General features: G+C 36.2%; 4 protein-coding genes across 4 annotated transcripts; all 4 read right to left on the reverse strand.

The window, feature by feature from the left end:
• Positions 1–14,909: 14,909 nt before the first annotated feature.
• Positions 14,910–21,870, reverse strand: LOC310891510 (adhesion G-protein coupled receptor V1-like). Its single transcript, XM_083853785.1, has 3 exons — positions 20,156–21,870; positions 16,701–17,266; positions 14,910–15,497 (listed from the first exon to the last, which is right to left on the reverse strand). The coding sequence occupies exons 1-3, from the start codon at positions 20,360–20,362 to the stop codon at positions 15,191–15,193; spliced, it is 1,080 nt and encodes a 359-aa protein (XP_083709911.1). The 5' UTR covers positions 20,363–21,870; the 3' UTR covers positions 14,910–15,190.
• Positions 21,871–24,131: 2,261 nt separating this feature from the next.
• LOC310891511 (adhesion G-protein coupled receptor V1-like) lies at positions 24,132–32,581 on the reverse strand. The gene is made up of 9 exons (XM_083853786.1): positions 32,247–32,581; positions 30,153–30,231; positions 29,525–29,663; positions 28,879–29,020; positions 28,130–28,392; positions 26,367–26,542; positions 25,401–25,525; positions 24,391–24,557; positions 24,132–24,305 (listed from the first exon to the last, which is right to left on the reverse strand). The coding sequence occupies exons 1-9, from the start codon at positions 32,278–32,280 to the stop codon at positions 24,147–24,149; spliced, it is 1,284 nt and encodes a 427-aa protein (XP_083709912.1). The 5' UTR covers positions 32,281–32,581; the 3' UTR covers positions 24,132–24,146.
• A 209-nt stretch (positions 32,582–32,790) lies between these two features.
• LOC310891512 (adhesion G-protein coupled receptor V1-like) lies at positions 32,791–45,017 on the reverse strand. The gene is made up of 8 exons (XM_083853787.1): positions 44,789–45,017; positions 43,231–44,045; positions 41,596–41,805; positions 37,227–37,357; positions 36,869–36,968; positions 35,696–35,875; positions 33,974–34,137; positions 32,791–33,410 (listed from the first exon to the last, which is right to left on the reverse strand). Exons 2-8 carry the CDS (start codon positions 43,637–43,639, stop codon positions 33,369–33,371), a joined length of 1,236 nt encoding a protein of 411 aa, XP_083709913.1. The 5' UTR covers positions 43,640–44,045; positions 44,789–45,017; the 3' UTR covers positions 32,791–33,368.
• A 14,390-nt stretch (positions 45,018–59,407) lies between these two features.
• On the reverse strand, positions 59,408–63,777 carry LOC310891513 (adhesion G-protein coupled receptor V1-like). The gene is made up of 3 exons (XM_083853788.1): positions 63,622–63,777; positions 61,894–62,267; positions 59,408–60,061 (listed from the first exon to the last, which is right to left on the reverse strand). Exons 1-3 carry the CDS (start codon positions 63,770–63,772, stop codon positions 59,792–59,794), a joined length of 795 nt encoding a protein of 264 aa, XP_083709914.1. The 5' UTR covers positions 63,773–63,777; the 3' UTR covers positions 59,408–59,791.
• Positions 63,778–72,089: the final 8,312 nt, after the last annotated feature.

Here is a 72,089-nt window from a genome sequence, read left to right on the forward strand (position 1 = left end):
GAAGTTGGAGTTGCTGTGATCCCCTGATTTCCTCATCATATGGTCCTCCATCCCTCCTTCAATCCATGACTGATGACCACCTGGCCCTACAAAAAGATTATTAACCTTCCTAAAACCTTTATGTTTTGTAAAGCTGGCTTTCTGACATCTTACTCCTAGATCAGCTCATTAGCAGGATCAGACAAACACAACTAACTGCTTATGCAAAATACAGCATAGGAATGTGCATGTAAAGGCAGCAAAAAATGCTGAATCACAGCAGCTAAAATTTATGTTAACATAAATGTGGTAAAATCAAACCCTTGCAAACTTCCTGATGGAATCCAGGATGGCTGATGCACAGGAAAGGGAACAAGCTACAGAAAAGCAGAAAGCAAAGAGAAAAGCAACAGACACATGCCTCAAATTGTGCAGATTTCTGGGATTACAAAACAATAGAGATATCAGAGAAATGAATATTCAGGCAAGACTGACAAGACCTGATTTGTATTGATATAAAGTGCTTTCATATGGTGCTTGACTATCTTATAGGCCTTTCAGTCACTCCTCCTCTATCTATTTCTCACACTTAAGAAAAAGAAAGCCTTCAAATGTTACAGAAAAATTGCTGGTATTTACAGGTGAAACCATCTATATTTTAGTAAGTGACAAACAAATATGTATGTGAATGCAATTTAAAGAGAGAAAAATATTAATTCTTACCTCTGGAATCCCATCCATCCTTGTCAGTAGAGTAATTATGATCTCTCTTTCACCAGGCTTAAACTCCAGAATTCCTGTGCTTCCATAAAACTCATTATTATCTCTTGGTTCTACAGTGTAGCGCAGAAACTGTCTGATGAGGCTTCCTCTAGTGCGAACAATCTGCAGCTCAACAGACTCCCCTTCCTGCAAAAAAATAAAATTAATCTTTTTCTAGCACTCTGTTAGAACTAAGTCGTCTGTAATGTTTAAGTGACGTTACTCGGATAGCTACCTTGATGCTGTAGGGACCTCTGGAAGAGGAAGAAAATTCGAACACTCCTCCAGGATCATCGTTTTCCAAAATTGTAATTTCACAAGTAGTAAACCCGTATTTCAGTATCTGATTTTCCACACTGACCCTGAGAAAGGAAGGTAAGAGGTTTTTTTCAAGTTGCAACTCTGTTTAGCAAATCCATACAGAGGAGATCAGGATATTGACAAATTTTATGAATAAATTATGAAAGCCAACAGTTACCTACAAGGATTAAAACAAGTTAAGAATGATACAACATCAGAATGTTTTATCCATTCGTAAAAAATGAATAAATAAATAAATAAAATAAATAATTGCCTCTGAAGTAACTTTTTGTTTGTTTGTTTCTGATTAGCTTTTTATAGCTAGTAACTCTGTTGTTTGTTTGTCTGTTTTTGATAACACATGCACACAACACACAGGAAAAGAAACAGAATAGTGCCAGGAAAAAAAAAAAAAAAAGTTAGTTAAATTCAGAACTACTTTGTACTTGGATCAAGGTATAAAGGAAATTCCAAAATCACCTATGCTGAGATTACACTGAAAAGCATAAATTTCCATTATTGCTTTGTTTGTCAAAGTTTACTACTGACATAAAGAGGCAGAAATTTGACCCTCGATACCATGGATTTCATCCTCAGCTCTGTGTTAGCCTGCCTTCTGTAGATGTGGAGACTACCTGTAGGATCCCTGTCTGACTCTACAAAATGTTGGACCTGCTCTCAGTAGCTCAGACTCATTCCCCTTTCTCATTACTCCTTTAAAGCACATGCTGAATGGTGCAAGAATGAAGTACGTTGACCAAATACGCATACTTCAGATTCCTCTCAGTAAAGGATTTCTCTCTCTGGGCTTCTCCTACACCCATCTTGATCGTACTCTGTGACAGGAATGGGCAGTATCTGATAACAGTAATGAACCTTGCATATTACTTGCTTGCCTTTCCTCAGAAGCAGTAATTTTCATCATTTTAAATTTCTTATATTAAAAATTCCAGAGAAGCACTATTGCAGGATGCATCAAGAATACACCTTCAGATTGATGGTCTGCATATGATTTATTACATGTAGTTTTAGGTACTTAGATTCCTTTGCATCTTTCACGTTTCCTGTCAGTATTGTATTTTTCAATGAAATCGTGGTCCTGCATACTGTACATATTTTTGTGCTTTCACTGTGCTACAACCTAGACTTTATCAAACACTATTTCATGAAGAAATGTGATCTATTATATCCAGTTTTTGAAATCAGGCCCAGAACTGTGTCCAGAAGCACGTTTTAAGTAACTGGAACCTACACACACAAAAACAACTTAGCATTGTTGTAGCACAGTCTACAGGACAGGGTACAGGATGCAAAATAGGTAATACCTATTTAATAGAGTAACGTGCTCATGTTTGTTACATGTTTAAAAAAAAAAAAAGTCGGTAGAAAAAATAACCTGTGTTATATAAATTATATGCATGTTAGTCTAAATCAAGATAACTTTCCTTGTCTTTGACTAGAGAAAATTACTCTGTAACTCTAATCAGTTCAGCCATTTAGTTGGGGCAAACTGTATTTGTAGCAGTTTAAAACAATTAATTCATTATTCCATGAAACACTCAAATATCAAACACTGAGCCATGCATTCATAACTTTCATCATTCACAGATCCTACATAAAGAAATGCCTTCAAGCAAGAACCCCATGCCATCAAACGAAACACCAAAGGGGAAGCATGCGTTGTCTGAAGAGATGCAGAGACGTGATTCTTGGGGGGGAAAGAAATGATAAAGACAGTTTCTGTCCAAACCAACCACTTCTGAAACAAAGCATTGATTCACTGAGGACAGAAAACAGTTCACCGCACTTACCCAAAGAACACGACAAACCTTTCTGTCTCTACCCTGTCAACACAGAGGAAAAAAAAAAAAAAAAAAAGAGGATGTAGAAAGTAATGAAAGTGCCACTTACTAAAATTTCAATACTACCCATCTTATAAAAGAACAAAAAACTAACAAAAGGGACAAAAAAAAAAAAAAGAAAAAGAAAAAAAAGAAGGCTTTCTTTTTACTTTCCAAAAGTTTATAATGTTCTTTTTATGGGAACCCTGCTTGCTTGGCATTTTCCTGTTGACAAAGGCCAGCAAGTGGGCAGTTCCCACTTAGGAGGAGTGACCCCATGACCAATTCAGCATGTCAAGAGCCACTCAAGGTGTTCCCTACCAAGCCCTCCTCAAAGAGCTTGATTACTGACTGCGTGATCACAACTGCAGCAGCCATCCACGATTATAACCCTTTATTAGGGAAATACATCTACGTGCCTCTGTGATATGGTGTTTCATCAGTCTGACAAAGTAATGATAAAAACAGATAAGCACAGAAAGAGTACTGATGGGTACACAAGGAAAAGTAATTAGGCACAAAATCACAGCAAACCTCATTTACAACAATTTTTTAGTTAATCAGATTACCAAAGTAGTATATATACATGTATAACATAAATACAAATATAAGAAAGAGAAGCAGAAGGAGAAAAAGGGGAAAAAGAGGGGACAAGGAAATAAAGGGACAAAAAAAAAAAAAGAAAAAGGGGAAAGGAAAAGGTATTTGCTAATCAAAAGGTTAAAAAATTAAATCAAGTTTCAACCAAGCATTTATAACAAAACTGCCACATGAAGTCAGTCAAAAGGGCAGCATTATTCTGCAATAGTAATCATGTATTTTGGCTTTCTTAATCAAAAATACATTAAATACAAAAACTGTATCGTCTATCAAAGCACCAAAAACAGATTAAAACAGTGTTTGTAAGGTGATAATTGGGCTCCACTAATCTCAAAAATAATTTAAATTTGGAATTCAATACAGACAAGAGTTCACTCTAAATTCTGAGAAGTAAATACATTCACAGACGTTCTTTCGAATAGGAAGTCTGAATTAATTGAAATTTGTTATTGATATTCACTGAAGCTAGGTATATATTGAGACATTCTCCCTTCCCTCAGAAACATGCAAAAGCATTCAAAAAACAGCAAAATATTAACACAATGAAAAGATCAAGGAGAAGATTCCAGAGTTGGTAATGCTAAAATTTAATTATATCGCTAAGCTGTTAGTAAAATAATTTACAACAGAAAATAAAAATGAATCACTATATCAAGTGAGCTTTTGATATGTATTAAACCTAGACAGCTTTCAGGTCAGGAAGCAACCAGTAAAATTCAGTCCATCAACTGGTAAAAAAGAACATTGTTCAGGTGGTTTCTCCATACAAACCCCATCTTGAACACCTGGATCCTTTTATTTATTTACTTATTTGTTTGTTTGTTTGTTTATTTATTTATTATCTGGTCATTTTTTTTCTCTGGCTGATATCATGAGTGGTCAGACCGCTATCACTGCCCTGGCACAGTAATGTTAGTTACTTCTCCAAAAAGTCATAAAACATCCTATGCAGAAACTTAATAGAAGCAGCTAGGTTTAGGTTTCCAGCTCCAAGATGCTGTTAAGCAAACAATGAATGAACGAAGCTGTGGCTGCCCCATCCCTGGAGGTATTCAAGACCAGGTTGGATGAGGCTGTGGCCAACCTGATCTAGTAGGTGCCATCCCTGCCCATGGCAGAGGGGTTGGAAGTGGATGATCTTTAAGGTCCCTTCCAACCTGAGCCATTCTGTGATTCGAAGAATGGTGCACTCAGTAGTATTCTTTATATCTATACTCTAAGGCATATACATGTAACTTTTCATAACATAGAATGCATATCCCTAACAAGAAATTTTTAAAAAATAGTATTGAAAAAAAAAAGAAGAATTAAGAGAACAAAGATAAATTAGGAAAGTACATTTTAAATTTAAATCCAAAATGTTTGTTGTAAAGTATTCTCACAGGTTTACTTTTTTCTAGGAATAATAAAAAAAAAAAAATCCCAATTCTATTGTTTTGAACAATTACATTGTAATGCAATTATCATACTCACATCCTGCAAACTTTTATCCTTTTAATCCAAATGCTTGCTTTTCGGTTCAGTGTACTCTTCATGTGCTAAACCTAAGTCCATACAGGGCTAAACCAGGCAAGGTGAAGCGTTCAGCAAATAGCTGCATAATACTTCCAGCAGCCAGCTCAGATCGACCCGGAGGAGCTACGGGGCTGGACACAGGGTCCGTGCCACCAGAGAGCTGCCAGGACACCAGCCCCATCCCCTGCCACGTGCACTTCCAACCTCGAAGAACAGAGGGGCGTTCATATACCACCCTTACACCACGGAGGAGATGCTCCCAGACTGCCTGACACTACACGGGTCCAGTTCAGTCCCGTTTCACTCCTCGTGGTATGTGAAACCAGCTCTTTAGGTGTTCCTCTGACAGCAGTATGGAAACAGGACAAAGAGGGCTATTCAGAAGCAGCAATAAAAGTTAAAACAGCTGCTTTGACATGGTGGCTTAACCGTGGCCAGCAGCTCCTCCAGCTAGTGAAAAGAACTCTTGACCAGGAATAAGGTGATACCAATCACTGGGAAAGCCACTTCCCTGTTTTTATCCTCAGCTTATTTTTTCCTGTAAAATGGCTATGTATGGACATGAAGTTTCATATCGTCACAGACAGTAAACCCTGGCAATGCTTATGATGCTGCCAAAAGAAATACAACCTCAAAGTGTGTAAAGCATTTCTTATACAACAAGACTAATGTGAAATGACTGATCATTAGGGAAATTCTTTCAGTAAAAAAAATCATAATTATTATGTAGCAAGAACTACAGATGAATTAGGACAACTGACAGGAGCTTCAAAATGTTTCTTACACTTTTTTAAACATGCAGTACAAGAAAATAGGAGAAATTAGAGTTTTGACTAAGTTTAAGGTACCATGAGAATTTCAATGTTAAGAACTAACTAGAACCACAAAATAATTAAATAAATAAATGAAAAATAGCTTTGAAGTTAATAACTTTTGACAAAATCTGGAATTTCTGCAGAACCTGAGTGTTCTGAAAGACACATGAGAAACTTAATTTCCACTGTGAATCTACATGGCTGTCATTATTAAACCACACTTCTCTAAAAGACTTTCTTTTCTATCAGGGTATCTCAAAAAGGGGGAAGTGAAATTGCTTGTGGAACATTACTCAATTTGCTTGCATTCAGTGTTCACCCCCTCTTCAATTTTTTCAGGATTATCTACTGATTTAATTAGAGGCAGGCTCTAGCTCTAAAGAACTGCATTAAAGTAGGATTTGCCACATTAGACTTTCCATAGTGCCTCTCATCAGAGGAAACACCTTCTCTCCAGGTTTAATCCATCATTTATTTGATTTTTGAGGCTATTTTAATTTTTCTGAGTCATAGCAGGAGAGATATGTTGTTATTTTGAGAAGTAATGAAAACAAGCAGTAGGTGTCCAGCGCACTCATTTCAACATTCTACTATTTTCAAATGACTTTTTCCCCGTTAAAACGCAGTCTGATCAAACCCTTGAGGCATCCCTGGAGGTTTTCAAGGCCAGGTTGGACTAGGCTGTGGGCCGACCTGATCTAATGGGTGGCATCCCTGCCCATGGCACTGGGGTTGGAAACTGATGATCTTTAAGGTCCCTTCCGACCCAAGCTATTCTGTGATTCTATGAAAATTTACATAAGTAAGATAGATATGGTTTTGAAACAGACACTAACCAAAGGGAATTACCAAGTAAGGAGAAAATCCTAGCTCCATTAAGCAGTATGGCAGTGAGTAACCCACAACACATAAACCCTTAAGCCCTGTCCATCAACACTACACAGTGATTTAAATGGCCCTCCTATGCTTTTCTAACTTTTTGACATGTAGCAACCTCTAAAACCCAAAAATGTTTAAAAACTGCCAGATATTTCACAGTGAAATAGTCAAGTCTGTATTTTACATTTGTAATTTTCAAAAAATTACTTCATAACTCATAGGTCTAATCATTTTCCACATAAACTGATGACAGAATGTCAGCCTATGGAAATCTGTATCCCATCACAGAAATCACTAGAACAATAAAAATCTTCAAATAACGTTGCTTCAGTTTATTATATATAGTAAATGAGATTTATGTCGTAACATATGCATATGGATCTGTTCTGGCATCCTAACTTCCATGAGTTAAGACTCAAAAAATGCTGGAGCATAAGGACTGCCTAAACAGTTGTCTGTTTGTTGATTATCACTTCCACAAAATAAAAGTGATTTATCCCCAGATCCCAAAGTCTCCAAGTTCTCAGTCTCACCACCACTCACTCATGAGCACAAACACAGGCCACGTCCCCAGCCCACATACCCTGCAGGTTCTGGCCCTCTGGTTGTGCCAGGTGCCAAACTGATAGCTGTCTGCACCTTAACTGGGGGGCTGATAACTGCCAGTGAGAGATTACGTTGTGTAGAAGGAAAAAACAGCAATCAGATTTAAAAAAAACTGATTTCTGTTTGTGCTTACCAGGTAAAATGAACAGCCCTAGTATGCATATATGCTCTCACAAAGCACACACACAATTTCCATGGCCTGTTCCACCTACATTCATCAAGAAGACCAAGGTCTTTCCTTTCTCACATAGATTTCACTACAGACATCTGGTTTTATTTATGCTTGGTCTCAATTCAGGCCTATTCAGATAGGGCAGGCATTCAACCTGAATCTGCTCCTAAAAAAAGAAAATATAAAGAAGCTTCAGCAGATACAAGACTCTCTTGCTCCTTCATTACTCATCATTACTCATCTGTGTTCTTTGGAATCATATTTTTCATGTTATACATTTTCCTCCAGTTTGTGGACAAAATTCAGAGCTAGTTTTAATATCTGTGGTCTAAGTATAGAGAGCATAAAGCAAGAAAGGATAACATTGTTTTTAATGGCTTGGAAAAAATATAGTTATGGATGCACTTAAAGCTTATTTAAAATTGAACTGCCTTGACAATACCACTAAGCCGTAAATAATACATCCTTGTTAGAACTAATTATTTTGATTATTTTACCCGTGCTATTAATAATTGCAATACATTGAATGCTTATGAACATATGTCTATGTCTGTAGTTTCATTAAAGTTCTTACATGCTTTCTTTTCTCGCTGACTTATGCTACAATTTACGGAACAGTACAAGCACATCTACAGCACAGTGCATCTTTGTTTTCATGCTCATTCACTACTGCTGTGAGGTGCTGGCTGCCAGCCTCGGAAACTGAAATCTTCTATTTGTCCACAAAATACCAACCAGGCTGAAAGCAATAGCACGGGCGTACACGTAACCCTGCCAGTATCCTTCAACCCTAATTTGAAGAGTCATGTCTAGTACTGAAAGGATGATCTCTGCAGTCATTTCATTCTTGGCTTCTGCTAATTAGTTGAAGTGAGGGATGCTACCAAGGTCTAGAGAAAAGTTCAGATTCTATCTCCTCCTTGCTTACTTCTTTTTCCAGGACAGACCACCTGTTCCTCGGTTCACTCTCTGACCCTGCCAAGTGTGGGAAAGCTGCTTACTGTTGGCACACTTTTCACCATCCACTTCATGATCAACAGAGCCTACGGCTTGCACCATACACAGCAAAAGCAGAACACTGGTTGTATTTGTTCAGCTGCCAGTTCAATCCCTGTTGCAGCCACCATTTTCAAGGTATAGCCTACAGTTGTAACTCAGGATAAATGGCAGAAAACTGTACTTTCACACACGTGAATCAAAAAAGTTACCCTTTCATGCTGCTTACTTCTATCTACTTACTTGTTTACCTCAATACCACTCTGCATTCTTGGCCACCTTACACTCAAAACTTGAACCATCATTTCTAATCCTAGTTTCCCCCTTTGTGCCAGAGACTCTAAAAAAATTCCTTGAGACAAACCAGTTTCTCCCACAGAAAGAAAGCGGAGAACTGCTTGCAATAGTCTCTGTTTTTATTCTGAAAAGGATTGCCTTTTTAATGTAATGAGTAGCCAAGGTAGAATAAAATAACTAGTTCTGAACTACATGCATTAACCAGCCACCTTTTAATCAAGCAAGCCAATCCCGCAAAGGAATAACATCTTCCCTGTGTGCCATAAAGATGTTCGAAAACCATGTTTTCTGAAATGGGATCTTCTAGTGATCAACAACAGCGTGAGGAGCTTCTTGCCTATTGTTTGCTAATGTGGAATCACTGTGGATATCTGTTGTGGATATCTAAGAGCTAGCCTACGCTTCCTGTACAGAATAAAAATACTTCTTCTGCATAAGGTAAGGACTATGTAAGTAGTAGATGTTCAGTGTGGAAGCTGGTGCTGGCAGACCACTGTAGTATGTTTTCAGTAAAAGTGGAAAATGTACCTTAGACAAATAGGAGGTAATACAAGAGCACGTGTGGTGGTATTTCTGTATTTACTTATGTAACTGAGCTGTGGGAAGCAGGACAGACGATATAGCCAAGACACTCTTGTTAGTAACTCAAAGAGGGAAAAGACTCCTGATTATAAACTAATTTAAGTTTTCTGAACAGTGTTCACATGCAGATAATAGTATCACCTGAGGGCCCTTACAGCCTGTTATCCTAAAATCCTCCACTAGATGAGAAGGGAGACCAGAACACTGTGCTTCAGAAACCCCACTGCATTCTCATTAGCAGAAGACTGCAATAATAGTCACACTGGGATATTCTGGGGGCTATGAGCTGACAGAAGTATCTAATTATCAAGGAATATTGAACATGCAGATCAAACAAATAAACTGCAAGTCTAATTCTACAGTGACACCCAAGTTATAAATGTTTTTTCTGACAGAAAAAGTTCTGCATTGCTTTTTAGTTCTCACTTTAGTTTTTCCCATTATCTTACTAAATATTATTTTTCCGAAAAAAAAAAAGTGTTAAAACCAAGAGCTATAAAAAAGATCAAAACTGAAAGAACTTTCTAAATAGCATACAGAATTTTCATGAAAATATAAACAGTTAAGTCATTAGATAATAAATGCAAAATGGTTTCTTACATTGATCTCCAGTCAAAGAACCCATACACAGTCTGAAACAAGGGCCCACTATTTCTTCAGACACATATCAACACAATGCAAGCAATACCATGTAATTAACACTGTGCTAATCTGTTATGCATAAATTGAGTATTGCAGCTGATACATATGAATAGAGAATAGGGTACAATACCTGTCCAAAGTTAATAACACAGTTTCGTTCATTTCAGGTACATCATCAGCTTTAATGGTGATGTTAATTGTGGTATCACTTTGTCCAGATAAGAAAACCACGGAGCCGTTAAAAGGACTTATATCATCCTGTGTTACCGCCTTTTGATTGGGACCAGAGGGTTTCAAACTCCAGAACACAGTTGCTTGACCATCAGTCCCATCTCGATGCAATGCAATGGAAACCTGTGAAACACATTAATTTGTTGTGACTTGCAAAAGTAGATGCAAAACCGATTACTCCCTTGCAAATTACTATTTGAATAAATAATAATAAAAACAAAAGTTTGGCCAGTTCTAATTTGAGAATGGGAAATGATCTATCTTATTCAGGATTTGTCTCAGTCCTACTTTACATGACTATGCTCGCAATTGGTGAGAGAGACTAACTGCAGTATCTTTTGCTCTGTGTGAGCATCAAGGGCTAACTGGTTTTAGATACTTACACAGAAAGCAAAGACCAATCTCAGTTCTCTGGAAATCAGTAACAGATTATTTCAGAGCATTTTTTTTTTTTTTTAAAGAAGAGAATATTTAGGATAAGACAGAACTTACAGGAAGGCTTTTCCTCACATTAATTGTCAAATGCTACACTGAATACAGCAAACTCCACCTTCTCCAAATAAGTTTTCCATAGCAAAAGACAATATAAAAAGGCTTACTTACCAGCGTAGCAGGGGAATCTTCTGGTTCAGAAAGAATAATCGGTAGATTGCTAATAAAGCCTATTTCTCCATTTGCAATATCTGGAGTAATCCTCAAAGAAATATTTCGAATTTCGCCTAATCTAGGACTCACAGATGGGACTAGAGGAATTCTATTCACCAGTTCAACTCCTTCCAGCTGTAGGAAAAAGTAAAAGAAAAGTGAGAAATAAGAAGCCTCAGCACCAAGTCAGAACAGTTCTGACATTTCAGAGTAATTTTCATATAAAGGAAGTATACATCTCCAGAGCAAATTCTTCCTACTGATAGCACTGCTGTTATAAAAATTTGTAAGTAGACATGTCAAAGAAATTAAGTGGATATTGTTGAGCTGTCAGCAGAATGGTACACCTCCCAGACAAATCATGTTAGTGTATGTAATTAAACACAGATCAAGCCAGAGAGAGAGACTCTGTTCCAGATCAGCTGACACATTACTAGAGCTATTAACAACAGTCATTGATGAGCAGCATAGGCAATTGTCTAACATCATTTTTTGTGTCTTGCATTGATAAAAATCTAGGGAAATCACTGAAGTCATAATAATTTACAGCCCTTGATCAAACAGCCAAATAATAATCCACTTTTCTTTCCTCTCCACAAAATTTTAAGGAATTCTCTATCTAAGAACTACCAGAGCCACATTAAGAATTTAAATTCAGTACAGTATTTCAAAACTGTATTTTACTTGTCACTGCATTTCTGATAGATTATAGATACTAAGAGGAAATAGATTTTTTTTCATCCTTTTCTTTAAAAGGGAAGCATCACTCGCTAAGCCCAGCACCAGTAGTGACACACCAAGGAAAGCAGAACTTGCCTGTTTAATTATTTCCTTTAAATATTATTTATTCCATGTGATTCTGTCTACATGCATCATTACAATAAATGTTTCCATAACAGATTTGCATATATTTCTGTGAACATTTCACTGGGGCATAAACTCCCACTGACATTTTTTCTTGGAGTTATCAGGTGTTATCATAGAGTAAAGCTTTATTTTTTGGGGATAAAATAGTGGCCTTTCTTAAATTCATATAGTAATCATGGTTCACCATTTCAAAAGATGATTTTTAAAGTCTTACAGTTCTTGAAACCAAACTCTATAAATATGTGGGCTGTATCATATTTTGTTCCACAACTGCTTGAGTAACACCCAGAAATATGCATGAACATTTATCTGATGATAGATGGAAATGTTTTACAAATACTGTATTTAGTAACTGATTCTCAACCATTCCAACTTGTTATCAAAAGTCTGAAGAACAGATGATGGCACTGTTTGTTTCTCCTCTTTTCTGAGCTTTCTCCTAGCATAGGCCCCGATTCTGCAATTAACAGGATGAAAGTGCACCACTGTGCGGTTATTAGCTCAGTAAACTTTCTGAAATACTACACAGCCAAAACAATTTGCTCTATTTAAAGTGTATGCTGTATTTGGATCCTGTATGGTACCTTTGGAATAAAGTAATAATCAATAAAGAACAGAGATTTTACTCTTTCTGCAATGTTTCCTTTAGTACCTTTTAAAGGAAACCAGTACAAAGAGAAAAAAATATATAGTTATTTGAACAATAACAATTAGTTTATGAGCTTAATTTTCAGAGTTAATCTTCCTAGCTATACCAAAAACCGCATCTCTGATTACAGCACGTTATTTAATTGAAGGTGTCACTAAGGAATATATCTCACATTAACATTATCTCCTGTACCTTTATTCATCCTACAGTTTCATTTGCTTCTCTGCTGATTCCTGAGTCAATTCTTTATTTTGCCTAAGTACAACTCATTCTAAACATGTTCACTGAGATTATCATTTATTCACGATGCAGAAGGATTGTCACAGTGATAAATAGTGGTGTTTTCCTTCTCTATGAGTTTCTAAATTAATTATTTGAGCTGGAAAGCTCCTCTGATTTAATTTCTTCAAACAAAGATTTTATTTATAGTTCATGGAGAAAGTACAGAAAAAAAAAAAAACAGATTGGAATCTACAGTTTGAAAATCCAGGCAAAGTGCTTGGAATGACTGAACATTCTGAAATATTTATCAGATGTGTGTCTTGACTACAGTCAAAGGACAAAAAAAAAAAAAAAAAAAAAAACATTGAATACATGGAATTAGACATTTAAGAATTTTGTGGATCTCTCAAACCTCTTGCAATCATAAAACATACTAACGTGTTCTAGTATTTCAGAAGGCAATTCCTAATCTAACTGTGAATGCCATAAATAAATAAATAAATAAAATTGCATATTAGATAAACAATATAATTCTGGCAAAACTTTTTGTTCTCATTATTCCTCCTGTAAGAGAATGTAGGGAGAAGGATGTGGAGGGAGGAAATCTTTCAAAGGTCTTAGAAGTGATTACAACGTCTTTGGTAGACTATAAGGAAAATATAAAACCTGGCAAATTTGAAATTCATGGATATAACATCAACACCTTCAACGATGATAAAAGTTATCTTTTACAAATTGAGATAGAAAAAAAAAAGGAAAGAAAAAAGTGAAGAAAACTATACAGGGAAAAAAAAAAGTAAGTTCTCCTAACAAATTTATATATAAATGCAATATAATATACATATAATATATAATGTATATTTGACCCTTTTTAATTTAGAATAGTTCAGCTGGAAGAGCAAAGATCACAGTATCACAGAATTGTAGGGGTTGGAAGGGACCTGGTCAGGCTGGAGAGTTGGGCAGGAAGAAACCAGATGAGGTTTAACAAGAGCAAGTGTAGAGTCCTGCATTTGGGAAGGAACAACCGCAAGTATCAGTACAGGCTGGGGGATGACCTGCTGGAGAAGGACCTGTATCAAGCCCAAGATACATTTACTTGCATGTCATTTCTGAAATTTTTCCTGCTTCAGTAATTTAATTTTAAGAACCTTATTTTTTTCACGTTCCAAGTCAGAGGCCAAGCAGAAACATGCTTCAAGGGGCAAGCAACAGACAACGCTGATCTCATTTTGATAAATTCCATGATTAGTACCTGAATCCTCTTTAGTTTTAAAATTTGTTTAATTACTAATGATTAGGGATAGAAAACTTTATAGCATAGTTATGAAAGATGTCTTTTTAAATAAGAAAATCTTTGCTTCAGAGCTAAGCACTTTTTTTTTTTTACAGGAATGGTCATTTAAATTACAGTCAAGGGGAAGGATCAATTATTGAATCATATTCCTCATATTAAATAAGCTAAAAAACAAAAACAAAAACAAAACAGCTGAGATACCTGTATGAGGAAATGAGCACCATTTTGAAGAAATGCATCTTTTCTTATTGGTATACTCAAAGTATGATGTGTTTTTCCTTCTGGAAACAGGAGGATGCTGTTTCTAGACATATTTAGAATGCCATCTTTTGCTCTCTCAGGATCCAGAGCTCCAGCTGGAATATACAGTGCAGTATAAACTAACTGCACATTTCCAACTGTTCCTTTCTCCCTTACAAAACTCAAGGATAAAAAGCGTCCTGTTGGATTACTTTCAATCTTCTGATTCTCCAAAGGATAAAACTTTATTACGCCATAAACATCATCGCTGTCCTGAATGTAAAACAAAAGCTGCAAAACAGAAAACAGCATCACTTACTCAATGCTACAATTAATATACACCACAGTTTTCACGTTTTCATGAAAGTATGTCCTGACTGTCATCATACATTTTTATCGTTAGTGAATTGGCACTCAAGAAAGAAATCAGATTGACAGCCCCAAAGTGTTGCTTGTGCACAAGCAGCACACCACTGATAGCAGCAACTTTCCTGCTATGCCTCATCTATGTCAGAATGAGCTTTGAATAACTGATTTTTGGTTCAGCAGCCAAAGTGAATAATTTGAATATATTTCAGACTGTGAAAAAATCATTTAATTCACCAAATTCATTCCAATCATATGTTCAAAAAGCAAAGTAGGGACCTGAGTCACAGAATTGTCAGTAATGCTAATTACCCCTTATTTAAAAGTTCAGAGGTTAGTCTTAATCACTAAGCCATCCTCTTGAAGCTGTTACTCTGTGTAAAACATTCCAGTACCTACAGCAAATAAGCAAGTGAAAATAAATGCTCAACCTTCTCTTAGCAAGCAACCAATCAAGATAGCAGTTATGCAATGATATTTATGATGGGAATATTCTAAGCTAAATGCTACTGCATTAAATAGGTCTGGCCTTATAAAATATGTTAAGCCAAAGACTTTGGATGTGGCTCTTTATACTGAGAATACATCAGGTTGCTTCACTTAAACTCAAGCACAACTACTTCAATTTAGCCAATCCACCAAAACTGGTGGATCCTAATCCTAATCCTACTCCCTAATTATTATCTATCACCTCCTCAAAACAAGTTCTGAAATCAAACTTACCTCAGATGGTTCGCTGACTTCTGCGCCTCCCTGTATTGTATGAGCTAAGAGCTTCAGAAGATAGGGCTCTGCTTCTTCTGGTATGTTATCATCAATAATGGTCAGTGAAAGTGTGACCAGCATCTGTCCTTGATCAAAATGTATCTCCCCGGTCTCTGGAACAAGGTCTGCAGTCACAGGTGACAGATCACTGCTATTTCGAGTTATGACCCAGGTCACAGAAACATTTCCATGTGTTCCACCATTTCTTACGATCGTGATCCCTTCAAACCTGTGGTTTTGAATGAAAATAAAAATCTGTAACATGCAATTATAATTAATATCGGTTTACTTAGCTATCTGTTCCCTGGAAGATTTATACTGACTTCAGTGGAATCGATATTAACTGCTGCTACTGACATTTGAGTCAGGACTTAAAATTTGTGAAATCATACCACAGAAGTAGACTTTTCTCAGGTTGCTTATTCATGAGATAATATACATAAAGACATGAGTAATATATCTAAAGACATTAGTTAAAATTTATTTTGTTTACAGTAAGAAAGATACTGAGAAGAGGAAAGTTGGCATGTTTATATTTTTTCTCAGGAAAGATGTTAAATTTCAGAAAACTTTTTCTCAACTAAATTTCTACACTGTTTTATGGACTATATCAAAATACAATTGTCAGGCATGAGTGTTTAAATAATGATTTTATTTAAAATAAAGTGACTCAACTATTTGCCTATGCACTGAAATATAATTTATCAATATTTGTGATTATGGAAATGTCACGTTTCCTGTATCTGTGTATAAGAAAGAAAAAAAAAAAGTGAATATTGAAGTGCTGGGCTCTACATACTAGAAATTGTTCATAAAATCATAGGTTGATACATTACCTCTTTCTCTGGGGATGAACCACCATCACTAGCTAGCAGTGGACATTTTTACTAAAACTGGCAATATTGTATAGATATTAGTTCTGCTTGTAAAGATTTGTGTGGAGATTTGTTTTTAATTTATCTGTAAAATTACATGTATTTAACTTTTTTGGAAGTCTATGGGTATTCAGTACTTCACAGAAGACACTCACCACCATTTTTTAACCAGAGACTGACTTTAAATACAGTATAGACAAAGATTTACTGGGAAAGGAAGCCTGAAATATATTTTCCACTTGTATGAATGGGTGTGTGGCCGCATCACAACTTCACTGATCCATCTTTTAGATTAAGGGTTTTTCAGTATTTTGATAATGTCATTAAATATTTACAGTTCTCATATATAGTTCATAAATATTAAAATACTTCTGCATAATTAGACATTTTCTCCCTTGAAAATTCTATATCGTTTATAATAATTACACAGTAGGTGATTTCTATATTAATTTTTCACTACTGATTTTATAATTACTGTCAGTGAAATCCTAAGGATGCTTTACAGTGCCAAACAAATCCCTTAACATGACGAGATACTGTTTGAAGATCTGTAGTACCTTGAAATTTGGTCTTCATCAATGATAACAGTTTGAGTAAACAGGATACTGTTGATTGAAAGCACTCCATAGGGTTTATCATTTGGTTGGATGGTGACGTGAACAACAGATGGATTAACCAAAACAGCATCTCCCTGTAACGTGTCCTTAAGGAGCATAATTTGGAAGGTCTCAGCAATTTCTGGTATGGCATCATCAAGGATCTTGAATTTCATATATACTTCATGAACTAGAGGTGTGAAGACAATAGTTGTATTTGGCTGAAGATCTAGGAAGTCTAAATTGAGCTGCGCATGTGCTGTTGAATTCCCAGTTATGATGGTGTAACTGACGGAGACTTCACATTCATCAGGTCCAATTAATTTTCCACTGTCATCCTTACCACGAATCACTTGAATTGTGAGCATTTCGACTTCCTCAGGCACCATGTAAGTGCTCTGAGCAAATCGCACAGGGCTGTCATTTTTCTTAATATTAATCTGAACAGAATTCCTTGTGGTGTTGATTTCAGCCCCTCCCTCCACACTCCTGAGATGAACAACAAACAATTCATCATTTTCAGGTATCTGGAAAAATAATAGTAGCAACAGGGTGTAAGTCCCATTTCAAATATATGCAGAACACTTACTTAGAAATATGTTATGTATATTTAGCAATAAAGGGAAATAATACAAACATTACAACCCTTTTCACATTAAAATAAACAGGCAAAAAGAAACTCGCTTGCAACTTTGAAAATCCCTTCTCAAAATTGAATGTTTCCATTTTCTAAGACATACTTCTATGCTATGGAAATATGAAAAAGTGGGAAAAGACAAAAAAAAAAAAAAGGGCAAACAAAAACTAGGCAAGAATCAGATGAAGCTCTATCTTTCCAACTAGAGAGTGTGAGGAGATCCTAACTCAACTTGTGGAAGTTGCTCTGCTTGGACACAAGTGTTCCTGACAGTTATTTAGTCTGACATCTTTATTTGCTGATGTTAACACCATTTTACATCTATGCATGCCTGAAAGAACAGAGGAACAACATATGAACACAACCTACCTTGGCCCTTTTGTTCCTATTCAACGGGAAAAAGAACAGTTCCTACTTTCAGACAGACTCACATTCCCAGCACAGCTTCAGTCACAGCTCTGAGAAGGTGCTTGCTGATGCTTATCTATTAATTAGACTTTGGCATTTCTACATGTGGTTTGTTTAGAACTGCACTTTAGTTTTAGCTCTTTAGTCTCTAATAACTGATGCAGCAGACAAAAAAGAAGGGTTTATAAGCCTTGAATTGCAGAATTTAATATTTTTTACTTTATATTATTACATTTTATTCCCCAGTCTTGATAGGCTAAGTCTGTTTAACTGGAAAATATCATTATTTTATTAATACAGAGAGATTAGAAGGAAATATTTAAATATTACATAAGATCCTCACATCTCATTCTTGTTGTGGACTCTCAGAAAAAACAGTATTATTTGCTTCTGAGATAAATTCCACAACAAAATTGCTTATGTGTTACTAATGGCATTGCTTTGTTATAGGGCTGATGAATCCTTTCCATGTAGTTCTGTTTACTGAGCAAAAAAAGTTCAGAATTCCTTGTGGTCCAATATTTCTTCTCTTTTTACACATTTGTTAATTGGCCACCCTTAGATCCTGTTTCAGGGCACAAAGGGTATGCACGCCGCTGTCTTTGTAGCTGAGGCCAATTTTGTCCCTTGTTTGACTTGTGGCACTTAAACTTGCATAATATTATTGACTGATGCAGGTTGTTTGTTTTTTTTTCCAGCGTGAGATTTGCAAGCTCTCTGTCACCTCTCTCCTACACTACTATTTCCTATTTTATCTTATTAAAATTGATGTTAACTTACGCTTGTTTTAGTTCACTAGTTCATATACTGTCTTGCAGTACAAAAATACGCATTTGACAGTCAGAACGTACATGCCATTTTAGTTGCAGATAAAATCTTAGTATCCTACATAAATAAGGCATTGTGGAGCTTTCAATTACATCATGATTGACCAATAAATACATGAGTCAAACTTCGAATATAATAGTATAAATGATTTCCAGTGCTGCCTTGCCTCTTTAATTTTCTCTTAAAGTTGCAATTATACTTAAAAAGGAAACCTGCACAGGAAAAGTACTATAAATGCAGAGCTGTGGAAATCAGAACTGCAGTCCCCTACCTTCTGTAAGGCTGCACAATTCAGAAAAATACTTGTTTCATTGGTTTCCCTAACTCAGATCCTAAAAGCTCAAATTAAGTTCTGACAGTAGTGTTACTGGATTCTTGTGAACTCTATCATCATCATCATCAATAAAGGTTTTTGTGCAAAATTCATCTTTCACATACACTTGTGAAAGACTTTCAAAGAGTGGAAAGACGTTGACTAGACACACCAAATACAGATCAAACTTTTAGAAACAGAAGTTTGAGAGCATTTCTCAGAATAAAAATAAATAAAATCACATCCTCCCAAGAGAAAAGACCCTAATAATTTATTTCTGTGTGTAAGTCACTGAAATATTACATTGAATTGGAAAGAGATGTTTCTACACTTCAGCACCCCAGGTTGGCACAGCCTCTTAACACTAGAGTATCAGTAGAAATGTGGAAGGACATTTTTTATAACTAAGAGTAAAAAGGAAACAAGCTGCTTTACAGTTCTGTGCTCACTTCTGAGACACACACCTTTCACCATTATTGTTTTCTTATGAATTTCTTACTAAGTTGTTTTGCATCATATATACTTATTTTGATGTCTCAGTTTTCCCTCTTAAGCTTATTATAAAGGAAAAGAAAAACACAAAAGAAAAGTGCAGGTAAGAAAAAAGGAAAATCACAAGTTGCAAATTAGAAGAATGTTTTGTTTACTCTGAGATAAAAAGAAAGCCTCACAACCTATGAGTTATGTTGTGTTTTTTTTTTGTTTTGGTTTGGTTTTTTTGTGTGTGTGTTGTTTTTTTTTTTCAATTGGCCAATCTGAAAACAGAAAAATGTTAATTATCACCTAGTATTCATGCTTTCCACAAGACTGCATGTTTGTTTCAGGAATCTCATCTATTTTTAGGATTTTTTCAAATATGTTTCTACCCTGAAACATATTTGAAAAAAAAAAACCACAAACAAACAACGACAAAAAATATTTTTGAATCTGCCTTTTCCCTGTGAATCTTCAATGTGTAATATTCTTTCTTTAGTGACAAAGATAACATGTCTGCTCAGCCAGGATATGCACATAAACTAAAACTATTCACTGATGAGAATTAAAGAGGGAGCTTGGAAAGAGTAAAAATAATAGACCAGAGAGCCAAAATTTAACATCACTTCATCAAATAGAACTGCTTTTAACCTTATTTAAGCCAAGCCTTTTTGTAACTTATTACTCTAAGTCTTTCCAGAACTTCAGTTAACCTTCTACGTATCAAAGCCTAAGATGAAGTCAGCTTGTTCCTACCTGATCATCAAGCACTGTTAAATTATAAATCAGCTTTGATCTCCCAGGTGTGAATGTAATATTTCCCTTAGCTGGACTTAGGTCTTCTTCAGCTGGGTTTGGACCATCTTTTATCTGCAAAGAATTGATTTGTCTGATGAGAAGTCTATAAAGCAGGAATACAAATCCAGTGCAAGTACAATAACCAATATGCAGTGTGACTTGCATAACAAATGACTATCTGTTCAGCCATCTCCAACTTACAACTTACATGAACATTCAGTTGTGAAAATCTGCTCTTTTCTGGCAGACAGTGTAAGTCAGAACAACCACTCTGAAGAAATCCCGTATTTCCAGAATAAGAGGAAGAAAACTACTTCCATATAGGCCTATGGGGAGTCTTTAGTATATTCTGATGCATAACTGACTCTTTCATATTACAGAAAGGATATTCATGCAAATTCAGTTTGAATCAATAGTATTTCATAATAAATTCCAAGACAAAGTAATAGTACTTACTGGTTTTGTGTCCCTTCTATCTTAACTTGTGATATTAAAGATACTAAATTTAACAGTCAAACTCAAAATACTACAAAGCCTCTTAAAGGTCATATGGGATTTTTTGGTTTTAGAACATTTTGTAAATTATTTTTCAACATACATATATAATGATGTGAGACAGACCTAAGTAATTGTCCAGAGAGTAAGATTTACTGTACCTTAAAACAAACATATTTGCAAAAAATTGCACAGAGAATCATATTCAGTACTTTAACTATTCATGCTATATTTAGTATTAATAAAATCCAGTGCAAAGCTTTTCTGGTTTTGACAGGTCTAGACTAAAGCTTTGAGGTCTAGATTAAAGCCTTACCCTATAGGACCAGGCAACTAGTACAGAAATATCTATATGAAAGATTTTATATATAATTTTAAAGTAAATAATAGAGTCTGAGCTAGATAAGAAAAAGAAAGCAATGAAGTCAGTAATTGTATCACATTCAAATCACATATGTAAATAACAGGATAAGTATTCAACATGATTAATTATTTCAAAAGCTTCATTTGCAGGGGATTCAAGATAGAGATCAAGATACAGATGATTATAGATACAGAAATTCACCAAATCCTGAGCACTCACAGTTCAAAGTTGGGATAATCATTAAAGACTCACTTGAATATTTGTATGTAAAATAAATATTTTTTAAAAAAATTAAAAAAACTTAGATAAGACACTTCTTACATACTTAATATGCATTATTTTCTAGTAATACATACTGATGTTGCCTCACGTACCTTTCTAAATGACAGAATATACTCGGTTTTCTCTAGTACCTCTTAACATTAAACAGTCAATTAAACAGTCAGATAATTACAGTATTTTCTATATGACGGTTAATATGAATCCCTTTTATGAAACAGATCTACCTAATGTAGATGTAGGTATTTTGTCCTTCTTCCCCTTTTGCAAACACTTCAATAAATTATGATTACAGCCTCTCAGTTTAATCCAACAGACTACTGTATGAAGTCTTTTGGATAAACTCACCTCAAAAGTTATGACGACCGTCCCATAGGTTCCCCTCTCTCTAATTAGAGTGAGCGGCACAAATTCATTTCTGCCCCTGGGCTCATTCACTGTGATTAAGGCAGACTAATGAGGAAGAAAAGGAACAGACAATCAGACACAGATCAAATATCACAGCAGAATGAAGAAACTGTTACCATAGAAATATCAAACTCCCACAGACAAGTTAATCCAATCCGCAAACCAGTCCACTGATGGCATACATTTCCTAGCAACCAATTAGTTCAGCTAATGAAAACCTTAAAAGATTTCAGATAAAAATGTATCACGTAATGCAATTTGTGTGTTTTTGTTGTTGTTGTTGTTTGTTTGTTTCTGTAAATGAACATAGTCAACATACACAAAGCACTGACATATCATCACTGGTATTTTTAGGAGCTCCTACACCCATTAAAAATAGGTTTTCACCATCATGAAGTCGTTTATTAGATAGCTAGCTATAAATGTACTCAGGACAATCATTTAGGTCACTGGTCACTTTTTTAGGCTATTGTAGGTAACAGATTTTGAAGATATCCACAAATCCCAGAAGCAGCTTGGCTTAGTACTGTGGCTCTAACATTTTCTTATGTTCTTATGTTTTTTCAGAGAAGTCCTATACAAAATTATATTGTCAGAATGCTGTCAATAAGGCATAGCTACTCGTTCTACTAATACAACCTCTGTATTATTGCAAATATCATCTGCTGGAGTAACAACAGCATCTTATCCCAGAGGGTGTTATAAAATGCATATATTATGACAATGTTCCCTCAGTAATTGGTAATTAACCCTACTGCAAGAAGCTGTGCCTGCTCTTCAGAGGAACAGGTTTATATTCAGAAGCTACTTCTTTGTTTACATGCTACATTTCAAAACTGAAATAACAGTAGCAATAAAAACAAACCAGATGTAAATTGTACACTCAGGTAGAGAGTATTTATACATCCAAACAAGTCTGGAATTTTAACTGTTATAAATTTCCAATAGAAACAAAAATAATATGTCAGAAATACATGCTTATAGATTTACTTCCTTTCATTATCCTTTCAGAAATAAGCAAACTACCCACATTAAAGCCAGAGAAGACTGAAGAATATTCAAACCTGGATGGAACTGGAACTGTTTGTGTGACTCACAATAATCAAATAGTCTTCTTCCTCCACTGCAAAATGTTTCACACGTCTGGTATCCAGAACAGAAAGAGTCTGTATCTGCAAGGGAAATATGAGGGTGACTATGTTTATCTACATATGTATATAAACAAATACATTTTATATTACATTGTATATAGTGAGAAAAAGTACGCATAGAATGTTAAGAATTCCAAAATTATGTATAAAACTATACATGAAATAGCTTTTAAAACTTTATATTTTATATATATATATATATATATATATAAGCAACTAATTTACAGAATTAACATAACTTATCATACATTTTCCAGAAAATGTTCTATGACTTGATTGCTTGAGAATTTCTTCCCCCACTTCCAAGCAGAGCTACAGGCTGGGAGATGAGTGGTTGGAAAGCTGCCTGGCCGAGAGGGACCTGGGAGTATTGGTTGATAGTCGGCTGAATATGAGCCAGCAGTGTGCCCAGGTGGCCAAGAAGGCCAACAGCATCCTGGCCTGTATAAGAAGCAGCGTGGCCAGCAGGGCTAGGGAAGTGATTGTGCCCCTGTACTCGGCTCTGGTGAGGCCACACCTCGAGTACTGTGTTCAGCTTTGGGCCCCTTGCTACAGGAAGGACATGGACGTGCTCGAGCGAGTCCAGAGAAAGGCAACGAAGCTGGTGAGGGGTCTGGAGAACAAGTCTTATGAGGAGCGGCTGAGGGAGCTGGGGTTGTTCAGCCTGGAGAAGAGGAGGCTCAGGGGCGACCTTATCGCACTCTACAGGTACCTTAAAGGAGGCTGTAGAGAGGTGGGGGTTGGTCTGTTCTCCCACGTGCCTGGTGACAGGACAAGGGGGAATGGGCTAAAGTTGCGCCAGGGGAGGTTTAGGTTGGATGTTAGGAAAAACTTCTTTACCGAAAGGGTTGTTAGGCATTGGAATGGGCTGCCCAGGGAAGTGGTTGAGTCACCATCCCTGGAGGTCTTTAAGAGACGTTTAGATGTTCAGCTTAGTGATATGGTTTAGTGAAGGACTTGTTAATGTTAGGTCAGAGGTTGGACTAGGTGATTTTGGAGGTCTCTTCCTACCTAGACAATTCTGTGATTCTGTGATTCCCAGGTAATCCTCCCTGCACCCTCAAATGTAAATATATAAAAAATACAAACAATGTAAACAACTAACTATGACAAACTTACATCACTGAAGTTATGTAGTATTTTAGGACACAAAACTAACTCTTGTCACACAGAGTGCTTTTTTCTAAAACATGGCCAGACTGGAGGACCTCCCTTGGTCCTTGCCAACCCATACTATTTTAAGATTTTAAAATTAAAATCGATTTACCCACAACAATCTGTGTCCAGCCATGAATGCATACACACTGTTGTTAGAAGCTCCCTGTGTGGCTCCTCCATGAGTAACCACAAGGTAGGAAGAGGCTCCAATTTGGAAAGACACACAACTTGTAGGATTCCACATACTGAAATTCTGCAAGAAGAATAAAAAAAAAGTAAGATTGTGACTTAAATTCCTTATTAACTAGCATGTCTGGTGTTCAAAAACAAACATTTACCTCAACAGGAACAAATACTCCTTTCCACTGGTAGACAGTAGAAAACAAAGCTGGAGGCATACGCAACAGAACACCGTACAGGATTTCTCTTGAGGTAAAGAAACACCAACCAGATGCTGATTCTTCCACAAAACTTTGCAAGACAGATAGGACACTGATACCACCCCCTGCAATATAGTAAAAAATAAAATAAAATAAAATAAAATAAAATAAAATAAAAACACTATTTACTATTATATTACTCTTGAGATCTTTTCTAACCCCATTCCCATTATTTACCTCCCAAAGCCAGACCTAGTATGAGAAATGATGAAGTTGTGTCTTAGTATTTGTTATAAGTGTATATAAATACATAGAAATGTTACAATGCTAAGGATATAATGAGAGTTAAGCAGTAAATGTATTTTTCATTCATTACAACTGCACATGGAAGACATATAGGCAATTTGAGTCTGACTCATAATAATTGATCTTGGAATTTAGCTAACAAGAGAATTAGCTAGATAGCAAGTAGTAAAGAAAAAAAAAAAAAAAGACAAATTACAAAATGTTCATGTTTTGTTCCCCATTTACAACATGTTCATGTTTTTATTCCAAGACGGTCCCTAAGCACCGTCTTGTCAGAACTAAACTCCAGGAGCTAGACTCTTGCATGTCACATGTCATTTATACTGTGTTAGAAAGATCCTGAGTTACAAGTAGTACGGAACAAATTTTATTACACACACACAAATAAATAAATAAATAAATGGCTAGTGACAATAATGTTCATATTAGCAGCAAAGACAGAAATAGAGATTACTGAAACTGGCAGAAGTGGCTGATGACAAGGTGATTCTTAAGCAGCTAAAGTATTTTATCTACTAAATCTTACATAGGAAAATATTAACTGAATTGTGTCTGAATACTTGAATTTACATTCCCAAGCTACATCTCCTGTATGCTTGGCTACTCTCTTACTATCTCCACTTCTACAAAAGCAGTGGACATTCTCTGTAAAGTGAACGTACTGATGCCAAATGCAGTATCTGATGATGTCTCCCACTCAACGCTCACAGAAACGTTAAGCCCATTACTCCGTGAAACTTTCAAATAAGCTGTAGTGTTGGCTTCTTCAATTATGATGAAATTTGTCCTAAATGTGAGAATCATAAAAATAAGGAAAAAATTATTTTATAGTATATTCATTGCTGTAATAAAAATAAGATTTTTACTGTACAATTCCAGATGCAGAATATACAACAGAAATAAAAAGAAAATATTAATAACAGGTTTCAGTATCTGATGGACTGGTAGCTACATTAATTAGGGTTTCCCAATGATCCTTACTACAATCATGCAAAATCACAGGCAATTCAACAAAATCTTTAAACAGACTGAAATTTAAGTATATTAAATTCACGTAATAAATGTTTAGATAATATTATTATTAAATATTAATATAAATTATTAACTCTAAACATCAATGTATTAATAAAATAGCATACATACATTTTTTATTTAAATAGTAAATTTATTTAATCTGTATGGTTTCAGCTGAATGGTTTTTAAAAATGGCAGTCCATATGTGTCACTTGCTTCTGAAAAACAGCCTTCAGTGAAAGTATATTTTTTACAGGTTTAAAAATGAAAGTAAATTATAAAACGTATGACTTCCTGGACACTGATATGAGGTTTGGAACTTTTAACATGGAATACTATCAGTGGAATATGTAGGCACTAGTGAAGTATTAGTTTATAAAGAAAAATAATAATAAATAAATTGAAATTTTGGATTATGAATAGTCCTTTTTATGCATTTTTCTACTCTTTTGTTTAGCAGTAATAGTATTTCACAATACCTTTCAAAGTTACAGATTTACAAATTGGGTTGCTGAATTTCTTTAATGCGATCCATCAAAAACAAAATTGTAGAGAAATATTATCTCTTTGGAGTATGAGCAACTATCTCCTTTTTACTGATCAGTGTAAAGTACCTATTTCCAACTGTATAGATGCTGAAAAGCCCTAGTGGAGCCTGGTTTTGTAATATTGTAATCATAGTTTCCACTCTCGTGCCTAGTCTGGCTCCTCCAGTTGGATTGAACAGGGTGACAATGAAGTGCTCATCCATTTCTGGTTCTTCATCTAGTACCGCAGAAATATGCAGCGTCTGACAACAAAACAAGCATACAATGTTATTGAGACATGATAACAGATGATGACACAGCTCTATCAGAATGTGCTACCTTTTTTTTAAATTTATTTCACTATAAGGCTTTGGATAGCATAGCAGGAGAAGAGCAGCTCATGAAGCTGGAGAGGACAGAATTGAGGCAAGCTCAGACTGAGTTCAGACTGAGGTTCTAAAGCCATCCATCTAGTGGCCTCCATTGGTGCAACACTAAGATGAGCATATTCACTTTTCGTTGTTGTTGTTCTCTTTTCTTTCTTTTCTCATCCTATGATCCTCTGAAGTTTTTGATCCTAATTTCATACTTTTGTTCTCTATTTATTCCATACATTTTTGGGTAGTTTATACTCACAACACAGCTATAAGTGTAATCAGTTAAGTTGGTTTTAATTTATTTTAGTTGGCAGCTAAGCTATCTTCAGGGAAACAGGGTAATCTCACTACTGGTGCTGTCAAGAAAGAAAAGGAAAAGGAAAAAAAAAAAGCAAGAATAGTGAGAGATTTGAAATACTCTTTCCTCTCGATGCTTCTTTCCCTCTCCTACACCACTGTGGATGAAGATCAGGTCTTCTAAAGGCAATCTCAAACTAGCAAAGAGCAATCTAGAGAAAGCTAAGTGCTTCACTTTCATTTGGGGCTCACTGTCATCCTTCACACTACTCAAACAAGCAAAAAATTTCATAGGTACGCATAGCCTTGCTGTACAAAATAAAAAGTTAGTGATGATGCATTTGGAAATAATACAAAATTTACAATGTTTTATATTTCTGTTCATTTCCACAATAAACCATATTTACCAACTATATTAAGAAGGCTCCAACTTCTTATAGATCTGCTGCATTGTGATTCCAAATGCATCTAAAGGCCAGAAATTGAAAACCAGTGTTTCCAAGAAAAGTTTGTCTCAGTTTCTATCCTATTGCCTGTAATATGCTAACACTAGCTTCACCAGCTTTACTGGCAAAAATAAATAAATCGAATTGTGATTAAACCTTAGAAGAGTCAGGATTCACAAACTTAAGCTAGTTCATTTTGTAGCTGACATTCTTGTGAGGACAGTATAGAGGCAGTGAGCTTAATACTTAAGTTATTTTCCAATCCTAAGACAGACAACTGTTCTACTTTTTGTATTTGTTGCAGCACATTCTGTTTAGTTCAGACTAACTAAAATGTTAAATTACAGAATGGGATTTTTACTTTGATCTTAACTATTAGGCTTGCAAATTATCACTTTAATTTAAAGTAAGTTTGCATTTCAGCTATAGATTGACTACATAAAAAGAACTGTTCCAAAGCACACATGAACGTTATCTATAGTGTACTGTTTTCAATTTACCTCAACCCTTACAAACTAAGAAACACCTAAAGATGAGCCCATTTAATTTTCACACACTTCCACATCAGATAATAACAGGAAATCAGTCACAGCTCATGACTCAATTCACTTTATGAATGAAAGAAGTAGAAAAAATAAACAGAAGATAAAGCACAGACATTTCTGAAATCTTTCCAATATTTCCAAAAAAAAAGCTTCCTAGACTTCTCTGGTAATAACTAGCATATTACCTTGAACCTGACTCCCTCTTCGAGCACAATATATCCTTGAGAAGGGGTCAAATCCATTGTTGCCTCTGAAGAATTAATCTCACTTACAAGATACTGAACAGTCACAGTGCCAAATATTCCCTGAGGTGGTTCTCTGATAATATTCAATACTGCAACACTTTCCATCAAATGGATAGATGTTTGCTCTCTCAGAAAGAAGTGATTGCTGTTATTGAATGACAAAACTCCATGGCCATCATCATTGGCAAGTATAGTAATTGTAGCTTTTGAAAAAGAAATAATGAAAATATTCTTTGGTTAACATAGTAAAATATAAATATACATATATAGTAACATAATACATAACATAAACACAAATACATTCTTCCTTTAGTGTGTATATAATGCTTATGTGTCCATGACATTACCTGAAGAGAATGGGAAGGCATTTCACTTTAACTAGGAAGATCTCTAGACAGGAAGAATATAGTCTCTCCTAGAAAAGGATTATGAACTCTCTAAAAAGACCTCAGTTCAGTGAGGTAGTACACATTGAAAAACTCATCTTCGTGCTTTCTGATTCATTGCTTTACATATAAACTTTTTAATTGCACAGATTTCACAGGGATGTTTCAGAACCTTCCAAAGGAGTATAAAGATTCACCATAGCAGGACAATGGTGCTTTCTGAAATATGATTATTCAGAAAAGTGGAATTAAAATGTGTGCCACAGAATTCTAAAGAAATGGAACATTAAAACTAAGTTTTACCTGTTGTGTTCTCCCCTAATTCCAGCCCCAGAGATGGATTTGTTAAAATTAACTGGAACTTCTCATCACCTTCAGGAATCTCATCATCAAAAATCATGACATCAACAGATTTATGCCTTTCTCCATCAGCAAAAAAAAGAGTCTAGCGTTGAAACACATAAAGCACCGAATACTTACATCAGTTAATATCACACAGAAATTTTTGACTACGGTAAACAGAATTCTGTGAAATAGGAAGGAAGGGAAAGCATAGGAAGAGCCATATTCTCTGTTCCTTATAAACTGATTGAATCAGAAATATAAAGGTTCAGCACATTACAGAATGAGGACAAGAAAGAATAATTTATTTTGAAAGTCCTGTTGCAAAAATAGTCTATGAAAAAGTTTGTATGTCTAATCAAAATTAAATTTGAAATCGATGTTTGAAAGTTTACATTTTGCTTTATATTAAAAAATATATTTTTAAAAAAGAAATAAATAGTAAGAATAAGAATATTTTTATTTCATTCTATTTAGATTACCAAAGCAACTGAAACAAGCTGAAACATCTAGCATCACTACTGATCATTCTGCAGAATAATCAAGAAGATATTCTTTTACGGAAGCTGAAAGAATAAAAAGTACTAGATTTAGAGTTGCTTCTTACCCTTGAGGTTACATTAAAATCCAAACCCAGCTGGGCCTCCAAATTTTGGGCATAAAAAAATACAGACACATTGCCATATGATCCTCTGTTTCGGTAAGCCATTACTGTCAGATTCCCATGAGATTCACTAACTTCAAAACTAAAATAAAAAGAATAATTCTCAATGTTCACTGATTATGTTCTTTTGAAAAAGATAGTACATTTTTATTACATTTTCACTCTGAATTATTCCCTACATTATAGTTCTCTAACGCATCCTTTTTACCTTTTTTCTCTTATCTAAATTGAATTAAGTAACACGAGGTTTTTGTTTTGTTTTGTTTTGGTTTTTGCTTACATGAATGGTGAGGCTGGAAGAGTTGATGCAGGCTGGGGAGGTTAGGCAAATTGGTGATATAAAAGGACAACAGTGAAAGTAGTAATAAGTAAAAGAATTCTGATTAGATGAATAGTGAATTTTTGTTTTCAGTGTGGGAATCCCACTTTCTAGTTCAGCTGAATTGAATGATTACTTTACCATCTCAAAGACATGGCCCTATTTTTAACAGGAGTTTTACTTTTAGAAAGAAAATGGGCAACACCAATCACTAATTGGCACAGTAAGTTCTTCAAGGAAGATGAGACTTACTTGGTACCTTCCCATTCAATTACTCCTCTTACACCATCATTAGCATCGATAACAATTTGAGAAGCTAAACCTTCCACATCTAAAAGGCAAAACAGAAAGACAAAAATTAAAGAACAATAAAATCAATTTTCTTGATTTTCAAGAATCACAGAAGCATTTATTCAATCGGTACTAATATTACAGTGTCTTTACAAAAAATGTGTAGGAGAAAATGGGAGTGGGCAAGATAACTGGAAAGAGTCCTTACTACTAGAAGTGCAATAATGCGTCTTGAATTAGCACTGTAATATTTAATAATGCATAAAAAAAAAAAAGACTAAGGAAAATGTAGAAAGTTAAACAGCACATAAAACATTAGAAAATAATAAAGTCTAGATTTGCGATGGAATCTTAATTTGTCTTCACTATAAGTGTTTATTACAATGACATTCAATATTTTGCATTTGCCATTCTGAGTATGAGAAAGACAATGAGGAAGAATAATAAATGATTCAGCATTTCATCTTCTATTTGTGCTTCAGTGCCTCATCATACATTCTAATGGCACACCTCAGATTTCACTACAAATACACAACTATTAATTTATTTGTGGGGTGTTCACATACTGTAATATTCTACTGCTCCATAAAGACATACAGGTATTTACAATTAGCCTGAAATCGTAATTGAATACACTGCAGTGTGAAAAACACCAAATAATAGGTTAATGTCAGAAAAGTCTACTAACTTCAGAGACCAGAACTTTACAGTCAAAACTTAATACTTCTCAGAAAATAGGTTGTTGTTTTTCAGACAACCGCACCACACAACTACCTTAACTTACTTGTTTACTTTTTATAAACTTCAACTTACTTTCTAAAACCAAATTGACTTCACCGAGTCTGCCATAAGTATATTATGTTTAGATCCATATACATTTTTCCATCAATTCAGATAAAACTGAACAAAAGTAGAAGATTATTGCCATGAATCTAAGCCTGTCACTATGAGGTAGAGATGACGATGAGCAATAGCTCTACACAGACAACAGAAGTGTTACTGAGGTTTACAAATCCTGAGGGAGTAATGGCAATTAGAGACATTTCTGCTTCACTCCTGCATTTTCTCATGTCACCCTGAAGTCAGATCTGTTCACCCAGGATCTGTAAGAGTTTGCTCACAGACACACACGCGGACACACGTATTTGAGTCAGGCTATTTCTTCTACCAGAAGAATTCACTGACATGTTATGTGAACACATTTTTTCCTTATGACTTAAAACTATTATTTTCTCATTGTAAGTAAAGCTGACCCAATGCAGTGTCACATCAGTGTTAAATGGTCATGGTTCAAGGAGACAGCCAAAGAGAAAGTGAGACTATACAACACTGTTTAGTTTGGATGAATCTTTCATTCTTATATGCTACTCCTTTCATATTTTAGACTCAACTATTCACAAATCAGCAATGAGTCTTGCAAGTTACCTTTCAATCTGTAACGAATTAACTCAGTCACTTCTATAAGCATGCAAAGAAAAGGGAAAAGAGTCAAAGAAGATGTCTGACATTATATAACTAGTCTTTAGTACCACAGGATAATCCAACAGTTCTTAAAGCTAATGACTACTATTCTACTGAATTCTGAAGAAGCAAAATGAGAAGCAGACTAAGCAAATAATAAAGATCATTGCAAGAGTAGGAAAACCATAAAATATGTTTCCTAAAAGTGATAAAAGAATAAAAACAGACTTTTTTAAAAGAGTGAGCAGAGTAGCCACATAAAGTTTTTTTTTTACTTTTTTTTTTCCATTTTGTAGTTTGTAAATGAAAATCAGATGAAAAAATCACCAATAAACTTTTCAAATAATTGTCCTTTCCAACTGATAATTACTAACTCCTCTACGAAAATTAATTTAAATTTTCCCAGAGTTTAAAAAGCAAGAGATTAAGTGTAATAATAAATCTATTTCATATTCTATGATGTTTCTTCTAAATAACCATGTCTCATCTCAGCATAGTTGGTAAGTAAGAGGAATAATGGTAATCTCCCAAGGTAATATAATATAAACCATTAAAAAGGAAAAGTAAAAATAATTTGCTATAAGATGTTTTTACCTAGCTTAGGTGGGGATGACGTTGAATGGTTCATGATGAGTTCCACTGAAGTTAAATTAACCAAGAAGAATTCTTGCACCTCTGGTATATCATCCTGCAAAACACAATCCTGCAAAACACGCCTTGCCGAGGCGACCGGCTCCGGGGCAGACGCGTGCTGCAGCGGAGCGCGGGATCGGGACAGGCAGGGCTATTTTTCGGGCACCGAGCCTACGTGAGGGAGCCGCCAGGCACCGGCAGCCCTCGTGAGGGAGGCTGACGAGGCGTAGGCGGGGCCAGCAGCGTCAGCGTCAGCTCCTCCCCCCGGCCGTTCAAAGGCAGCCCTTAGGGAGCGCGAGCGACCAGGAGCGCGGCGACCAGGGCCGGCAAACAGGGAGTGACGCGGGGGGAGTGACGCGGCAGTTAGCGAGGCAGTTGGCGGGCAGGCAGGGCGGAGCGCTCACACCCGCCCTTAGGGACAATTCCTCTAACGGCACTCTCCCGTCAGCTGGGCTACAATGGTCTCCACCAGGCACGGTGCTTTCTCTAGGAAGTCAGTGCACACCCAGACCGACTGCCCGCCCAAACATGCGGCAGTTCAGGTCTCCGGATGCGGGGAGTGTCTGAGCCTCTTGCTGCCATCGGCGGGAGGCAGGGAGACTGCTTGCGTGAGGTGCGAGCAGGTGGACGACCTGGTCCGCATGGTGGCGGAGCTTAAGGAGGAGGTGCAGAGGCTGAGGGATATCAGGGAGTGCGAGCGGGAGATAGACTGGTGGAGCGACTCCCTGCAGGACCGGAGGGAGAGGGACCAGGGTGAGACGCCCCAAAGGGGGGTGGACCCCCTGCCCTGTTGCCATCGGGCAGAGGGAGGGGACCTGCGAGTTGAGGAGGAATGGAGACAGGTCCCTGCTCGACCTCGCAGGAGATGCCCTCCCCTTCCGGCGCCGCCTTCCCAGGTGCCCTTGAACAATAGGTTTGAGGCCCTGGAGCTGGAGAGACTGGTGGGTGAGGATGAGGTAGGAAGCCTACCCGGGAGGATGCCTGAGGTGAGGAAGTTGACTCCACGCCTCAGGACTGCCTCCACCAAGAAAGAAAGAAGGGTGATTGTTGTAGGCGACTCCCTCCTCAGGGGAACGGAGGGCCCTATTTGTCGGCCTGACCCCACACATAGGGAAGTATATCATCCTGCAAAACACAAATACAGTACATCCTCTTCTCATTGTCCTTTAAGAAACTTCCACAGAAGTCACCAAAAAGGATCACACAACAAGTCTCTAATATTACTGTGACACTAGAATTCATTTTTCTGTTTTCCTGAAATAATTTTATTGGGTCTGAAACTGATTATCGTGGAAGAATTAAGTAAGACATTATATATCATGAAAAAGATCCTGTGGTGACGCTAAACTATTCTTGCAAATAAATTACTGACCGATTTTAGAGGCATGTATCTCCAGCAATGAAAAAGTATGAGCCTGTAGCCAGCCATGAAGCACACTGTTCTAAATACTACTAGATAGTTGGTAAAGTTTTAATGAGACAACTTTATTACCTTTAGACAGAGGTAGAGCTGCTTTCTGTGACTATTTGATCCCTTGTGATTTTAATATTAAGATTGAAACCATCTTTCTAAATGATAGTGAAATATAACACAGGGCTTCAAATAATGGCTGCAAGCTTTAGTTCCCAAAATATTACCCTTTTGAAATCATACAGAAAAGTACAGAATTAAAGGGTTTAGAGGTTACCTCTAGAATAGTAATATTTATGGCAACTGATGTTTCTCCTTCTTCTAAAATCAGTGAGCCAGAAGCAGGTACATAATCAGCTCCTGGTTCAGCCACAGTCTCTTCTGTCTGATTACTTACAGTGAGCAATCCTGTAACTGTGGCATAAGTAACATTGATAGTACCTGTTTAATTTGTGAGGAGAAAAAAAAAAAGAAAAAAAAAATTGTTTTTCAGTTCTTATATAATGTTCACTGGAATGGATAAAGACAAGAGATCAAATTCTCATCCACAAAATAAAAAGACTAACTGCAAAACAGAAGGATTAAAAGAGTTATCCAAAGTACATTGGAGCTAGTGTACCTTTGTTACCGTTATCAATATGCCTTCAATTTGACCTTTGCTGACTTGTCTGTCTGCATAGGACTCAAAAATCATTGGGTCCAAATGCATCCAGAAATTTGAAGTTCTGTGGACCATAAATATGAAATTGCTGAAAGACTAACTGGGACATCTCATGTACCATTAATATGAGTTTTTGCAACAAGGACACTTTTTGGGAATGACAGATATCTAAGAAAGGCTCTAAAGACAGTGCTGGGAAACACAGATTAATAAATCTAGATACTTTCCTGGGTAGATTGACAAACTTCAATAGAGAACAAAATTAGGGGACACATGGATAAATATTACCAAGCAGAAAAGTTATACATTATAGTTTTGAGAATAAAGCCACCTCTCGCTAATCTGGTAGGGTAAGTCAAGTGGCAAACATAAGGAGTATGAACCTGAAATAAAATGATAGATGAAATTAAAAGCTGCTCTATATGAAATAAAATGTAAGAGATAAAAGAGTCCTAATTAATAAATAAGTAACGATGCTTATTTTAATTCAGTGAGAGATCTTGCACTTACTATGAACAATTATCTTAAAACATTAGTTTACTGAATAGTGTTCAAAGAGTACACTAGAGTATGGACTGGTATTAAAAAATAAATGGAAAAATAGTGTCATTAAAATGTCTCTAAAACTCTCTGGTGTCTCCAGATCTTGAAAAGCACTGTAAATGTTACTTCATTTCAAAACAAGTATGGCAAAAGAAACAGCCAGATTATCACCGAGGTGTAAATATAGTCCAAAAAGGCAAATAGGAAATTATTATACATGTTTTCTCACAACATAAGTTGCTATTTTCAGGCAACAAACACAAGATTCATTTTTTTTTTTCATGAAGCACACTATTGTATTGTAGAATTGAATACTATATAGTTTAAAGGATGTTAATGGATAAATTGATTCAAAGAGGAATCAGAAATTGTCAGAGGAGACATAAATTGAATTCAATGGTCTGGACACAACTTTTTCCATGTGACATTCCTAAGGTGCTGACTTCCTGAAATTCAGAGAAAAAATATGTGGGATGTGTGTACATGTCACTTTTCTCATGTTTTTTATTTTTTCTGAAGAGACTAATGCTTTGAGACAGACTCATTAGACAAAAATATGGTAACCTTAATAGCCACCTGATTGTTACAGCTTTCAGATCCCTTGCTGTATTAATGAGGATTATGACTCTAGTAATAAGTAATATTTAGTTTCCAAGTCTGCAGAAAGAAGCTTAGAAGTTCTGAAAAAAATACCAACTGTAACAAAGATTTTTCCAAACTTTCATTATCATGGCTTTTATTTGCCTAATGATAAGCAAAACAAAACTTCCTTTCTCTTGGAGTTGTTATACAGACCTAGAGATCCAAATTCTCTGTTAATAAAAAGCTGAATTGTTTTGTTTTCTTCTGGGATTAAAACCACCCTGGATGTGGAAGCAAAATTCAAAATTCCATGTGGTTCATCACTAGCTTCTACTGTTAGAACAGCTTCATATCCTTGACTATCCAAAACAGCAGCACCTGTAGAAGAAACTCCTGCAAGAGAATCAGTGGACTGCAGTGAATGAAGTGTTATGCAACTAATATTTTTGTCTTACATTATTGTTAATATTACATTTAAATAACGTTCAGTAGCCATGCAAATACCACGAAACCAAAGCTCACTGAAGTATGTGGATGGTGTGGGACCTACACACATATATATACTTACATTCTATAACAAATAGAAACAGAAATTTTATGCATACCAAGTACAAAGTCACAAAAATGTATTAAAAAATAAGAAAACTTAACAGGCCAGTGCCAAATATCAACTTCCCTATATTTTAAAAGGAAATAAACCATTTTCCCAGGAAGTACCTCCAAAAGCTTAAAACTATATTCCACTTCACAATCATTACATCAATAAACTGATATGTTTTCCAACTATTGCTTTGATGAATAATTTTGCTCATCCCGTTGGGCCACAGTGACTCTCGGAAGTTGATAAGGCACCTCGCAGCAACACAATCCATGTCAAGTTAGTTTGGTGTTTGGACATTAATTTCAGTTTGAAAAAAGGTATTTCAGAACGGATGCAGTTTAAGGCTTCTTTTCTCACTATAATTTTAATGGCAAGAATAAAATATTCTGACCACCTTGAATTCAGGGACAGATCAGTAAGTCTGCAGCTTGACAAGATTGTTTAAAAAGATAAAAATATCTGCATGTTTCATGGCAACTCTATCCATGACATATTAGTAAACTCAGTTTGCATTAAGATTAAGGGAAGAAACAACCATTGAATTAAATAGGCAGAGTTAAATCAGGATTGAAAACCATTTAAGTGTATTTGTGGAGACACGGTGGGATTTCTATATACATACATAAGGACCAAGCCTATTTCAATAAAATGTTAATGAACTTTGCGTACTTTGCACCAGCTGCAGTTTGCTCAGTCCTATACCTCCAAAATGAAATAATAAAATTAAAAATATTATATTATTAAATGGTATTTTTAAGATGTAGCTGGCTATAGTTCTGCATTACCTTCTGTTTTGATGTTGTATAGGATGACTTGGTATTCTTCTTTTTCTTCAGGAATATGGTCATCCAGCAGATCAACATACAATGTTGTATTCAACGTCCCCTATTTGTTTTAAGGGTAAATTGATTAGCCATTATTTTATAAAACACAAGTGATATCATAATGACAAGTATTTTGAACAATTTCTTTAAGAAGAGTTAAGTATCAAGAATTGTAAGCTCCCTCCAGTTTGTAAGTCAAAAAGTGAGAAATTAAATAATCAAACCAAGAAAGAAGGACTGTTGAAAAGGCACACTTTTTCTCAGATCAGTTCTAATCACACTATTTTCCTGTAGCCAACATCACTGTTTATGGACTTACCTCAGGAAAAAAAAGTATTCCAGAATAGTTTGCAAAATTTTGTTTTACATTATGTCCTACTATCTTCCACTCAACAGTAACATTTCCCAGTCCTGGAGGAGTTCTTACGATGTGGAATTGTAATTGTTCTCCTAGGAATAAAGGACAAGATGCAGTGTTTCAGGGTCTCCTCTTCTACATGTTGGTTATAAAAATGAGAGGTCAAAAACATGCATCACACAGTTAAAGTATTTTTCCTGAAAGATATTGCTATTTTTGTCAGTTTGAATTTCACAGTAGTTATATACCACATTCACTTTTAATGCTGAAAAGAAAAACCTAAACTTAAAACTCTTCTAGTTTTTTTTTTTCTGTTTTTAGTTCACACTTGGAAATAATTATGAACATATGAGGGAACTTGGTATAGATGAATAACTTAGAAAGGGAATGTTCATGAAAACATGCGCAAACATTAGAGCAATACAAGTCTGTAAACTGTACAAAACAGTAACTACTGTATGTACCAACAATAATAGTAGTTTTCTACAACAGTTCCCTGGAAAGAATACACATTATCTGAACATTTGCACTGTCTTGTGACTTTATTCAATGCATGCAGAAAAAAATGCTTATAATTATCTGTAAGTTCCATTTATGTGAGTTCGAACTTACAAATATGGTCACTGTTAGAAAACAAAACATTCAGAAAATGTTAATAATTTCTTATAATCTCAGAGGTAATCAGTATTGCTGGACAATGTGCATATAAAGGAAGCAAATACTATGGTATTTTGCACATTTATAACATTTAACCCCAAAGGCACTTTAATTAAAAAGAGTAGACCTCTTAGTAGGCTTTGTAAAATGTGGAAATTGTTTTATATTCACAAGTTTTTCACAAAATTTCCATTAAATATTTTAAATGTGGACATGTGAAATTAGCATGTTATATCAACATGGAATAGATCAGTAGGCAATATTTTGCAAAACATTCACAATAGAGGACAGATGGTTATTTATAATAGGTAGGTACATGGCATTCATATTTCATATGCATTTTTCAGGTCCACAGAATTTAAGTTCAACAGCACATTTTGTCCTGCATTGGCTTTCAGAGACATGAAATATGCAGAAATCTACAATTCTGAGATTTTTGAAAACAATACATGAGATTTCTTTTGCTTATTGAAGAATTAACAAAACATAAGATAATGTTATAATAACATTATGCTGCCCAACTAGTCCCTTTGATTATGCAATTTAGAGAGCAGCAACTTAGGATGCTGTCTTGCTATTCTACTGTATTACCTTACAGAATTGTACAGCATTGTACAGCTAAAACTGGCAAGAAAAATCTGAAAATTTTCTAGTTACATTTATTTTTTGTAAGGAAGAGTCAGAGATATGCATGTATATTGGCTACCAATGAAAGAGAAAGGAATTCTTAACTTCAAGAGCCCTTAATATACTTAAATAAAATTTAATATTGTAAAGAAGTAATACAAAAACTGTATACACCCATTTTCAAATACATAAATGTGCTATTCAGCCCCAACATTTCAAACTTCAGTTAAGTCTCAGAGATGTCAACATTGATGTCGACATTGATGTCGACATCTTTGGCTTAAGTTGGTCCATGTTGCTTCTAAGAAAATTAAGGAATTCAAAATTTATTGATATCACAAGGATTCCACTTCTACAGTCAAATATCTGGATGGTAGACTCCCAATTTACAGGTTCCTCTGAGGCTAAATCATTACAGTGTTTAACACTGCACTGCAATCCACTATGTTCTATTTGAGAATTTTGCATATCCATTACAAAGAAATAAAGATTTAAAAGAAAAGTGGTTTCAATGGTTTAGTACCATTGGGAAAACACACACACACACAAATAAGGCAAAGCTTATTTCAATATATCTCTATAAGTTATAATGAATTTTCATTGAAGACTGGGAAAAATGCTTTATGATATAGAAAGCTGTTCCACTATAATCCAAACACTGAGAAGAAACTTGAAGTCATTATTACAGATTCCAAGTAGTTATTTACTGATCCATGTTTCCTACCAGCTTTACCAAGATTTTTTTGGTATTCCTATCCAGAAGAAATGCTAATATGAACACTAATTGATTTCTGAAGATTGAAAGTGTTATTAGGCTAAATTCAATATTTTTTTTAATATTTAATCCTTATCCATACTTTTACATTTCTACATTGTGACTTAATAAGTGATGCATCTCTTACATAGAGAAACAAAGAGGTGGGTATTTATCGCTGTGAAGAAGGGAGCATCAGCCGCTCTCCTCTTCCTCATTACTTTAAGCTACTGCAGTGCATTTTCTTGTAATACAGTTACACAACTGTCGCAGACCCCTGTCCAATAAAAAAATACTACACTTATCCTCAATAAGGTAAAAAATAACATGCACATTGTGAAAACAAAATGTATTCACTTAACAGAAAATTTTCAATAACACAATAACTGTAAAAGTAATGATATTTGGATTTATGTCTGGTAAATTTTGCTTTCGAATGAAAAAAATATTTTGACAAACTAAAATAATCTAAATGCCTTAGCTCTTTTGCTCTTTCTCTATTTCTCCCTTTTTCTCTCTCTTTTTTTTTTAATCAAAGACACTTAGTTCACTTGTTTTGTTTCTGGCTGGAAGGCAATGAACTATTTCTTTTCACAACCTGGAAAAATAATATAATAATAACTATATATAATAATAGAACTATAGCCAAGTACTTCAGTTTCAAGCAGCCAGCATTTGGTAGCATGCTATGAATAACATTTAACCAGTTGAAAGTATTCAGGGACTTTGGGACTGAGACAGTTTGTATTAATTCCTTGTGCTCATTAACAGCTCTTCTTAGCTAATCATATCACATCTGGCTTGGCACAGAATTAACACAAACCATACCTAGATAAAAAACCAAAGGTTATGATGCCCTTTCATGTTGGGAAAACAAAACAAAAAACCTTTGGTTGAGAAAGCCATTTTTCTTCAAACAGAAAATGTAGTGCACACATTAGGGGACAAGTTCCTGTTTTGTGAACTTTCCCTGCCCATCAGTTCAAACATCAGAGAAACGTGATACTGCAATACACTGAGATTCCATCAAAGGCCACCTAAAGCAATCACCACCAGTACTATTATCATCCTATGCAAAACTGCATCAAACTGTAGATGAAACATGCCGTGTATTCTTTAAAACAATAGTAGAAATGTTTAGTACATACCAAATTATTATTGTTCTTTCTCAAATGTTTGCTTTCTCTTATAATTGCTACTTCCCAAATCATCTGCCATAAAAAAACATCAGGTTCATGGGACAGACAAAGGGAAGATGTTACCCTAGTGTTTCTGCAGGAATGTTTTCTAGAATATTTTAAATTCTTTGTAAGTCGCTGATAGATCTGATTTGCTTATGACTATTAGGTGTGTGTATGTTGGCAGTCATGAAGTGGGCTGGCAGGAGCCTCGTGCAGGCCAACAAAGAGAAGGGCAGAGTCCTGCCCCTGGCGGGGAGCAGCCCCAGGCACCAGGGCGTGCACCCTGATGGAGAGCAGCTTGACAGAAAGGGCTTGGGGTCCTGCTGGACACTGCACTGGGCAGGAGCCAGCAACATGCCTTGTTACTAAGAAGGCTGATGGCATTCTGGGCTGAATTAGGCCAAGTATCCCTAGCAGGCTGAGAGAGCTATCCTTCCCCTCTACTCTGCACTGGTGAGGCTGCACCTGGAGCACTGGGTCCAGCTCTGGGCTCCCCAGTGCAAGACAGACCTAAACGTACTGGGAAGACTCCAACAGAGGGACACCGAGGTGATCAAGGGAAGGGAAGAGAGGCTGTGAGAGCTGAGACTGCTCAGCCTGGAGAAGGGGAGGCTCAGGGGGATCTCATCAGTGTCCTTCAATACCTGAAGGGAGGGTGGAACAGGACAGAGCCAGGCTCGTGTCAGTGGTGCCCAGGGACAGGACAAGAGGCAGCGGGCACAAACTGGAGCACAAGAGGTTCCCTCTGAATATCAGACAGCACTTTTGTGCTGTGTGGGAGCACTGGCACAGGTTGCCCAGAGAGATTGTGGGGTCTCCCTCCTTGGAGATACTCAAAAGCCTGGACATGGTCCTGAGCAACCTGCTCTAGGTGGCCCTGCTTGAGGGGGAAAGGACCAGATGACCTCCAGAGGCCCCTTCCAACCTTAAGCATTCTGTGATTCTATGAATGCTTGCAAGAGTTCAAAGTACATGTCAGGTATGTGGATATTCACTTCTTGCTGGTGTTCTCTGAACAGTGAAACACAATCATTGTGAGTCATTATCAACTGAAAGCACAAAGATGGAAACTGGCATTAAAATTTGAGCGTGGTCAACACAAAGAACACACCTTCACAACCAATAACAGATCTTGAGGCTGTATGGAAGCTTATAATTCCTGCCACATTGTCACTTGCCAGAATAATCACTGTGACAGTGTCAAAACTGGGCAAAATTCGACTCCCTCCTTCAGTATGGACCAGGCTGATTTCAATACTTTCATCATCCTCTGGCTCTGGATCATCTATAATGGGCAGCGTGACCATCTTCTTTGTTTCACCTACAAGGAGAAGAACGTATACAACCGTGTGTCCACTTGGAAACCACCTTGTAAAAAGACTCAATCATCTCATTTTGAAAATAATTAAATACATAAAATATATTAAAATTGCATGAAACAAACTTATTTACCTTTCTGGAAGTCAGTGAATGTCATTATGAAATTTTATCTAATTACTATTGATCAGTCACATTAAGCCAATAAAACGATCACATCATTAAATATACTATGTAGAAATTAATTATATAGGAATTATTTCGGAGTGCCTAGAATTCTTTATTTTCATTACAAATTCTATGACTTTAAAATTTAACTTAGAAAAGGGGAATATCATTCTTGAAAAAAAAATAAATTGCCAGGTGCTAAGCTCTCCGATGAACCATTTACACAAGGGTGTACATTCAATATGAGTACATTTACTGAGCCAGGGAATGCATTGAAATGGGATGACATTTTGTTAGTTCCTTGCCTTTGGGACTATCAAAGAATAATAATGTAAGCAGCAAACACCGTTAATCTCTAGTCGCTATATATCCATTAAAATTTACAACACAATCCTGTTGTTCAGTGCGTGTGCATAACCCAGCTGTGTTTTATGATCATTAGAATATCAATTTACAGAATACATATGTATTTCCTGCTAGATTGTCTTTCAAAATACTTCAAAATCAGTTTTTACTAAACTTGTAACTGGTAATGTAATTACATGTCAGCCTCACAATCATTGCCAGCAGCCATGCCTTACTATTCAGATGATTTATCAAGCTAGCACACTAGAATCTTTACTACGCACCTGGAAATTGCTTTCAAAATATCAGTTCGATTAACTCAGACTTTGAAAAAATAAAATACAGCATAAAATACAGCATGCTGCATGGTACTTAAGTAATGTCTGAGAGGGACTTGTTTGTCCTGTTTGCAATTCTTTTAAATATGTTCTGTTATGTTACGTTTAAATATGTTTTGTTATGTTACAATATGATCTCAGAATTTAAAGAGATGTCATGAAAAATTAGTACTGTAGTGACCGAGGGCTAACAAAAGACCACTTAGGCCTGATTCTCATTTCCATTATCCTTGCTGTAACAACTATCTTCGACTTTATTAATCCTTACTTATGTGGTAAAGGAAATCTTTAGAGTGCAATATTTATACTGCAATATTTCTTTAATAAAAACCCTTAGGTATTTATTGTGCTTAGATATTTCATTGTGCTTTGCTACCACTGTGTGTGTTCTGCAAGATAATGCTACATGCTAATGAACAACCATACTCTTTTGCACGTGTATCCTTAGCATTCAGGAAAATTTAGCCTAAGAAGAAGATATCAGTTGTCAAAACATCCACAGTATTGTGTACTTGTCACGTTCTTTTTTCTTTTTCTTAGTTTTACAAAACAGAAGCCAAAACGAGAGCTTGTCTCACCTTCAGCAAACACCAGAGTCTCACCGACACCTATAAAATCCAAGTTTGGAGTAGCAGTCCCACCAATGACACGCCATTCCACTGTCACTTGTCCCAGGCTGCCTTCTGTTCTGTGTATCATTAGCTGCACGTTGGTCTGAGGACGTTCCTCTACTTCAACATACAGACCTTTCTCTGTTGCATTGGGACTTACACTGTAGATCTTAAACACTCCAAATGCGTCTCCATTCATCATTATGATAACTGTGGAGGTATTTGGCTGTCCTATGGTTGGTTGGTTTTTTGAGCTGGCTGAGACGTTCATCAGTTCTGCTTTCAAAAGGGTTATAGTGAATCTCTCATCCAGTTCTGGCAGGCTGTCAGGCAGTATGGTAACTGTTAGATTTGCAGACTCTTCCCCTTCCTGCATTATGGCCCACTGTCTTGTAACAGGTTCATAATCACTGCCAGCGATGGCTTGTGTGCTGAAGAGGGCGAATGCACTGGTAACGTTTTTCTTGTAGGTCCGGAACCCTGAAGTGTTGTTAGTTAATGGGCTGATATCTGACGTCAGCCAAAGGCAGAGAGGAATCCCTGAGGCACTGGAAAATGTAAAGGCTGAACATGCTTGTTCTTTTAGGCACTGAGCTGCACAGGAATACACAGGGTCACTTGCTGCTGACACATTCACTCTGGTCTTGGATGGTTTGTCAGGAATTCCTTGTACAGGAGGCTCGTAGTAGGCCAGGATATCCTGACCTTGCTCCACAGCAAGAGCTACAACGTCAGTCTCAGAAGTGCTGTAGAAAATCTGCAGCTGACCAAATCTTCCCTCACTAAAAGACATTATAATAAAATAAAGTTCTGTTAGTTGACAAAGGATGTCTAATATTCTACATGTTTCTGGGTTAATAATAGAAGTGAACAAAATCAACTGACCCTTTCTGAATTGCTGAAAAATTCCAAATAACACATCAAAATGCATTCCCTTTGAAACTAGTACCAGAATAACTGAGTTATCTTATTTTTTTGTGGATAGCAAGTTTGATTATTTATAGCTTAGGTAGTAGTCTGTTAAGAATGCATATTTGTAAACATTTGGTTCTAGGAGTTAACTTAGTCTTCTTCAGGACTTGGCAGCTCTCCTTACTTGCAAGGAAGAAAAAGCCGGTGACACCCAGACTTATCATCCTTCCTCTAGGATCACATGCATAAAACCTGTTTTCCTTCTCTTATTTTCATCCTGTAAGGGCTGGCCATTTTGTCCTCCTGTTCAAATCACAGGAACAGGCTACCATGCAGGTTTAAATGATTTGATGATTAAACGGACAAAATGAATAGTACACTGTGTACGCTGAGTTTACATTGTGCATTTCAATGTATACTACGTTTAAGTAATTTATGTAATACACAGACATCTACTTCAAAAACAATGTGTTTGAAATGAAAATACATTGAGATGGCAGATCAAAGAATTGATGCACATATTTTTATGAGAGGAGCATGAAATTTGACATTATAGTGAAAACAAAAGTGAAGAATAAATAGTAATTACAAATAAAGCAAACATTATACAAACCTTCGCCTGACTGTTATGTTTGCCAGCAAATTTCTTTCTAGTGGCTCCTGAACTCGATATAAGGATTGATGAAAGAAAACTGTGCCATAAGGATTATCATTGGCAGGTATTATAATACTTGCCACGCCATCTAACCCAATAGCACCACCATTGGAGGCCTGAGTTAATTCTACACGGACAATCTCAAAGAGAAGAAAAGAAAAAGAAGTAATGCAGCTAGACAATTTGTGGTTTTTCTAACAATAATTACAAGCAAAGTATAACATGAAATTATAGCACCTTCCTGCCGGAACATTTCTTGTTTTCCATCATACATATTTCTAGAACAAGTCAAAATTAATACCATCTTCAAGGAAGATGTAAGTGCTTGACTTACTTCTTCTATTTCTGGAACATCATCAGCCAGGATTTCCAATAGTAGCATCTGAAAGGCTTCCCCAGGGGCAAAAGTAATATTGCCTGAGGCAACCTGCAAGTCCTCATCAGCAGGGTGTCCACCAATGGTAGCAACCCACTCAACAGTAACGTTACCAAGTGTCCCAGCATTGCGGATTACTGGCAGATTTATGGGTACTGATCCAGATTCAGGCTCCTCCACAGTAAATTCGGTCATCTGGAACACTGAAGTGCAGCACAAAGAGGTGTATTTCATTAACAGTAATATTTAAAATAAAAACACCATCCTAGTTACTGAATTATATATTTTATTTCACTTGATTGCATTCATTTGCACAATTAAAAAAATGTTAATCAGGTTTAAACTTCAAATTGAACTTTCAGTATCATTTTATCTGCAAATAAAATTGGCATGAAAATTCAGCCCCCACCCAAGAGTTTATTCCAACGTATCCATTGTTCAAGGCTAGCCATGATCTAAGTTTTTAGAAGACGGTCAGAAGGTAATTTTTCCCAGTGAGGAAATTTTTTATCATTTTTTATGTCACGTATGGAAAAAATGTGTCAACATATTCCATCTAAATTGTTTCAAATATAAGTCTTTCTTGTATAAAATCTTTAGTTGTTAAGAATGAAGTTAATGAATTATCCATGTGGAATTATTTACTTTTGTCAATTTCCTTTACATTTTGCTGATAAAATGGAATAACTGAAATAAAGTAGGGTACTAAAGGGAGAAAGAGTAAGTCAAATAAAATGGCTGGAAAACATACACCAGAAATACTGAAATAGAAAAAATAAATAGAAAAGATAAATTTCTAAAATGTCATTAAATTTTTGAAATTACCATTTTTTTCTCAAAACCTGTGTAATGAAACTATTTTTGGAAAGTGTCCACAATCCATTTTACTGATAATGATAGAAAGAAGAAAAACTACAATAACTAACAACCAGAACATACAAGAACGCAATTTAAGTCATATTTGTACTTTCCAATTTCCCCAGATATTTAAACCTGCTTTGCCTGATTATTTTGTAAAACAATGACACTGCACTATCTAAACAGGTTTTGGCATGTAAACTTAAGCTTCAAGCTATTGCAGAAATGCAACATTTAGAATAGATAAAAAAATACAAATTAAATTAAAATCCATCCCCATTAGGAGACTCCAAAATCCACCTTCGTCTCACAAAATCTTGATATATAAGTTGACTGAATGCTTCAATTTCGCTATATAAGGGCACCATTTGCCCTTACTTACACGTTTTAATTTAGTTTATCTTATTTTGTCCTTTACTGTGTTCATCCAGACTTCCCTTTTTGTATTCTGAAAATTTTTATTCCATTGCCCAGTAATAACTCACCCACAAATCAGCAGATTGCTACTGGACAAGAGAAAATATGCAAATAAGACTCATTTACCAAAGGATCCAAACGGGTCATCAGAAGCCTCAATGGTTATGACTGCCCTCGTCAAAGATCCAAGCAAGGCTCCTCCTGTCGTTTGATTCAGCAGCTGAACATAAAAGGACTCCTCAACTTCAGGATTGATATCATTAATTATATAAATTGGCACAGCTTTACTTGTTTCTCCTTCTAGTAAGACAACATCTGATGAGGCTACACTGTAGTCCTCACCTAGATTTGTACATGAAAAAATAACAAAACAATCAAAACACAGAAGAATATTAAGGCATTCTGGTTCATTATGAAACATCACTAATGTTTATCAGCACTAATATTTATCTGTTCTTTTTGCATTCCCTTGTGTTCATATGTTGGTGTGTTTTTTTGTGTTTTTTTTTTTCTTTATCTTCATACCCAGAAAATACAATTGTTTATTTCCTAGTGCCTTTTAGATATCTGGATGGATGAAAATAAATCTCATCTTGGCCAAAACAGAGTTTACACTGTCAGTCCAAGAAGCAATTACAAAAGGTCCATTATTATCTTCCATTGAGAAGATCACACAACTGTGACATTTCTATATTTGATTTCTGATAGTTGTCTGGCTTTCCAAGAGATAAAATGAAACAGAAGTACCTTTTTCAAAGGAGATTTTACTAAAGGACATAAGGTCACTCCTTCCCTCGTGGAGCTTTTCAGGGATCACCTGAGAGCTTTACCTTTCATTTGCAAAGTAAAAGTCTTCTTGAATTGTGCTTAACATTTGTCTGTTTCACAGAGGAGTCACCAGCTCTCAATTTCCCTCCAAGAAACTCAAATAAGCCATGTATGGTAGGTTGAAATATGTACAAAGGACTAAGTACTAGCTATATATACTACTACAGGATTTTTTATTTTATTTTATTTTTTTGAGAAAGTGAGTGGCCACCAGGGAAACAAACAGCCAATTCCTTTCCTTAGTTTTCTTGCTAGATTCTTCAGTGATGATATCTCTGAGTTTTTTTAAATTTGATGTAAGGTCTCTTCTATAGGACCTGAATTCCTGTCTCCTAAGTACACTCAGTAAGTATCTCACACTTTGGTATTTTTTCTACTTGTTTTACTAGACTGCATTCAATACACACTTGCTTGCTTTGGTTACTCGAAGCATACAGTATGCTCTTTCTGGTTTAACACAGAATGTGTATTTCTGCTATTTTGATTTCTTACCAGCTGTTGCAGTTATTGGCATAGCTTTGAATTTCACAGAAACATCTGCAAAAATTCCCCCAGTTCTGGTCACGTTAATGATTGGTCCAACATAATTTTCAGCAACTCGCACAGCTGAAGCTGAAAGCTGAAGTGTTCCAAAAGCATCATCATTGGCATTGATAATTACATGAGCTATAGTCTCACCCACTGATCCAAGACGAGGAGAATTTACAACTGAAATATGAAAAAAACCTCTTAGAGCAAGCCTGAAATGCCTCCTATATATGGCTATACTGTTCATATACATACACCTGAGTTTAGTGGATGGCCACTACTAGCTTTCAATAAAATTTTCATTTTAGATTTGGACAAAATATAACTACAAACTGCACAAGCATATTTTTGATGTTTGAATTATATTATGTCAGAAAATCCACATTCTTACTAACTTATTATTCTACCCTGCTGTGGAGCATACAAAACACCAGTTCTTTGAAGAGGTGAGGTACTAGCAAAATTACTTATTTATTTGTCCATAGGACAATAGAATTTTACACTAGCAATGATGAACTATAAGTAACCTTTCAGTTTCCCAGTAGAATTTTTTGTAGTGTTTCCCTTAAAAATCAAGATTAATGTGGGAGAGTCATGGGGGAGAGGGAAGGGAAATTAGGCATGCCAAGAAGCTCTTAAGCATAAATAAGGCTGTAATGACCTGAATTTATCTGATCGGGCAAACATCCTCTACGCTAAAAAGCCAGCATGAAGCTGCAATTCTACACCACTTAATGTTTAAAAGGCTTTTTTCGCTTTCAGTAAGTGCAACTAGCTTATTTCCTATCATTGTGCTTTACAGAAACAACAGGTGAGCAGGTATTAGCACACAAAACCAATACAGTAATACAGTTGGCCTAAAACACCTGGGATAAAGCAGATGCAGAAGGGAGAAAGAAATGTCCACCCCTGACAAAATTTTGTGGTAAAGGAAATATATGCTGACACACAGAATCTTCATACTTAATGTGAGATACTCTGACATATAACTTACAGGATTCTTAACTATACAGAGTTAGGCAGAGGTAAAATTTTACTGTAATTTCAATTGCTGCATTTTATCCTATTAAATATAAATATTAGCCTACATATTTAAGCTTTGGGTTTACATATGAAAGACACTTACTTGGCCGATCCTGTACTTTGTCGATCAAAACAGTATTGTTTAGCTCCACAAAAACAGATTCTGACCTCTCAGGATCATAATCATCCAAAATAGGCAAAGATATTGTGGCTTCGCTTTCATTGGCTGCGAAGATCACATAACCAGTAATGGGTATATAATCTTCTCCTTGTATTGCTCTAACAACATCAGGTGGAAGAAAGGGTGACTTTTCATCATCACCTAAAGTTCTGTATGTAACCACTACTGTACCAAGAAGACCACCAAGCCTTACTATTGTCAGGGAGATATTTTTTGTTTCTTCCTCAACTTTTATTGGTCTGTTTCTCTCAGAAAAGATGAACAGTCCATATGGATCATCATTAGCTAAAACTGTTAATGTTGCATTAGTGTGATTTCCAAGACGACCACTGGACACATTGATGATCAAAACTGAAAACACCTGATCCAGTTCAGGCACGTTGTCAGGAGAAACTTGTATGGTAATATTTGCTCTCACTTGGCCAACATCAAATGTTACATTCCCATATGCAGAGACCAGGTCTTCTGTAAGATCACAGACTATGACCCAATACAGAGTCACCTCAGACAGGGCCCCATGAGTTCTCACAACCTAAGTGGAAAACACAAAGATTTATGTATTTCTTTGTACTATAAGAAAGAAGAACATAAAAGTGTAAAATGGCATACAGCAAAGTCACAGAATCACAGAATATCCTGAGTTACAAAAGATCCACAGGGATTATCAGGTCCAACACCTGACTCCACACAGGACCACCCAAAATCAAATCGCATGTCTGACAGAGTAGTCCAAATGCTTCTTGAACTCTGGCAGCTCAGTGCTGTGACCATGTCCCTGGGGAGCCTGTCCCAGTGCCCGACCACCTCTGGGTGCAGAACCTTTCCCTAACCCCCAGCCTGACCCTCCCCTGTCCCAGCCCCATGCCGTTCCCTCGGGTCCTGTCGCTGTCCCCAGAGAGCAGAGCTCAGCGCCTGCCCCTCCGCTCCCCTCGTGAGGGAGCTGCAGGCCGCCATGAGGCCTGCCCTCGGCCTGCTCTGCTCTGGGCTGAACAAACCCAGGGACCTCAGCCGCTCCTCATACTTCTTGCCCTCTAGACCCTTCACCACCATAGTAGCCCTCCTTTGGATGCTCTCTAATAGTTTATGTCCTTCATATATTGTAGCACACACAGTGCTAGAGGTGAGGCTTCGCCAGCACAGAGCAGAGCAGGACAATCCCTTCCCTTGACCATCCAGCATTGCTGTGCCTTATGCTCCAGAACACAGTTGACCATTTTGGCTGCTAAGGCACACTGCTGGTTCATATTTCTCTTGCTGTCAAGCAAAACCCCCAGATCCCTTTCCATGGGGCTGCTCTTCAGCCTCTTGTCCCCAGGCCTGTCCGTACAGCCAGCATTGCCCCTTGCCAGGTGCAGAATCCAGCACTTCCTCGTTTAACTTAATTCCAGTCAACTGTGACCTCTCCAGACTCCAAGACTATTGAAAAATTATTGAGAGAGGTCTTGCAATGACATCAGCCAGCTCTTTCTGTACTTTGGGATTAATCCCACTGGACCCCATAGACTTATATGCATCCAGCTGGAGCAGCAAATCCTGCACAAGTTCAAAGTTGGCTGGGAGTTTATCATCATCACAGTCCTGAAATTCAGAGCTTTGGGTGTCCCCGAGCCCATCATTGGTGTTAAAGACAGAGGCAAAGAAGGCATTAACCTCTGCTTTATTGGCGTACTTATTTGTGAGGTTACCAACCTCAACAAGTAATGGATCAATGTTTTCTCTGCTCCTCCTTTTGCTGTTAGCATACTTTAAAAAAAGCACTTTTTGTTGTCCCCACAGTACTGGCCAGCTTCAACTCTGAGTGAACATCACCTCTGTAGTCCTTGTTCAACTGACCTTGCTTCCAATGCCCACAGATTTTCCTTTTTCGCCTAAATTCTAGAATAAGATCCCTGCTCAGCCAAGCTGGCCTTCTGCCCAGCTTGCTCAACTTCTGACTCTTTGGAATTGCCTGTTCCTGTGCTCTTAAGAGGTGTTACTTAACTAACCAGCACTGATGGACTCCAATACCTTCAAAAGCAGGTTCCAAGGGGACCTCACAAACTAGTTCACTGAGTAGTCTGAAGTCTGCTGTCTCCATAGCTAGGGCTGAACTTTTGCTGGCAGTTTTCCTCCTATTACCAAAGATTTTAAACTCAGCCATCTCATGGTCACTATGGCCAGGACAGCCTCCAATCACCACTTCACCCACAAGACCCTCACTGTTTACAAGCAACAAATCTGGAGGGCACCTTTCTTAGTCAGCTTCCAGAGTAACTGTACCAACAAGTTATTGTTAACGTGCCTCAGGAATTTCCAGTACCTGTTTGTATTGGCTGTATGGTATTCCCAGCTAACATCTGGGAAGTTGAAGTCACCCACAGGGACAAGGGCAGATGACCTAGAGATATCCCTTAGTTCATTATAGAATAATTTGGCAATGTTGTCCTCCTGGCTGGGTGGTCTATAGCAGACTCCCACAACAACTTCATCTTATTGTTATAACTTATTTCCATGTCCCTTAATCCTTACCCGGAGGATCTTAAGCATGTCATTGCCAACTGCAAGCTGCACACAATCCAGCCCCTCCATTATATACAGTGCAAAGTCATTGACATGATGAGTTAAAAATAAACTAATTTTAAAAACAGTGTAATCTTTATCATCTTAGCTTTGCTGTATTTGTTGTGTCATCAGCACTTACTTTAAAATATTCATACCTCAAATGTAAACAAGTAGAAGTAAATTTAAACTTATATAAAACATTTTAGTTTTAAGCTGAAAGATACACTTTAGAAAGTGAAGTATAAAATGTCAAGACAAATGTACATGATAAAGTTAAGTTAAAATGCTGTAGACCTATTATAAAAATATTGCAGAATGCTCTGTAAAATAGACATAAAAGAGGATTGCATAGCAATATGAGACCCAAAACTTTCTAACCTGCAACATAATATTGCTATCTCCATCTTCAGGCTCAGTTCCATTTACCGAGAGTGACTCAGTACTGAACTCAAAGACGCCATGAGCATCATCAGAAGCCTCAATAGTCACAACGATGTGGGATGCAATTCCCAAGCTGGCTGTAAGTGCAAGTGCCAAAATGAGTTATTTTTTTATACCATCTTTTCTTAAAAGCTAAGGAAGTTTGTTACAAAAAGCACACAGAAAAGCATAACTGGAATATTTCTGCTGTTTTGCATTTTGTGGTGTGTTTTTTTTTTGTTTTAAATGTGGAATAATTATCCACATGGATAAGGAACTCACTTTCAATAATGCAGTCCTGGCAGCCCTTCTATGGAACAACACTCCAAAGCAACATATAAAATGCAAATATTTTAAGAGAGGATCAAAAATAAAATTACTTGTCTAATTAAGGAAAATGAACTAGAATTTAGGGTAGGGGAGAGTTACGTGGTAAAACACAGTGTAAGCAGTGCAGACAGGACAAAAGCAGGTACTATTTTAACTGAAGCTGGAACAAAGAAAAAGCTAGTCCAGGAAATTCTACTACTGTAATGATCATCTTGTGTGAGATAACTTGCTGCTTAGAAAGAGAAAGAGCCTGGCATTTTAAAAAAAATCTGGAAACACAGAAGAGGAAACAACACTTCCCAGGAAGTTCCAAAAAGTGGTTAAACCACAGACTTACTCTCAGGTTCAAACTGAACTCCTTTGTATTTTCAAATAAAACAGAAAATCAGGCTGTCACTGTGGAATAAATTATTTGATTTCGATAATGGGTGCTAACACAATATTTTCAGGTCTCTAGGGTTTAATTCAAAATCCGCCATCATTAGCGTTTCCCTCATAGTAGGTGCTTTTGTTTTCATCTTATTTCTGCATATTGTATGTTTTTAATTTTCTCAAGATTAAATTATCTTTGTTTTCTGTATGTTGTGACAAAAATAGACTTCAAAAATGAAAAATAATCAAAGCATTCTTTTAGAAAAAAAAGAGCTAACACCACTTTTTATTAAGAGTATTTTTGAGATGCAGAGATCAAAGCATAAAGCAAGTGGCAAAAGAAAGTATCAAAACACACAGTCAGGTAATTTTTAAATTACCTTAAATTTAAAAAGTTTCTCTCCTCTTTGCTCTCCAGAAAATTTTACAAAATTTACAAACAAAGCTAATTTTTCTAACTACTTCTGGAATAACTACATTGTGTTCTATAAAAATACAGCTTTGAAGATAGAGAAGCTGTTATTTTCTGTATTACGGTTAGTATTGACTGTTGTTGAAATTAAGCCTTTTTTAAAATGGGAAAGAATGTTTTGACAGGACTCTATGATATATCTCAAACCACAAGCAAAATAACACTATGATAAACTGTGTCAGTAGTGTAGTTCATGAGGGATATTACAGTTAGCATAAAGAAATAAAGATTAATCCAAAATGCTTACCATGCTGATGGACAGTTGGAAGGAAGAAATCCATGTTCCCATCACCACTACCACTGCCATCATTTCTAAAGAGCTCAGCAACTTTAAGATGACAGACATACAGATATATACACATATATACATTTATAAATCAGAGCGCAAGCAAAGAGAAATTTAAACTATTCTGGACAACAGGAAAAAAAGAGGGAAGCACTCTAGGAAGGTATCAACTTTGCTTCTGAAAGTGTACAGGAGTTCTAATAAAGACTGAAATATTTACATATGCCACCTCTTACTTAATTTATGACATTGGAAATAGCAATGGGAAGTCAGAATGAAAGAAAACACATACACATAGTTTATCTTTCCTCTCTTTCCCTCTTTGTGTCCCCATTTTGTATTTCCCCTTTCTCACTCCTAACTGAGGCTTGTCATGGAGGAATCTAAATTGAAAAAAAAAAAAAAAAAAAAGGTAGGGGAGACGATAAAGTCCCTCAAGCTCCTTATTCTAATATTTTCTCACAAAGTGAAAATGTTGGGAAAATCTGCAGAAAACTTAACTAATGGGGGCTTCATAAGCTTTGTGTTTGTGTTGGAAAGGCCAAAAAGAAGGCTCATTTTAAAAAGGCTATATAGTTACTGGATTACTAAAGTTAGTTGTAAATTTTCTGTCACAACAATTTGAAAGAGAAAAGTTTGACTCCTTTTAACAAAACAACTATTCAACCAAAAAGACAAAATACGTGAAAAGTCTCAAGACTTTACCAAAAGAATCACTGAGACCATGTTGCACCATAGACACATACAATCATAGCAGAGAGCTGGATTAATTCAAGGAAATCTGATACATCCTCCCAGAAGGGACCACACTTGCAATTTCTGAATTGTTTAAAAAAATAACATCAGTTTAAAAAAAAAAAATCAATTTATGGCTGTCAGTGTTTCTAATTACTTTTCCCTCCAACAAGCTTTACAATCTCCGTTAAAATTTTTCTCAAATGGAAAAAAAAATCTGTAAGGTATTCAGGGGTTTATGTGGCAGCACCACTATGCTTTGCCGTCCCTTCAGACTAGCCCTTCAAACCAATAATTCTTTCAAGTGTTTGTCTTGTTCTTACAGACAGTTATCTACGAGCTACCTCTGCAGCTACAGCTCAGCAAACTCCCTATGGCCCTCAACATCCACAGCCTATTACTGCTATAATCCATTTGACCTATGTATTGCAGTTCTTCTGATTTCACTCATGTGGAAGAAAAAACAAAACAAAACAAAAAAAAACCAAAACAAACAAACAAAAACACAACACTTTGACTGTTTAGCCTTAAATATTTTATAAATATTCCATATTTTTGAAATGCAACATATTGCTAATATATTTTTGCATTATTTTAGTTCTCATTACCAACCATGAAGTTATACAAAGTGAAAAGCAGCAATTGCCTTTAGATGACCTAACAGATGGCAGTGATACACTTTCCCTAATACATGGTAATAATATACTTGCTATGGGATCTGGTTGTTTCCACCAAGGATTAAGAAAAGAACTGAGGAACAGTTCTTCCCTACGAAAAAAGACAGCTGTATGGGGGTGGGGATGTAGAGGTGCTTTTTGTTTGTTTTCAGAAATAACATAGAAAATAATGCCAAGAAAGACAAGATTTTTATGAACGAGTAGAGGTCATGAAAATACAACTAAGGGACTGATATATGTGCCTTACCTCCTCCCTCTGGGTTCAACAGCTCCACTTTAAACGTTTTTTCTAATTCAGGAATAGTATTATCAGTGATGTTAACAGTAATGTACTTGTATCTTTCTCCTGGCTGAAATTCCAGTGTACCCACAACAGCCTGCAATATAAGAGCTCTTCATATTTTTGTTCAAGTCTAATGTTTTCATCCATATAAAAAAAAGAAACAGAACCTTCATTTTGTCTTTTTCAAAACATCTACTTTTCCTCACTTAAGCTTTAAAAAAAAATCTGAAAAATCTGTTTTACAAAAGAAAAAAAAAAAGAAGAAGACATCTAAGTTGACATACTGGTGAGCATCTGCATTCATGTACATTTTTCTTATTTTTCTGCACAAATGATCAGTTGGACAAGCAAGTGCAGATACATGCAGGTTATTTTGCTAGGCATATACAAATCCCAGTATGTACAAGCATAATGTTAACCTGTACATGCACTTGAATAATATGGTCTGTAACAACAGCAAAACTCACAAATTGCTACACTGAAAACTCTGTTAAGAAAAAAAAAAAAAGTTCAAAACCAGAGGCTTTTCCTAGACAATGCAACTTACTGCAGAGAAAAGAATGGAGAAGTCACATGATGTATATTTTTAAGTGAATATTACATATCCATTTGCCACATCACCTTGTAAAGTAGTCTTTCTGTGAAAGAATCATAGCTGGGCTAGAGCAGTCAAACTGAAAGCTATCTCCACGATAAATAACTCTAATTAATTCCAAAACAATTATACCACCTTGGCAGTTGCCATACCTGATAATCTTTGGGACTGAAAGCTGTGACTGGCACTGTTCTGTATTCCACCAGAACTGTTCCAAGAAGGCCTTGTGCACGAACTACCAGTAATCTGACGTGTCCAGCTTCTTCTTTAATAGTAATATGGGGCACAGAAGAGGCTGGAAGAATCATTTTATCACCTGGCTGAGGAGGTGGCCCCACAGAGAACTGGAGCAGACCTGGAAGACAAGAATTACTACTTACATGGCTTTTCATAACAAATTTTAAAGATGATAAACAATTTAAATAAAGTGATTGATAACATATCTTGTGATGGTTCTGAAATTAAAAACCACATATACCAGTATACCCTTAAGCCTCAATCACACTATTTCCAGAGATGTGCTGTGTGCCTTACCCTCTCTCACTGATATTCTTGTCAGTCTTGATAAAAGGCACAGCACAATAATAAAACCTTCTCTTCCCAAAAGAGCCTCACAGGCCACGGTTTTGCGTATTTACTGGTACAAGACATATGGAGAAATGACTCTCATTGTCAGGAATTCTCATTTGATGAAAAACCTGGACAGGATCAACTACATGCAGAGCCTTTATTTGCCCTCACAAGAGAATCATTGCTTGTTTGGGCAGGGAAGATTTGAGGCCTTTTTGTAAAATTATAAAAGAAAACTAATTCAGTATTCATTCATGTATATAAACAATGAATTAATTCAAGTTAGATAAAGTGGAATATATGAGATTGCTTCCTCAACTATTACAACCAAGCAAAGTTTTCATCTGACTGGAAAGAACTACACAATAATCTGAAACAAAGCTGTATAATTCCCATCATTGTTACCGTATGGGTGGTCACTGGCTTTGATGCTGATATCAGTAGTTTCCTTTTCTGGATCTATACTTGCTCCACTGGTAGGAGTTGAACCTAGTTTCCCATCTCCAGACACTGCAGAGACTAATGTCACACGGAAATATTCATTTAACTCCGGAATGTCATCATCAATAACATGCAAATTTAACACCTAGAGAAGGACCAAATCATGGAGAAATCAAACCATGCAACATTCTTTGATTAGTCAGTCAGCTGTATCTGCTGTATAGTTCTGAAAGCAAAGGACACTATTTTTGCTCTCCACATAAATTCAACTAATTTCTAAGATAACATTTTATGTCTAGAATATGCTTTCCAAAAACAATGCTTCCAAGCTACTGGAAATGGAAGGCATATTTTCTGAATTGTTTCAAACTACATAAATAAGTGATAATAAATACTTGTTTGGTTGGTTTTGTATATCTTCACAAAAGCAGAGTTTAATTTCCATGTACTGAACATGAAATATCTGATAAATTTTAAAATCTTTTTGAAATTATGCTTATGAAGAGACATTACAGTGATTAATCCAATTTAGAGAGCAAATAAATTGAGCTTATTATACCACCTGACACTTTGACCTGCAGATCATACGATTTACTAACATAACCTTGCTCTAAACACGCTAACACATTCACTTCAGAAAATTCCATCTTTCTTTATGTTTCGATATGGTCGGACAAACATATAGAAAACATTTAAGTAGCTGATCATATTTAGAGGCATGGTAATGAGTAGATTACAAATGTCAGTTGAAAGTCCCTTAGGATATCCCACCTGAAGAGCAGCTTGCTACCAGCCCGTTTCTTAGAGCCATGCACATTAGCTCCTCTGTATGTATGCAGTAAATTGGACCAGTAAGCTGTGTAGCAAGAGCCTACATCAGCCATTTTCTGCCACTAGATAGAGTAATGTGGGCCTCGTCTATGTTGCCATGCTAGAAAAGCTTTGGAAATTTCTGCTATATATGATTGTATGAAATGCAGTAATATCATTTCACAGAGAAATAACGCTGAATGAACAAACTATTATAACATGAATGAACTATTTTCAGATACCACACGCTTTTGCCAGTCATCACATTATCCAGATTCACAGTTCTAGTGAAGTCACTGGGATCCCTGCAAATGACTTCAGCGAATTTGAGTCCACATTGACTTCTGCAGCCTGATATAAGTGAAACTGAGGATGGTATTTTCTACTCACAATTCATCCTTATTATACAAACAATAATAGAAAGTGTATGTTGTTTCTACAGTACTGTGGTCCCGCACCACTTCTTCAAATAAATTTAACAATTCTGTGCTGTACATCAGGATTGAATTCATTGAAACAGATTATTTTTATTTCTATTTCTAGCACACGCTGTTTATTACCACAGAATTTTAATCATAGGACAGCCCACGTTGGATGGGACATCAAAAGATGAAGTTCAATGTTTCATGGAAAAAAAAAAATAGATGAAATAATCCAGCACCATGTTCAACTGCATCTTAAGCACCCCTGGTGATGGGAATTCTACCATAGAACCATACATTGGTTTGGGCTGGAAGGGACCTTAAAGCCCACCCAGCGCCACCCCCTGCCATGGGCAGGGACACCTCCCCCCAGCCCAGGCTGCCCTCAGCCCCATCCAGCCTGGCCTTGGGCTCTGCCAGGGATGGGGCAGCCGCAGCTCCTCTGGGCAGCCTGGGCCTGGGCCTCACCGCCCTCTGAGGGAAGAATTTCCTCCTTCGCCCCCTCCCTCGCCCTGCTGCCCACGCTGCTGTTGGTGCAGCCCAGGGTACGGGTGGCTTTCTGGGCTGCAAGCACACATTGCCGGCTCATGTCGAGCTTCTCATCAACCACCACGCCCAGGTCCTTCCCCCCCCAAGGGGTGCTCTCAGTGCTTTCTCTGCCCAGCCTGTGTTTGTGCTTGGGATTGCCCTGGCCCAGATGCTGAGGTCGGGACAACCCGACCCTGTCCCTAAGGAAGTCGTTCCAGTAGTTGTAAAAAATTTCAAGACAAAACCTCTCCCACTCTATCTTTGTACTCTTTGCCCTCTGTCTTCTCCTGTGGTTTCTTGAGAAGAGAGAGCCTCTGTCAACTCTGGAGCTGCCCTTTAGGTACTGTAATAATGGGATCAAAGTCCCCTTCTAAAGGGTGAAAAGATCTAACCCCTTGAGTCTTTCCTTAGAGGACAGGTTCTCCAGCTCTTTGATCATCTTTCTGGCCCTCTTTTGGACCTCCAGTCTGCCCACATAATTTTTTAATTGTGGGCCTCTGTAGCTTTGAATTCCTACTCTTCAGTGTATCCTGGTATCCTGGTATTTCTTTTTTCTTTTTCTTTTTTTTTTAAACTAATTCAGATAAGGAATTTCGTAAGACTTTTAGAAAGCTTTCTCAGAAGCAGCTAAAGCTTCCCTTATGTATCATTTCTCTTTCTCTCCCCCAACTCAGAGATGCAATTCTGATTACCAATTTCAGGTGTCTCTAAGGCCAGAATATTGAATAATTTCCTTATGTTCCAGTTGCTCGCACACTTTATGCAGAGGAATAGATTAAAGCAGACAGTAATCATTTCAGGGAGACTCAAAAACAGCTATTGTTACAAGAACACCTTTAATCTCCTGTTTCTGATTTTGAATTTAAAAGGAGACAGAACCTGGATAGCCTTGAGTGCAAGAACAGCAATGAATCTTACTATTGCCTATTTAATTGTTGTGGACATAAATTTGAGTTACAACACTCAGATCAAACCTGATCATTTTCCAATTTCGAAAGTACATGGACTATCTACACTTTTTAAAGTATATGTACACATACACATAAATACAGTTAATATTTTTTATGTATATGTACATATATCTAATATGTACATGCACACATGGTGACTTTTGAACTGACATATACACAGAGCTACAAATAACACTTTCTTGTTGTCAGGGATGGAAAAAAAGAAAGAAAGAAAATATATATATAACAAAAAAATAACAACATAAAATAACAAAATAAAAAATAATAATAAGAAAAGCCATGTGAAGTAAACACTCTCTAGTATGCAAACCAGCCAAGCACCCTCAGAAGGTATTTTCCAGGAGGTTTGTAAAGGACAGGATGAATTGTTAATAGGAAGGTAGGGTTTACCTCTGATCTCTGCCAAGGAACGAATGTGATAGTGCCACTGCTATTAGAAAAATCGGTAACAGAGTAATTAATGCCAGTGGAATCAACCTGTGAGATAATGTACTTTATATACACATAGTCTAGGGCTCCCCTTGTACGCTCCACAACACAGGATATAGTGGAACCTTCATCAGCAGTCTGGAAGAAAGCAAAAATTTGGAACGTTTATTACTGTCAAAGTAAATCAAGGCAATTTCATTAAATAACACGAAAATATTTAATGCCAGACAAATGTTCAAGTAAAAAATTGCTGTCATGTTACTTTCAGCTCTTTTGGAGTGTTAGGAAGCTGAAACTGACCTTGATGCCAATCAGAACAATCCTAGTGGAATCTGCAAAAGTCTGATGCCTCCCTGAGGACTATTAAGGTAACAAATAACAATACACTGCAGTTCGTCCTGGACACAACCCCTTTCCTAAAACTATGCGTCAGAGACAGAATCAATATGCTTGAAATGTACCTGTCGAAAGCAAATGAAACTATTGCTTTATAATAACGTCAATATTGTAATTTTCCTTAGCAATAATTTAAAGAAAGATTTGGATCAGCACTTTCTCTAACCAGACACACTATGGATAGAAATAAACTATACCATCATCATTCAGAAAAACAGATTTTTCTCTTCTACTGTCCTCCTTACAATTCTGTATCTTCACAGATAACATGACTTCTGCAGCGACAACTTCACATCTCTGGAATGAAGCTTTAATTGGTACTGACCTTCTATTTTAGAAAATAACGTTCATAAAATTAACATAGAAAATAATTTTATCTGAAAGTTATTGGAAAGGTTAAAGCTATCTTATGCATTAGATAAATTTCAGGGCTGCTTTGTAAGAAAGCATAGATACTGTGTGTGACTTCAGCTGCCTAGTAGACAGATATGCACAGTTAAACTACTGGTAAAAAAATGCTGTGTTCCTGCATCACCACTAAGAGCTCTAATACTTCCCTGGTGAAATGGACATATGATAGGTGCAAAACAATTACCGTGCCATATAATTATTTTTTTTCTTCATGGTTGGCTGATGATCTGTGGCATCACAGCGTATCAGAGGTACTTGAACCTGAAGGAATCTATTATCATAGCATATGGTAGGCACACAATAAGCAAACTGAACCAAACTGAAAACTAGTATCACTCAGGCAAGACAGTTATTTTAAAAACATCATAAGCACTTTGATTAAAAAAGAATGTAATTAAAGCTCATAAGAGTTCCCAAATGAAAACTATATTAAATTTTTTTTTCCACAAAATAATCCAATACCAGTAGAGATAGCTATCATGTTATTCCCCCTTATAATTGATTAAAGAAGTAAAGAATGATTTATGTTTATTTCAAGCCTCCTCAAAAAGTAGCAAGTTTACACTCTGCATATAGAATGGATACCACTGAAAAAAGATTTCATCTGTTAAAACTAAAACAACAAAAAAAACCACTACTAAATCAACCAACTGACATCAAACATATGCAAATTATAACTTAGTTTATGACAGCAAATGAAGGTGGAAAAATCCATAACACTTTGTCATTGCATGATCTCTAGTAAAATTATCTCAAACACATCATGTGACACAGAAAACTAAAATAAAAATCTTTGCAATAATCCATTCTCAAAAAAAAACCAGAGAATTAAATCTTACATTTTAACTGGTAACTCAAATGTAACAGAAGTGAAGGTAAAATATTTTTCTAGAAAAAAAAAATTAAGCCTTAGTCTTCAGTTTATATAGTAAACTAAATTTTCTTAACCATTTTTTTCTTTAGTTTTTTAAAATTATATAGTAAATCCCAGTGGAACTGAGGTTGTATTAACAGAACATATGCATCTCCAAATCCTAGGAAAACTTTGCTTAACCACAAAAGCAAACACTGCAAAATCTAGGGTTTGTTCAGGTCACTTGGTCCTGCCATTTAGCTTTCTGTGCCTGAAATATCACCTACAATTTCCATTATGACCACCTTACCTCAGGGATACATGCTCCAGTGAAGCCAAATAAACCATTAGCATTATCACTTTTCTGTATTCTTAATCTTGCTGTGGTGTTTTCTTGTGAAATTCGAGCTCCACCACGCACAGAAATGAGCTTTAGTATGAATAATTCTTCTCCTTCTTCCTCTTTGTCATCCTTTGCAGACACGATGAATGATTTATTGGCCTCTCCTTGCCAATACTCCAAATACCCAGAGACAGGGTGGACATCACTTTTTGCAGGAGTTGCATGAAGTTCATAGATCTCTGCTCGTGTCAACTTACGCTCATAAAGCCTTACATCCTGCATTAACCCTGTGTACCTACTGCTGCCGTTGATTCCTGCTCCAATTCTTACTATTCCTGGACCTGAGAAGGAAATTATAATTTTTTCTCATGTTATTGTATTTGTATGAAACAGTCAGCAACTGACTACCTGTTTTTCTTAAAAACCAATGGTAAACTGTTCATTGTCCCTGGATGAGGAATCATATTGATCTTGAGATCCAAAATCAGGAGGTTCCTTGAGCCTCATCTCAATGTTACAGGTAAGTCCTCACAGGCCAAACAATTCCATCCTATGCTGTCCAAGTTTTTCATCCTATTAGTTCTAGCAGCACATTATCATCATCCCTCATTTTTATAAGTCTTAGAGACTTGAGGCTCCCTCTTTCCTCCACAGATTTTCAGAGCAGAACTGCAACCCCTTTTAGCCCTTGTTTTGCTGAACAAATCCTACTTTGTTTCCCTCTGCTAGGGCAGCTGATCCATTCTGATGATACTCATGATTACTGCATTAACCCTTCTGGACATCCATTTCATCCACCACACCGTAATTCCATGCAAATTCCAAACTCTTTTTACAACAGCATTTATATTTCTCTGTCTCCAAACTATAGGATCACAGCTGCCTCATATTCATTCCTACTCTATCCTGTTCTGTGCCATGCTATGCTCTTGTGCTAAAACACACACATCAGCTGTTTTCAGTTGCCTTTCAGAAAACGAAAGAAAACAAACAAACAAAAAAAGCTGTGCTCTTCAGTGTATTGTCATACATATGACACTGAGTGGCAGTTGTAGAGATGAGCAACCACAGGAACTGATAAAAGTCCCAGGGCACAAAGTGGAGGATGCTGAGAAAAACTGGGCTGCTATGCACACCACTGTGTATTACCCAACATTCAACGGAGAGAGATGACATACTTGCCTTACTATTGCATTATCCCCAGACACACGCCATCCCCACTAATAAAGAAAATTTACAGCACAGACATATCCTTCTAGCAATAAAAGCATAATTGCATTTCACATATATTTGTTCTAGAAACCGAGGGAGGGAAAAAAAAAAAACCTCTCAGCCTCTCAGCTTAGCTACAGTACTGCAAGTGTGATGGAAATTACTAATTGCAGAAGTACTATTCTTTTTACAAATGGAAAATTTGATTTCTTAAACTTCAACCTGGAATTTTAAAAGCAGAAATAAAATAGTACACCATACAATTAATAGTCCTCTACTCTCACTCAACATCGCAGCAGTTTGAATTTTTTAGAACATTCACACAATTTCCATAGGCTTTCTGAAAATCCTCAAAGAATTCTTATCCATTCCTTTCAATTAACTTAACAGATATAATCATTTCAGTGTATTTCTTCCACCTTTGAAGTGGCTAGACTATGCATTTCAGAGCTTTATATATGGAGAAAAATAGCAAAGGCTCACCATCAAGAATTGCTTCTCCTTTTAGACTCTTCATTCCTCCCAGAACTAGAATTCCATCAACGTAAAATTCAATTATACTTTCATCCAGAGTAATCAGAACGTGAAGCCAAGTATTCTCATCCAGGTATTTCATGACTGATGTTTTAGCCATGTATGTCATATTGGACCCTAATGCTGTATAATGAAGCACTACAGAAACATGAGAATCATTTGTCTGAATTTTCACACCATAATATAAAGTCCCATTATCGTTATCCTTTTCAACTATATAGCCATCTGTACTGACATTAGGAATTAACCAAGCTGAAAATGTAAAATTGGTTACTGCATTATTTCCATTGTTATGGGTATTCAGGACCGATAATGCCAAATGCATCCTCTTTTCCACTGAAATACAGAGCGTCTGTTCCACTGTGATGGCGCCTCATGTGGGGCTGTGATTGTACTGAGCTTGGGAATGATCCAAGCAACAAGAAATCTACCATTGATGGCAGTCCAGCTTGGAAGGTACTAGACAGTATTTCCCAACCTAGTCGGACAACACCAAAGGTGCCTTGCTGTCTCCAGATGGTGAAGTCCGTAATATAGGAAAGGTCATCTTCAGAAAGAGTATCTTCCACTATCTCTCTGTCCTGGCTCTCTGGATCTATAACAAACACTCCAAAAGGGTCATCATTGAAAGGGATCATGACAGTTACAGTAGGACTGGTTTCAGATAACTGACCACCAGGACCAGGAGACCCACCTGCGTAATAGAAGTTAGAGTAAAAGTTAATGATTAAACAACACACTCAGAAAAAAGTTTCAAAGTACTTTTTTTTTTTTTTAATAAAACAAGTTTCTAAAAAAACCTCAAACCCTCCTTTAAGATCCTCTGGACTTATAGCAAATGATCTAACTTGAAAATTACATAGGTTAATTGTATTATTCTTAAAACACTGTGCTGATGTAATTTCAGTAGAAAACAAACCCACATGCTATTTTTCAGCTGTAAAACACACAGATGTCTTTCAGGTGAAACATGACAAGGTCCATCTTTTCTTAATTAGCCAATAAGGTAGGTTACCTTTGATTCGTTTGATAAGCATGGGGGCCAAATTCAATTCTTGTATTGCTCAAAGACTTACAGGAATAGAGAATGGCAAAATCTTGCCTGTTGCCTCTGATACAGAAGTACATACACCTTGCAGAAACAGTAACCAGTTGTGTGTTAAAACTGCTGCCCAGTCCTGGTGTTAGTCATCTATCTTTGCACAGTAAGAATTCATGATATGAAGATCATGTTGTGAATGGAGAATCTCCGTGTTCAAAGTGTACAGTGATCTACCTGTTATAAGCAGGAAATCTTTTGTACATCCGTATGGACTTCACTTACAGGAAAGGCCAACACACATTTTCACTTGTATCAGAGCACAGAAGACCATGAATAGTACTAAAGTGGAATTAATCCAGATTAGGAAATGTGTCCAGTAGCAATTTAAAGTTGTAATTTAAGTCATGTGAAGTGGTAACTACAAGTATTTTACCTCCTCTAGGGAAACAAACAAACAAAAAAGCAACCTCTATTATGGTAGACACACATAACCTTTAATACCTTTGTTATTTCTTTGTTAGTATCTTTGTTTTATATTTTGTGCATGGAGATCTATGTATCTGAAATTCAGAACTCTTGGTTTTTGAAATGAAACTTCTGAACTTTAAGAAGCTTAATTTCAAAAACCAAGAGGCATCCCTTTTAAAGTTCAGATCACCAAAATGTGTTTAACAGTAATTCGGGAACTGAGTAACTCTCTATATATGGAAATCAAGATTAAATGAAAAATAAGACCTAAAACCTTACCAGAAAAGCATAGGATATCAAGACATGATTCAAAGCAATGCTCTTTCTAGTGTTGGTTTCTTTTTGATTGATTAAACATAACTCTTTTCTACCAGATATGAAGGAAATGGTGATATGGAAGACAATACCTGAAGCATTCACCAACTTTAGAATGTAAAATTCATTGAATTCAGGAATTCTATCTGAAATGGCACGTAGTGTTATTGACTTCGACCTTTCACCATCCATGAAGCACACAGTCCCATAAGTTTCATAGAATTCTTCTCCTGGCTTCAGTGCAGAGTTATTATCAAACAACTGCCAGGTCAAAGAAACATTGCCGAAGTGTCCTCTGTGTCTCAAAATCCTGTTCAGTGATACAGAAAGAATGAGAGTCCTGGCAGGCATGCATCAGCGTTGAGTAGAAAAGGAAAATGTGGAGACTCCTTTTACTGTAATCTTCCTTACAGTAAGAAGTAATATACTATGTAATATAAAGTAAAATACTAATATACTACAACTGTTCCATGAAGCCTTCCTTTTAAAGGCAGCCACTTTTGCAGTACAATTCTACTCCCGGAATACGTACTTTAGAAAACAGAAGTAGCATACGCAGGTCCATGCAGAATACTACTGTGAAGCTACACATCACTGTGTCTTGTAATTCCAATTTATAATAATAAATATGAATGCATAATAGTTCAGAAAGTTAACATTAAAAATTAATATACTTGGACACTCTTAGACAGGAAAGAGAATCATCTACATTTAACCACAAACATTTCTCCTTTCAGTCATCAAGTCTACTTAAACTTTTTCTTACACTTGTATTAAATTAGAATTACATTCTACGGCTTTCAGAAATCTACTGTTATTTGTGATTAAGAACGTAGTAAATGAAAAGATTTTTTTTTTTTTGGTAACTATCTGCTAACACAATTACACTAATTTCAAAAAGGCACTACAAATAAAAAGTGACCCATACAGTGCCTTTATTAAGAGTGCGCTTACATACAGGAAGTTTGCTTCTGTCGGTTTGCACGGTGACATAAAATGCCTTATAAATAGATTATATCAGGTTGAAGAATTAGTTCAGCTAAACTAGTCCAGCCACAGCAACACATTTATGTTGTTTCTGCTTCCAAAGGTTTTTCTTCTGTGGCGTTAACCAGGGTGCTCTATCCCAGCTGTGTAGCGCTGCTGCACTAACTCCAATTACCTCATTAAAACCTCTGTGTTTTCGGTGGTTTGGTTACATGCTACTTTGACCACTTTTTTATATGCTACACAACTGTCAAAGTAGTGACAGTATGGAAGAGACAGATCCCTAGTAAATATATTTTATCAATGATGACTGAGCAGGTTCCTCAGATGTTGGAGATCTTGGTATCCTATAATTCCATAAAGCACCTGTATATAAGCATGTTTACATCAAAACAATATTCTTAACACCACCAAATCCACAAAAATTATCCTGCAGATTAGACTATAAAGGACAAAAAAACAACAAAGCCCAAAACAGTGAACAGCACAACAACAAACACACAATGAACTTAATATCCTCTTTTCTTGAGACTATTCATATTTCAGATGTATTGACACAAGCATAAAGAACCAATTCACAGCCATAAGCATCTGCTTCAAGGCTTTAAAACAAACAGACAAAAAAAAAAGGATGATTTTTTAAATGCAAGAAGAACCTCTTCCCTAACTATTTGCACTATCGCATTTATTGTGACCTAACTTCTCTTTACAGCCTGTCTCAAGATTTCTTAACGAAAAATCATTTTTTCATCCAATTAAAACCCCATAGTAAATTTATGAAATGAATGTAACAAGGCGAGATGCCAAGTGCATTCAATTTTTAACCCTGCTAATTCTTCAATATATCATGGTGGCACAAAGGAAAATACTTTCAAAGGTCAGACTAATGAAGAGTGTCACATCCGGACTTTAAGTATAGATTTCAATCTGTAATTAACAGATAAAAGAAAAAAAAAATACAAAAACAGAAAGAAAGAATACAGTAGTTTGCAGTTGAAAATTTCAAAGATGGGTACAAAAAGCCACCTAGTGCCACACAGTTTTATTTAGCTATTTGTTGAGTGGTTTTTTTTCTTTTTCTGTCAGCCTAGGTTATATTGTGCTCAATCATTCAGATTTTTCTGTATCTACAGGTTCCTGAGATTATAACAGAACATCAATGCTGAAGTCTTATTTAGTTACATTTCAACATGAGCTTCTGTGCACTTTTTAATATTTACTGTGTACTCCATAGTATTACAGGTGATGTCTTCAACACATTACAAATCATTTAATCCAAAATTTTGTAAAACTGTTTTTCTATAGTGCACTTCTATCAATGCACACTTGTGCATTTGATTTAATCAAAGTGCTATTTATAAAGTACCACATACACCAGTTCCAAAAGAGTGCAAAGATATTCTTTAAACGTTACTTACCAAAAAATGTTACTTTTGCCTTCTTCAACTGGCTTCTCTAAAGGTTCCAAAGAGAAAATTCCATTAGGATCATCATTTGCTTCAATAATAACTGTTGCCATTCCAGCCTTAAAGATAACTGTATCTCCTAAAAAAGAGGACAATTATTATTATTAAAATTGGAATCAGAAATGTAGGTAACTCTAAATCCAATTATGTTTTCTACTCACTACAATTGCTTTTATACAAAGAAAAGGACAATTATAAAAGTCAGTGAAAAACAGAATTTGAGGTATTCAGCAGCAGGCAAATCAGAGTAAAAGTATTTAAGTAGTGTACCATCCAGAGAGCAAGACGTAAGATTTTCAGGAAAAATGACATGAACTGAGAAGATGTGATTCTTACTACACAGTATCCTTGCATGTAGTTGTTATGTGAGGTAACATTTTCTGTTTGATCATCTGGACAAGTCAAAAGAATAAGATATTCAGAGGTACAGAATAAAAGAGTAAGGTATTCAGAGAGCCCCGACCTTCTTTAGACCTAGAAGAAAAGTATTGCATTTAAACTAAATACAAGCTATGAGCAATGTCTAAGAGTTTATTCACTCCCATATCAAAGAATATCTAAAAGGAAGAAACATAAGATTCTTATTATGTAGATGGGAAGCTAGCAGGATTTCAGTGTGCATATTAGTACAGGTAAATATTAAGGGATGTTAATTCTAACTCCATTGCATTGTCCATAGATGAACATAATGTGTCCACACCCACCCCATTTTTTGTCTTCTTTGAAAGTGTCCGACTAAATTTTGTTCCACGTTAAACAATGTGCTTATTCCTCTAACTTCATATACCTCTATTTGTATTTTCTCTCAGGAACAACAGTCCCCAAAAAAATTTCAGAACAGTCAAGGCCACTGTATGTAACCAATCATAGAAAGAAAACCAACTTTTGCTTTCAGGAATATGTATAGAAATATTCTTTATTCTTAGTGATTCTAGAATGGCTGTAAAACTATATGATGCTCATTTTAGAGGAAAAAGGAGGCTATGGATACCCATTCCCCATGTGCTAGGAGAAAAGCCATGATATGTTCCCAATGGGGTAGTATTGGGAGCTACCAGTAGATCCTGAAGAAAGTTATTAAAGTAGAAAGAGACAACAAAAGAGAAAACTTATGAAGGAAGAAGAATGGTTTTGTCTAATCCTTTCCCTAGTCTGATATTTTATAAGAGACCTGGGTACTACAGTGAATACCAGCCGACCTTGGGAAATAGCTTAGCTGCCTTATACTCAAATTACTGCTTTCCCTGTCAACCTCTGGCTGCCTGCTACCAATGTTCAGGGAAGGATTCAACTCAAGATCAATGCTGCCTTGTGAGAAACTCACAGGCCAGCCGCAGGGTGTCCACTGTAGCATGACCTCAATCACTTCAGTCTTATCGACTGCTAAAGACTAAGACCATCAGAGACTGTAATGAGAACTAAGATGCTTAGCGTGCTTACAGATGAAGAAATCTAATTTTAGGTTTCCTAATCTTGAATTGAATACCTGGTAGGTATTTTACTTTGAGAACGTGTCACACAATCTGAAGGTATAGTCTGATGGTTAATTGCCATCATCTTTCTTTGCTTTATTAAATTACAGCCCCTCAGGTTTCAATGGCTGATTCAATACAGCTTTGCTTTGCATTGCAAAGATTTGCAGCAGATTCAGAGCCTGTTATTACCTCTCAACTAGAGAACAGTAAAAAATGAAGGGCAGTAAATTAAAATTTGATAACACAATTGCAAATGACTCTCCCACAACACCATGAGTTTTGTTGGAGCTAGGTGTGGGGAGGGTCTTTATTAAATACTTAGGGCTCTGGAAAAATTATGAATTTCTTATACTTCACTTTTATTTTCTCATGTATATTACATAACAGTGATAATTTATTCTAAAAGATATGTATTTCAAAAACGTGAGGAATGGGCTGAATAATTTTGGTCATTCCTTTTTAAGTGTAAACTTTGAAAAATAAATAAATAAACAAAAATACGTTATTTCTAAGGTAATAAATCCTTTCTTTAGAGGTGGTCCCCTGGGTAAATTGTGACATATATTTTTCTGCAAATTAAGCCTTTTAAAACTATAGTCTCAGAGTGAAAAAAATGTATGCATACTTTTCGCTACTAATAAAATAGAGCAATTACATACCCTTCCTCCAAAATATGGCAGTTCTGTTTGTTTTTACAAAAATCATGTAGTTTTGTAATACACTCTGGAGCATGAAAAAAATAACTAAAAGAATACCTCTTTTCCTAAGACTGTTGGGTACTAAATTTTGTTTTTTTTTTTTTTGCTTTGTGTTTTTGTATTGAAGTCCATCTAATTTGGAGCATTTATATTTGAAAAGGGACTTTCACTCCAGTTGTTTTTGCAGGCAAAGTATCAACTCTATCATTTGATTTTTGTTTCCAATAAAATAATTAAGGATGAAAATTCAAACACAGTATGCATTTATTGTATAAAAATCTTGAAGCAAACATTATTCGTATAATTCTTGGCATTTAAATATTGCTTTATGATAAGACCAAGATACTAAGAAATTGCCAGCAAAAAAAAAAAAAAAAAAAAAGGAAGACTTACCTGTAGAATTGAAAAGGATAATATAAAATGTTTCATCAGTTTCAGGGGTATCATCATCGTTGATATACACAGATAAATTCTGCTCCCTTTCTCCAACATCAAACAAAATGACACTGTTCTTTCCACTGGGAACAAAGTCTCCCTCTTCAGCTGTTGCATCTCCATTAACAGTAATATACTGGACAACAACAGCGACATCAGCAGATCCATTCCTTAGGACTGTAAAGTTTGCAACACTTCCTTCTTGAACACTCACTGTCACAGGTTCTGAAAATACAAAAGCAACAAATCTGTCTGAGTTCAAGCCTGAGTTGCTTGCATTTGCTCTGTTTTCTTAATTCTCTCTAGTAGGATCTTCCTCTTCAATGAAACAATAAGATGTATGTGATAAAGGTAGGAAATAATTCAGGTACGAGAGAATATTTTGTACCTTGCCTCCTAACTGATCTCAACATCAACAAAGAGAAAAATGACACACACAAAAAAATGGGAAGGTTCTGAAGGAAACAAATATAAATTAAATACAAAAAAAAAAAAAAGTTTGGGGAGCTTTTCCACTTGCTCTTTTGGGATTACGATTTCGCAATGATCTGGTTTGTGAAAAAAATCCGTTTTAGGTAGTGTATGTATTCCACATTTATAAACAATAATATCTAACCTGCAAAATAAATGGGATCATCATTCTTTGTTATTTGTAAAATTGCAGTGGTTACATTGCCCAGCCTGGCTCCACCGGTAGCATTGAATAAACTGATGGTGAATACTTCCTCCTCTTCAGGCACCTGAAAGTATTAAGACATTAATTTCTAGCATACAAAACACTGAAGAATTTAAAATGAAAAGTTAGGGGGATTAATAAGCCAGAGATTTCTGAGTGTTGTTTTTATTTGTCAGTCCTTATGTGTCTCAAGAGGGATGATAATTCATACAGTTATACAGAAATTATCATCCATCTACAGTTTTTGTAAGTAAGTCCCTTCCTCTTTATCTTGCACAGATGACCCAAAAGTTACCTTCCAGTTTTATGTTTCTGATACATGTAGTTTTTTTTACAGCTTTATTTATTTATCATTAGGTGTAATCTTTCTTATATTACTTCAAATTTATCAGCATATAGGATTAGGATTGAAATTAGGATTCCAGTTATCAAGATACGAGTTTCAGTCAAACTTTCCTATAACTTTACCACAGTACAATTACTCTCAGCTTCTACCTTTTTTGTTTAGAGGTATGCACAGCTTCTGAAATTTCTCTATGATTTGCAGACATTATCTCAGTTCTACCCAAGTATTTTGATATTTCCTACAAGTTATTAGGCTCTTGAGAAACACACATTCCTTTTTTCTCCTTATACTCTAATGTTTTAGTACTTACTCTTTGTCCCATATTCTCACCCCAAAACACTGTAAAAGTGTTTACCTCATCTGGCAGTGAGTAAATGGTGATATTTTTTGAAAACTCCAGATTATCAAATAAAATAGTCCCTTGCTCTGGATAGACGTCATTGGTACATGCTGGATCAACAACCCAAGACACACTAACATTTCCATAGTTTCCTTGATTTCTTACAACT

The sequence above is a fragment of the Anser anser genome (assembly GCF_964211835.1).
Source record: "Anser anser genome assembly, contig: HAP1_SCAFFOLD_368, whole genome shotgun sequence".
Classification (NCBI taxonomy): Eukaryota; Metazoa; Chordata; class Aves; order Anseriformes; family Anatidae; genus Anser; species Anser anser.

Coding starts and splice junctions, on each gene's coding strand:
- LOC310891511 (XM_083853786.1), bottom strand. CDS start 32,280: ATGAACCATTCAACGTCATCCCCACCTAAGCTAG. Junction 24,558..25,400: donor AGATACTGCATTTGGCATCA/GTACGTTCACTT, acceptor ACTATATTGCAG/GGGGTGGTATCAGTGTCCTA. Junction 24,306..24,390: donor GAGTATTTGTTCCTGTTGAG/GTAAATGTTTGT, acceptor TTCTTCTTGCAG/AATTTCAGTATGTGGAATCC.
- LOC310891513 (XM_083853788.1), bottom strand. CDS start 63,772: ATGGCTAAAACATCAGTCATGAAATACCTGGATGAGAATACTTGGCTT. Junction 62,268..63,621: donor AGGAGAAGCAATTCTTGATG/GTGAGCCTTTGC, acceptor TTTCCTTCTCAG/GTCCAGGAATAGTAAGAATT. Junction 60,062..61,893: donor CTGGAGCATGTATCCCTGAG/GTAAGGTGGTCA, acceptor GCTTTCTTCCAG/ACTGCTGATGAAGGTTCCAC.
- LOC310891512 (XM_083853787.1), bottom strand. CDS start 43,639: ATGCAGGAAGGGGAAGAGTCTGCAAATCTAACAGTTACCATACTGCCT. Junction 37,358..41,595: donor ATCTGTTATTGGTTGTGAAG/GTGTGTTCTTTG, acceptor CTTTATTCCTAG/GAGAACAATTACAATTCCAC. Junction 35,876..36,868: donor ATACAACATCAAAACAGAAG/GTAATGCAGAAC, acceptor ATTCTCTTGCAG/GAGTTTCTTCTACAGGTGCT.
- LOC310891510 (XM_083853785.1), bottom strand. CDS start 20,362: ATGCAAGTCACACTGCATATTGGTTATTGTACTTGCACTGGATTTGTA. Junction 17,267..20,155: donor TAACAGTGCTTGATGATCAG/GTAGGAACAAGC, acceptor TTATTTTTCCAG/ATACCTGAAAATGATGAATT. Junction 15,498..16,700: donor GATGAAGACCAAATTTCAAG/GTACTACAGATC, acceptor TCAAAACCACAG/GTTTGAAGGGATCACGATCG.